This window comes from Metopolophium dirhodum, chromosome 5 (assembly GCF_019925205.1).
Source record: "Metopolophium dirhodum isolate CAU chromosome 5, ASM1992520v1, whole genome shotgun sequence".
Classification (NCBI taxonomy): Eukaryota; Metazoa; Arthropoda; class Insecta; order Hemiptera; family Aphididae; genus Metopolophium; species Metopolophium dirhodum.
The window spans coordinates 31,411,353-31,477,527 of NC_083564.1; the positions used below are offsets into that span (position 1 = coordinate 31,411,353).

Here is a 66,175-nt window from a genome sequence, read left to right on the forward strand (position 1 = left end):
TTGACTCTTTTTGAGCTGTTTACGGACATTGTCAGTTTTCAATTTTTTTAATTTTTTTTTTTATAAATATCAATAAAATTTTATTGGTTGGGTAAAAAAGCGTGAAAATTTAATGCAAGGCTCTTGATATATTGTTACAATAGCAATTGTAAAATATTAAAAATATATAGGCACATAATTTTTTTATAAGCATTCGAAGTTCGAATTTTAACAAAATTTATCAAAAACTCGAAAATTGTCAATTACTGTAATTAAAAAATTATAAAATGTTCAGTTTTTATAACTAAGGATTGAAAATTTAAAACAAAGATTCTCATAAATAGTTCATACTGTAACCAAAAAATCTAAAATATACATTAACACAGTTATTTTTTACAGACATTTTAAATTCAAATTTGGACGAAATTACATATAAAAATCAATATTAACGATTTTTGTTTTTGTTGTAATTTAAAAATATTATTCGGGGATATATGAAACTGAAAAATCAAAAAAATTAAAATATAATGTCCTATCCATACAATCTAGTAAGGATGGAAACAAAGTTTAAAACAAGGCTCCACGTAAATATGTGTAATAATACGTAAATAATAGAAATTTATAATTTATTAATTATTTTGTAGTTAACAATTTATAAAATGTTTAACTTTTATGGCTAAGGATTGAACATTTAAAACAAGGCTCCACGTAAATAGGTTATATATAAATTACTTTCTTTACAATAATATTATATACTTGGTAATATCATAGGCTGACTGACCGTTTTCGCTCAGAATCGTTTTTCTTATACAATGGTATTATATCATTGAATTCAAATTTAACACCATCCATTACAATGACTCACTTGTAACCTACTGTACAGCAGAGCGACATCCACTTACCCACCTTTTTTAATATTAATGATAACTATTGCGTAGTGGCTATTAGGAGATACATTTTTTTTATATATTTAGTAAAATGACATAATAACAATTATACTATAAAAAATGTAAAAAAAGGCAATATAAGCTTATACATTAAATTACAATATAATTTTAATATTTTAAGTTTAGACTTTAAAACATATTTAAAAATAAAACTTTGAAATTTATTTAAGCTATATAAAAATAAAAATAATTTTATAGTAAGAAATATTGAATGTAGTTTTTACTACAAGTAGCTTTTAGTGCCTTTTACTAACAATAATGTCAGGCCATATACACTAAACTCTACATCTTGGCGCTATGTTGTACATTAGATGTATAGAGAGTCAGTGTAATTGATGTATTAAATTATGTTTAAAAATATAATTTTTAATAAAAACATAGTTTTTTAACAACTTGAAACTATGTAAAAAAATATTTTAAAAAATATTATTACTTTTTGAGATAATGAGTGTTTTACGCTTTATGAATCACCCTGTATAAATTACTTTATTCACAATAATATCATCAAATATACTTGGTAATATCACGACTGACCGTTTTCGCTCAGAATCGTTTTTCTTATACAATGATATTATATCATTGAATTAAAATTTAACACCATCCATTACAGTGGCCCACTCGTAACCTACTGTACAGCAGAGCGACATCCACTTACCCACCTTTTTAATCTTTAGCTAGGTACCAAAATGTACATTTTATTATTTTTTAATCTCAAAATAATTTGTATATTTTGTCAGAATCTAAAATGAATAGTATACTCACTAACAAACTTATTCAGTAATTAGATAGCAAAAATATGTATATACATATTAATTACAGACAATAGATTAGAATAATGATAAATAATAGTAAACATCATAGACTCTAGGCCCATGTTAAATTATAGTTTATTATTTATATATTTGTTTATTGAATATAATACGGGACAAGCCCAATTTAAATGTACATTAACAAAAAAATAAGAGCATTTTTTTAAAATTAAATTCAAATTCAAAAATAATTAATATGATAAATATTAAAAAATTGATTTGAAGGGTGATAATAATTGTCTATTGGAAGTCCGTTTTCATGTAGAAAAAACACATGCTCATCAGCTGCATCCTTATTCTTTGTAACAATAAATGCAATGTGTAAAACATACAAATTGGGTAAAATAAACACAATTTATCAGGTAGAAATTTTTGTTTCTTTACAAAATAAAATGTACCTACCATAATACTTTTTATATAAATGTTGTTTTAAACTAAATGTGCAATGATTTAAGCATACCTTATAAAAATTAAACATTTAGAAACTTAAAAATATAAATTTTGCCATGACATTTTGGTACGAAGTCGAATATAACAATTCAATTTTTAATTTATCACAATTAGGTGTACTGCAGTATGATATAATTTATACTATAAAGAAAATAGTAAACGTTTTAATAAAATATCATTTACCATCAATCGAGGTGACTTGGAAGTACGAGGTGAAATGAAACAATTTTAGTTTTTGTTTTAACATATTAACATGACGAAATTATTATATCTTTAAATTATTACGTTATTTTGTCATGCACATAAAGATATCTACGAGGGTAGGTATTAAATATAATTTAATTCTACCTCCATTAAAAATATGTTTATCTTTTTTATGATAAGAATTGTTATCTTCAACTATGTGATTGATCTTATCAGTACTTCCAAAAAAAAAAATAGCCAAACATCATTCTCCCATGGTCTCATGATAACAGCGATTTATAATACCACTAAAGCCATGATATCGCTAAAGCCTAAAATGCTTTCAAAATTCTTAAGTGCTGAAGAGTTAAGATCTTCGTGATAGAAGTCGAGTTTATGGGTTTGTATATTTTTTTATATATTAAAGGGTTCTTCGAAAGAAGAACATTGTAATAAGAAGTATACAAAATTGTTTTCCCAATTGTATAGCTTTAGTTTTCATTCAAAGAGTGTTTTAAACAGAAGATGTTGTAGGAATAGTGCATAAATATTTATATACTAAAAAAAGGTTTGGGAATACCACAACCAAATTATAAGAACAAAGCATTTTATTTATGTCTGTTGCAGACAGTTTTTTCTAATTTCTTCTTCATTATCTATTTTATCTGAATAATCAGAATCAGGGCTAATTTAATTTTCACTTTCAATAATTGGTTCATTATTTGAGTGAATACTGGATAAATTTATACCATTATATAATTTAATCAAACTACTTGCAAATATAGAATATTCCAATTTCAAATTATGAAGACTTAGGTGGGGACTTAAGTTAGGAATCCAATTCTTAAGATCACCAGAAACTTCTTTCCCCTCCATAGTTGCTTTTAATGAATCAAAAGTTAATAATGAAACGTTAGACAATATACCTCAAGCACCTTTAAATCTGCTTGTAATTGACTTGATCCAATACTACAAAATAAACTTCAATTTTAAATTGGTCATGAAGAATATTTTTTAGCTGTTAACGGACATTGTTAGTTTTAAATTTTTTTAGTATTTTTTTCTATTTATTGTGTAAAAAAGCGTGAAAATTTAATGCAAGGCTCCTGATATATTGTTACAATAGCAATTGAAAAATATTAAAAATACATAGGCACAATTTATTTTTAAAAGCATATAATAAAGTTTGAATTTTGACAAAATGTATCAATATAATTATTTTGTAGTTAAAAATGTATTAAATGTTCAACTTTTGTAGCTAAGGATTGAAAATTTAAAACAAGGTTCCACGTAAATAGGTCAATATATAAATTACTTTATTCACAATAATATCATCAAATATATTTAGTAATATACTAATATCATAGGCTGACTGACCGTTTTTGCTTAGATTCAGTTTTCTTATATAATGATATTATATCATTGAATTCAAATTTAACACCATCCATTACAGTGACCCACTTGTAACCTACTGTACATCAGAGCGACATCCACTTACCCGCTTTTTAAATCTTAGTTTTAAAATTAAAAAGATTTATGAATTTCTAACTCAAAATAATATGCACGTTTTTGTGATGTTAACGTGTTTTGTCAACATTTAAACTTTAAATGCTTATAAAATATATTATGAATACGGATTTTTAATATTTTTCAATTATCATTGTAACAATATATTAAGAAACTAATAATTTGAAACTGAAAATGTTTATGTTAAAATTATTCAAAATGCACAAATTAGGTTAAGATAGTCAGTGGCGTTTATAGAAATAATTTTTGGGGTGGGCTATAGTAAATAGAAACTAGCAAGTGATCTATTACTTAGAGGCTACTATCTACTATATATTTAACAGTTTCTATAAATATATTTGTATTTGTTATTATAACTTATAATAGTATCTAATAAAATATATTGTTGTTCTATTTAAAAAGACTGTAATTTCGGTTGGGGGGGGGGTGCTGCAGCCCACTAGGCCCACCCCCTATATACGCCACTGACGATAGTATTCAACAGATAGAACACCTGGGCAGTTGGGTTATTGATCCAAATTTTTAATTAGAAAATTAAAACATATGTCTAAGAAATATGACAATAATATAGCAAAATATAAAAATTTGGTTTTTATTTGCATGGATTTTTTTCTTTTGGTTTATTTTTTCTTGGTTTTTATTTCCGTGATTCAGTTTTCCAACATAGTGATTGCTTGAATGAAATCAATTGATGAAGATTGTAAATAAATTGGTAATGGAGTAGGTAGTATGAGAAAGAATATTTTCTATTAAAAATAAATTCAAGATAAAATTAAATAAAGTCATTATTCTGTAAATTATAATTTTTTAATCAATTCAATTTTATGTAAGAACATTTTAAATTTCATTTTAAGTGTTTGTTGAAAACTTGAATTATTAAAATTTTTTTTAAATGATGATTTTTTGTAATACTTATTACTAAATTATTATTACTTGTGTGAATTCACGCGAACTGTGCACATTATGTTATGCTTTTTCACTGGTATGCAATCAAAATTTTTAAACTATTAAATCACCGTCAATCATAGAACTTTGTAGCAATTAAAACTTTTAAATCACTAAAATATATTTAAGAAAATTATCTAAGTTAAGTTTGCAAAAAATGCATAGGTTTCCAGTGTTTCCACGGATTTTCAAAACGAAAGTCTCTAAAGTCACACCTACTCAGAATCTATAATAGTTTTATTAATTTACTTATATTTCAATAAGTTTTTTTTAATATTTATTGATGATCGAAGAAATACCCATTTTATATTATATTCATTGTTATTTTATTGTTTCAGCTGGCATGTTAGATATTTAAGATTGCAACAGATTGCAACATTAATCAAGATACTTAATAAACATTGAATCCCAAGGATGACATATATGAAAAACGATACCGATATTTTGGGAACAAGACTTAAACATTGAAGACCAAGAATATCAAATAAGTGTTAAAAAATATTTAAAAAAGCAAAAATAATATAAGATGAAAAATATTTTTGCACCCCATGTAAAACCAAACAAAACGCTGATTGTCCTATTTTATTGAATATAAATATCATGTGATACATGTATGATACAAATTTGATAATAATAAAAAAAAATTAAATATTGAAATAAGATGTCCATTCATTTTAACATGGAAAAGTATTTAGATTTATCTTATAAAGCTTTAAAGGAAATCATGTATATAAATTATATGAAGTTCTCATAGATAAAGGTTTAAATACGATATTTATGTAAGTAACTACATCACACACATCAAAAATAACAATATCAGACTGCAGAAGTATCAAAATGGTAACCAATCATGTGGAAAAGATCAAAGCAAAACTTGTACATTGGAGACTTGTTGGATGGGATAACAGTATAACAACAACTAAACCTTCAAAATGTCATAAACATTAACACCAAACACAGGATGTTTACATGTCGGTATAGTACATGCTTCCGTTATAACAAAATTGTAAACAGAACTATCCAACTGCAAGTTGTCACCACGACCATTTCAACTAGTAAATTCTCATAACATTGATACAGTGAAGTAAATACCGTGCAGAATATGAAAATTATTTGTCAGCTTAATCTCAAAGCCCGTAGACGAAAAGAAGAAGGAGATTCAGTAAGTAGGTAATAAAAACAAGTGCTCAGTATGATAACATTGGTGAACAATAACATCATTATTATTATTAGTTATCATTATTCATTACCTATATATTAAGAAAGAATATTATTTTACAATAGATTGTCCTATTATTTAAAAATTTTTTTTTGTTAAATAACATTTTCATTTAATTTTAAACAGAAGGGGGCAATGAATAATTATTATTCAATTAGAGCTTAGGATCTTTGGATGCATAGACATAATAATGTCTTTATTATTTGTAGTCATATCTATTCCTAACTAATAACTATGTAATTTATTAAACTATCTGGATTATTCCTGGAGGCCCATTTTAGAAATTGATTGATTCTGTTCACAAGTTAAGTTGCTCATATTTAAGAGCCATATATATCAATCAAAGATCTAAGCCAGTCCAATGAAATATTATCTCCTTGGTATTTTTTTAGATTCTGAGCAGAGCGAGGAAGCTAGTGGATTTACAAGTGTTTATTTTTTATTTTATTTTTTTTTTTTGTTACTGTGTACAAAATTTCTACCAGAAGGAGTGTTTTGATTTCAACAAAAAGTACTTTATCTTTTTAGCAAATTGGATCAAGATGGTACTTTAAAGAGCATGTTTGTTTCATTGATTTCCTCTGGTTCCAGAGGTACTGTAAGAACTAGAGGTACTACTATATGTATATTATTTTCCATTTCCTCTTCTTGGGGACTTAAGTTAGGAATCCAATTCTTAAGATCACCAGAAACTTCTTTCCCCTCCATAGTTGTTTTTAATGAATCAAAAGTTAATAATGAAAAGTTGGACAATATACCTCAAGCACCTTTAAATCTGCTTGTAATTGACTTGATCCAATACTACAAAATAAACTTCAATTTTAAATTGGTCATAAGGATTTGTTATTACTTTACTAGAAAAAACTTCTCCAAGCAACAGTTTCTTATGGCGGATACATATATTTGGCAATCCACATTCAACTAATTCAAACCCTGCTGGTTTCTTTAATCAGTTATTCAATATAGTTATCATCCGGTAGACAGAAAAAAAAACTATGAAAATATGAAACAAATTTTTGTATTTTACTATATTATGCATTTATGTCATATTATTCACTTATTATTGTAAGTTTGAAAATATATAAGAAACAATCTAAACCTTTTTTTACATTTTTACAATTCAAACAACGATCACTACAATAATAATAATTTATATTCATAGGTTAGGTTATGTACTTTAAAGAGCACGTTTGTTTCATTGATTTCCTCTGGTTCTACAGGTACTACTATAGGTATATTATTTTCCATTTCCTCTTCTGGTTATCTACGCTGTTGTAAGAACATTCTATTGCTCTTCAACTCATTCGCTCTGAGGTTGGTTGTATCAATGTGAGAGGAGATTTCTGTTGGTAAATCATCTATTTTATCAATTTCCTCCATTGGTTCTCTACACTGTTAGAAAGTTTTTGTTTGGTATAATTTAAACTCCCAACCACCTCGACTTGGGTATTATTATTTAATTATTGAAGTAGACTAATTCATAAACTGTCACTGTCGCTTTGTGATTAAACATTCCAAAAATTAGTGTGTTCACAAAAATTTTCTTCTATTCTCTGAAAGCAGTTTCTTGAGGTGTAGTCCACTTGAACTCGATTCCCTTCTTGGTCAATCTGGTCAGGGGTTCAGTTAGAGTGGCATAGCTCCTGACAAACCGTCGTAAGAATCCCGTGAGTCCTAAGAATCTTCGGATCACATGGACATCCTTCAGAGTAGGAAACTCTTCAATCGCCTTACTCTTGCCCTTGCCTGGACTGATTTTTCCTTCTCCGACCACAAACCCCAAAAACTCTATACTCTTGGATCCAAACAAGCATTTGGACGGTCTCAGTGAGAGCATGTTTGTTTCATTGATTTCCTTTGGTTCCAGAGGTACTATAAGAACTAGAGGTACTACTATCGGTATATTATTTTCCATTTCCTCTTCTGGTTCTCTACGCTGTTGTAAAAACATTCTATTGCTCTTCAACTCATTCGCTCTGAGGTTGGTTGTATCAACATTTCTGTTGGTAAATCATCTATTTTTTCCATTTCCTCCACTGGTTCTCTACGCTGTTGTTAGAAAGTTTTTGTTTGGTGTAAGTAAAACTCCCAACCACCTTACTTGGTTATTATTATTTTATTATCGAAGTAGACTAATTCAAAGCAGCCTAGTGGTTTTACAATTGTGTTTATTTTTTATTTTATTTTTTTTTATCTTGTGCACTAAATTTCTACCAGAAGGAGTGCTTCGATTTCAACATAAAGTATCTTATCTTTTTAGCAAATTAAATCAAGATGGTACTTTAGGGAGCATGTTTGTTTCATTGATTTCCTCTGGTTTCAGAGGTACTGTAAGAACTAGAGGTACTAGTATCGGTATATTGTTATATATTTCGTCCATTTCCTCTTCTGTTTCTCTACACTGTTGTAAGAACATTATATTGCTCTTCAACTCATTCGCTCTATGGTTGGTTGTATCAATGTGAGTGGAGTTTTCTGTGTGTAAAATCATCTATTTTATCCATTTCCTCCATTGGTTCTCTACGCTGTTGTTAGAAAGTTTTTGTTTGGTATAAGTAAAACTCCCAACCACATTGATTTGGGTACAGTGAAACCTGTATATAACGGACAGTCACGGGACCAAAATAATTGTCCGTTATAGACAGGTTTCAATGTTTTAAAAATTAAAATTTTTACGTACATTTGTATTGTTTTATATATTGTTATATATTTTATAATATGTACAATGTACATATTAGGTATAATCTTTATTAATATTATACATATATGTATTATACACATACATTGTACATTATGAATCTAATTTTAATTATTTATTACAAAATGATTCTATTGATGTTTGTTTTTTGAACTTTGATTTGGTAATTTCCAACTCGTGATGGATAATTAATTCGCTCACATATGAAAATCCTTTTTCATCGCCTTTATTTAAATAAAATTCTTTCAGACGAATAAGTTGTTCAAGAGCTCTCTAACCAGCCATTGGAAGCTTTGAAATCGTCATACTTGATTTCACGGGCAACTTCTAAAGTTTTTGCTTGAATGATTGGTCCAGACACAGACACATTTTTATTTCTTACATGGTTAAACCACTCTAAAACAATTTTATCAATCAATTCACCTGGCCCGTTCCTCTGGAATCAACGAGATTTTTCGTTTGTGGAATTTTCGTTGTATCGACGTAAAATATCTTCTTTATTCTTTAAGAGCCAAATTTGTCAGCAAGTTAACGAATAGACCAACCTCCGCTAGAGTGTTTTAAACGAATAATGTGCACCTTTTGTTTTAAATTTAAAGCTTTACGCGGCACGGGAGGTGCCATTGCTAAAGAAAAGATGTACAACTCTGACTGCGAACGATAGAAACTGATTAAAAACGTTTGATACCCATGGTTATCATATTTTATACGTATTGCAATTTATATCTGGATATCTTGGACTTTATAAATTCAATAGGCAATTAGCGTTATCGTAATCGGCGATAATGACGTAATTGGTCGTATTCCGTGTTTTCACTGAATGACCTAATTGCGTTCCTCATTGACGCTGTTTCGTAGTATGTATGTATGTATTTTTGTCCGTTATGAAATTGTTAGATTAAATATTAGTGTCCGTGTCCGTAATATAAGGAGTCCGTTATAGACAGGTCGAAATACATTAGAATGTCTATCTTTTTGCCGGGACCTGGTAATTTTGTCCGTTAAGAGAGGTGTCCGTTAAGTCAGGTTTCACTGTATTATTATTTTATTATTGAAGTAGACTAATTCATAAACTGTCACTGTTGCTTTGGGATTAAACATACAAAAGATTAGTGTGTTCACATATATATTCTTCAACTCTGAAAGCAGTTTCTTGAACTCGATTCCCTTCTTGGTCAATCTGGTCAGGGGTTCAGTTAGCGTGGCATAGTTCCTGACAAACCGCCGTAAGAATCCCGTGAGTCCTAAGAATCTTCGGATCACATGGACATCCTTCAGAGTAGGAAACTCTTCAATCGCCTTACTCTTGCCCTTGCCTGGACTGATTTTTCCTTCTCCGACCACAAACCCCAAAAACTCTATACTCTTGGATCCAAACAAGCATTTGGACGGTCTCAGTGAGAGCATGTTTGTTTCATTGATTTCCTCTGGTTCCAGAGGTACTATAAGAACTAGAGGTACTACTATCGGTATATTATTTTCCATTTCCTCTTCTGGTTATCTACGCTGTTGTTAGAAAGTTTTTGTTTGGTATAAGTAAAACTCCCAACCACCTCGACTTGGATATTATTATTTTATTATTGAAGTAGACTAATTCAAAGCGGCTAGTGCTTTTACAATTGTGTTTATTTTTTATTTTTATTTTTTTTTTATCTTGTGCACTAAATTTCTACCAGAAGGAGTGCTTCGATTCCAACATATGGTATCTTATCTTTTTAGCAAATTAAATCAAGATGGTACTTTAGAGAGCATGTTTGTTTCATTGATTTCCTCTGGTTCCAGAGGTACTGTAAGAACTAGAGGTACTACTATCGGTATATTATTTTCCATTTCCTCTTCTGGTTATCTACGCTGTTGTTAGAAAGTTTTTGTTTGGTATAAGTAAAACTCCCAACCACCTCGACTTGGATATTATTATTTTATTATTGAAGTAGACTAATTCAAAGCGGCTAGTGCTTTTACAATTGTGTTTATTTTTTATTTTTATTTTTTTTTTATCTTGTGCACTAAATTTCTACCAGAAGGAGTGCTTCGATTCCAACATATGGTATCTTATCTTTTTAGCAAATTAAATCAAGATGGTACTTTAGAGAGCATGTTTGTTTCATTGATTTCCTCTGGTTCCAGAGGTACTGTAAGAACTAGAGGTACTACTATCGGTATATTATTTTCCATTTCCTCTTCTGGTTATCTACGCTGTTGTTAGAAAGTTTTTGTTTGGTATAAGTAAAACTCCCAACCACCTCGACTTGGATATTATTATTTTATTATCGAAGTAGACTAATTCAAAGCGGCTAGTGCTTTTACAATTGTGTTTATTTTTTATTTTAATTTTTTTTTTATCTTGTGCACTAAATTTCTACCAGAAGGAGTGCTTCGATTCCAACATATGGTATCTTATCTTTTTAGCAAATTAAATCAAGATGGTACTTTAGAGAGCATGTTTGTTTCATTGATTTCCTCTGGTTCCAGAGGTACTGTAAGAACTAGAGGTACTACTATCGGTATATTATTTTCCATTTCCTCTTCTGGTTATCTACGCTGTTGTTAGAAAGTTTTTGTTTGGTATAAGTAAAACTCCCAACCACCTCGACTTGGATATTATTATTTTATTATCGAAGTAGACTAATTCAAAGCGGCTAGTGCTTTTACAATTGTGTTTATTTTTTATTTTAATTTTTTTTTTATCTTGTGCACTAAATTTCTACCAGAAGGAGTGCTTCAATTTCAACATAAAGTATCTTATCTTTTTAGCAAATTAAATCAAGATGGTACTTTAGAGAGCATGTTTGTTTCATTGATTTCCTCTGGTTTCAGAGGTACTGTAAGAACTAGAGGTACTACTATCGGTATATTGTTATATATTTCGTCCATTTCCTCTTCTGTTTCTCTACACTGTTGTAAGTTTTGTTTTAATACCAATAAGACATAAGAAAACAATTTAAACTAACTAACTTTCAGTTTATTTAATAGGGAGACAGTTGCACGTTTACATGATTTTAAAGAGTGAGTGTCATACACACACTAAAAACCTAACCTACAATTTATGAACTTGGATTGTTATGCAACACATATTATATAACACACCCCCTCAATCCAAATTCATTAATAACAATAACAAATTAATAATAATAATTAACAACAGCAATAATAATAATGAAATTACAATCACTATAGTAAATAATAATTTTTTAAATGTTATACTTGGTAAGGATTTAGTAAGTAAATCTGCAACTTGGTTTTCAGTAGAAATTTACTCTACCTACCAGTATGTAAACCAAATAATAGATAGATGTATAATTAGAGAAAATGTTGAAGCTGAGATTTTGAAAGATGATTTGTATGAATGTGTTGACAATTGTCAACTTATTGAACAAAGAGTGTGGCAAAATGTACTTATTAATGTTAAGATAGATTCTGCTAGTATTCATTTTGTTTCAAAGAAACCAGTATCAGTAGAATTGGTAGAATAATTAAATCACATTAACATTTAGACATGTAATTTTAAAGCATATCTATTACCTGTTTTGTATTATAGTATATATTATATTTTCTTATTTTATTTTATATTCATCATAGGTATTTAATATTTATTAAATTGTCACTAAATAAGTAATATTGTGTCATTAATACATTTTTTTTTTAATTATATATTAATTGTTCATTAGTTTTGTATAATATGTAACTATATTTTGTAGGTATGGTGTATTTTGTTTTCTTTTAAAGTATAATAGTTTACTTAGTTACTGTAACGTTTTTGTATTTTTCTTATTGACTTAATTACAAAATATTGTATATAACCTTAAATAATTAAATACATAGATCATAGTTAAAACAAGCAGTGTCAACTTATGTGTTCATGTATGTGTGCATGCTTGACTACATGTTATTATATTAAAACACCATATTAATGAAATTGTAATTATTCTGCAGTGGAGACAACCATCAACAAAGTCGGGTAGTACATCTGTACTGATAAAAATGGATGTTGGTAGGTATATCGGAAGTTGATGGAGTTTATAAATTCAAAAATTACTGAACCGTTATGTAAAAGTCAATACAAATTATATTCATAGATTCCTTCAGACTAGGGCGGTGTAACATTCATTACACCTTATATATATATTATACACTAAACACACACTATAGAATTGACCAATACAAAATATACACACTGAACACTTTTTGACCCATAGACATTATTACTTATTATTAAAATGACACACGGCAGTTAGTTTGACAATAACCATCAACAGGAGCGAACTCACCTATATACCTATTACCTATACACTTATTAGTAGCCATCTACATGTTTAGTAAAGTATTATTTTTAATATAATAATTACTATAGATCTATAAACCAAACTTGTCTTATTATTGATAAAATACCTCATACACAGTGCTCTAACCTCCAGCTTATCCATAAGGAATAGAAAACCTCTGGATAACTAATATCGTAACAAGGTCTCCCGACTACGTTACAATGGTGTTTAAAGCTTATCTTTCAACCCCTACAAGTACCTAACTGAAATGAAGGTCACAAAAACATTTTTTTTCATCTCACAAAAAAAGGATATATTTTTGGTTATTTAAATGGTTTACATTGGTTACGTCATATTAAATTATTATTATAAATAATAGAAATATGGCATATACCATTTTATTTTTATAAATATATTTATAAAAAATCTAATCTTTTTGCATTGAATGCTAATTACTGTATAATGATCAAATAACCCACATTTTATCTTAAACAAGAAATGTAGACAAGTGGGTATGCTCTGGCTATACCGCCAGTGTCGAGTAGATCACTGTAATGGATAAGCTAAATTTGAATTCAACAAGATAAAATTTTTGTATTTGAAAAATGATTCTGTGCTAAGACAGACTGTCAGCCAATAGTACTAAGTATATTTTATGCTATTATTGCTATTAAACAATTTATTTTAGTATTAGTACCTACCGGCTTTACCGGTATTTATTGAACATACCTCGTATAAAATATAGTAATATACTTTAAAAGTACTCACAAATAATATTTTTAAATCGCAACTTAAAATATCTATAAAAAAAAACTGTTTATATATTTTTAGATATTTTGGTTACAGTATGTAAAAATTTAACTTTTTTATACATTTTTAACTACAAAATAATTTGGCGACTGATAAATATTATCAAAATTTTAACTTTAAATGCTTGAAAAAAAAAATGTTGCTTATATATCTTTAATATTTGTGAACTGCTATTATAACAATTTATGAAAAACCTGTATTACATTTTCAAGGTTTTTGGACAACAAAAAATTATTTATAGAAATATAATATTATGATTTATGTTATTTACTTATGGTGTAGTAAAACGGAGACATCCCATGTGGGAACAACGTGCAGACTTCTTACAATAGAGGTACCTACCAACCCTATCTAAATTTTTTATTAAAAACCCATTTTTATTACCATTTAATTTTTTTTAGTCTAAGGACAGTCAATAGCTTATTGTATTGTTATAAATTATAAAATTTGTTTGTTGTTTTTAATACAATTGAATTAAAACTTAATAAGAATTAAAGAAAAATTATAATATAGAATTAATGATTATACTGTAATGGGTAAACATTTAAGACAATTGGATTTTCCTTCAGATGCTATTGGCACATAGCAAACAAGTTAACACCAGACTATCTGGGTATTTTTAGTCATATCGCATAACCACAATTACAGAAGTATAATCTATAATATTATGATATTATATCTTTAATCATGGTCAAAGCTGTAACTGATTGGTGGAGTGCAGGTGTCTGGACACCCCCCAAAATTTTTTAAAAGTAGAAAAGTTTTAGCAGGTAATATTGTTTATTGTACTAAAAATAATTTTATATTTTTGTTATAGCAGAAATAACGAGAAAAGTTTTTATACGAAAAAAATGATGAGTTGTGCTCAAAAATGATGTGTTTAGTATTTATATTTAAAAAATGTTGGATCCCCTGAAAATTGTTTTCAGTTACAGCCTTGATGGTCGTAATTCCTTCTCATTCTTCCAGTAACCAATCCCAATTAGTTCCAACTAACAAGACCTCTTATGGGCACAATCATACTCTACATTGCATGCACAGAGCTGCAAACAACCAATAGTTCTTGGGCCACTATTTCTACTTTTACTTTTACTAAAATACTACTAATCATATTATACGTATTCTCTGAATTATTGTTATCTAATTTATTTCTGTATTTAATTATGTGATTATGTAACTATATAATCACACCCACACCTTATTACCATAATTGTTGTTTTGGCGTTTAATAAATAATAAAAATTAAGTATATAGGTAATATGAATAATATTTATTTATCTGAAATTATTACAGTATTAATTATGTTAGTATAAGTACACAATTTGAGTTTTTTTTTTTAAATTCCCCTTTTGATTATAATTTTAATAACAATTATGTTAATATAATAAGCCCGTCACCAATAATAATAATTATTAAATATATCTATTGTTAATAGTGTAATTAAAGTTATTACGTACATATTATGTTATATATATTTATTTAGGGTAATTGAGTATGCAGTTGGGGGCCACATGTCTTTTCTATTAGTTTTAATAATTCCTTACATTCTCCCTTACAGTGATCCTTCATGAATAACTCAATATTTCTAGTCATTTATTATAATATAATATTAGTTAGTAGTCATGGCACGCTACAATATTGTTAAATTTAAAATATAGAAAATTATAAAACCTATAGTAATGTAATAAATAATTAATATCACCTACTAAAGTAGTTTTTGGCACTGCATAAATATTGAATAACCAGATAAAAGATTTTATTATAAAAAAAGGTATGTACAATATACTCATAATGGGTAGGTATTCAAATACAAATATTTTAACACATATTAAATATATATAAAACATAAAATAATTCTTATTAAATGATAAATGGCCAGGAGCGCTAATGAACATTGCTACGGCTCTGCATAGCTTCATTTGAACATAAGCAAAAAGAAGTATTTAAAGATTGAGTCGAGGTAATATTATGTGTTTTGTTGAAATTCCATTATTTTGTTGATTCTGGTTTCTGAATTATTCAGATAGTTTGATTGTTGGACCATTCTCTGAATATAATATATAGTTTAGAAAGGACATGAGTCTGGCATGAGAAGGTTGAACCGATCCAAGTACACTAAGAGCATACTTTTAAGGTTAGATGCAGTTGGGCGTTTTTTTGGATCTTGCGATAACATTAAGCATACCATGTCTTTCTAAAAACAAAAATAATGAAATATTTTTAGTGTATGAATCATTTTTATTTAATTTATAAAGTATATACTTACTTCAGTTTTAAATTCATACAATTCCAAAAATTGAGGAGGAAATGTACCATTTCTAACTTGCTGTAACGTTTTGCATCTTTCCATTTCAGTATTAAAAGAATTGAGCATTTCAAAAAATATAACTCCAAGGGAATATATATCCACTTTTAAATTGTACGGTTTTCCATGTATCTGTAACATTTGTTTAGAAATAATTAAGTATTCCTAAATTTCTTTTACATTATTTACCTGTTCTGGACTCATATACAAATGTGTGCCAACTTGATTAGTATGTTGTTCATTTAAGCACTTTTGTTTATCATCATATTCATTCCATGTATCATATATTAACATTTTAGTAACTGAACCAAAATCGCCAATTTTAATTTGGTCATCTGATATAAAAAATATATTTGAAGGCTAAAATAAGATAAATTATAATTATTTCAGAAATATAGTTAATAAAAATATATCTAAAATAATGTCTAATAGATTAACAAGAAACATTTAAATATAGATGAGTAGAAAAATAGGAAAATCTTAAATAGTATAGGATGGATAGATGGATTAAAATTATTTGGTAAGGCAAATAAATAAAACAAAAAAATAAATTTTAAAGTGTTTACAATTCTCAATTTTATATTAAATTATACCTTAACATTCTATAATACTAGACATTTTATAAATTAAAAATAATTTTAACTATAATAACTAACTATCATTGTTTATACCTTTAAATCCCTATGTATGAATTCTTGCAAATGAATATATTCAACACCTTCTATAATTTGAAAAAAAATATTTAAAATATCCATCATATTTTTATGAAGAGTACCAGTCTTCAGTCTTTCTCTCAAACTATATTTCTGACAAAGCTCCATTTGTATGTATAAGTATTGTTTAGTTGCTTTTCGTTCACTATGAGAGTCTCTTGTTGTATCTGTTGGACTAGTTGTTATATTACTACTTGTGTCCATACAACTAAAAAACAGACACAATATTGTAATATAAGTAGATAAATATATGGATATGTTAATCTTATAAATTTCAAACTATTTAATATATTTAATGCATAAACTCATATTTTATAAAATTCAAAATTTTTTTTGAATGGTAAAATAGCAAAGAAACATGAATTTACTTATGCGCCAATGATATTACACTATGATTCACTTATTTGCTATAAGAAATGTTGGGTTTTTAGTTTCCAACTGTCAATGCTACATTAAGAATATGCAGGTGGTTATTATGAAAATAGTTATTTGTTATATTAGTTAGTAATTAAATGCAGACTCTAGACTACCCTTGCAAGGACTACTGGACCTGTATGCATATAAACGTCATAAGGGGTATCAACGAGTACTATTGACAATATTTAAATGGCATGAAATTAATTATATTTGAATATAAAGTGTTGAGTATATGAAATGTGACTGGCATTAGTAAGCACTATAGATTAGATTCAACTGATTTCAGATTTACTAATTGATTAGTGTGATTCAAAATAATTGTAAGATAAATGGTTTTTGGTTTACCTTACTTTTACTTTACACTAGGTTGTTAAATTGATAAATTATAATTTTTATTTTATTTACTCAGATTTTGGCATCCACTTTTTATCCTGTTCTTCTTGCCAACTTCTAGGAGGTTCTTCTAACCAAGCATTGAAATACTTTACAATATTTTTATGTTCTAACTCTGCTAATGCTTTAACTTCACGTAATACACGGTCTCTAGATTCTTGTCTATTATAAATAAATAAAATAATAAAACAAATTTATGCACATACATTATATTAAGTACCTACATATTTATTATTTTATCCAAAAAGTTGAATTTATCAAAGCTACTGAGTACCTCAGAGTACTAAATAAAAGCGCACCGGTTCCACAGTTATTTCTTTTTTCACCAGTCACCACCTATGCCCTTATGTGGGAAATGCGCGACGCGGGATGGAAACAGGTCACTGACCGGTGCGCTTTTCTTTAGTTTGGAGTATAGTGCTATAATTATTATAGTAATCTGTAGAGCACATATTTTTAAGAATTAAAAATCACAGTATTATGCCATTTATTATGCAGTAAAAATAATGAAAATAATGAAAATATGCACATATTAAAAATAAAATGAGGAACTTAATAGTAAATAAATGTAGGTATACCATTAAATTGTTTTTTGATAATTTTTAATTTATTAAGTAAAAACATAATTTAAAATTAGATAGGTACTTAGTGCAAAACAAATACTTTTGTTACTTCTATTGTTAAATGATAAAATGTATATTAATTTACCGTAAAACCACCATTGTCAAAAAACTTTAATACTTGACAAAATAATATTTTACACTTTAATTAGACTTTCAAAACACTAGGTAAATAATTTAATTTTACTTCAATATACAACTAACTTTAAATTTTGTAATTTTTTCAAAATATCTAAAAAAAAATTGTTGTCATTAACTTTAAAGTATTATGAATTATTATAATTATATTATAAACATTAGTGAAAAAAAAACCCAATAATATAAAAACATTACTCTAATCGTCTAATTATAATAAAATATACTATCATCTTACCGTGGTGGAAAAGGTATCCTTTTAATAGCATAGTTGCAGTCATCTAATTTATTTCTAGCCTTAAATACAATCCCAAAACCTCCTTTTCCTAGGCAATGGATTGTTTGAAAATTTTGCGAATAGTGTGATTTAAATTCATCTATTTGTTTTTGAACAGGTTGTACATTTTCCTTTTTTTTTTCATGATCATCATTTTCTTTCTGATAATATTATAAATGACACAATAAAATATTATAAAAAAAAAAAATCTGCATAATATATTTTAAATAAATAGATATGTCACCTGTGCAACATTTTCATTTTGATCTATGTTCATTTTACGTTTTCTATGGTAATAGTAATACGTTTTTTAAGTTTTTAAGTCTGCTAGGTTCATAAAAAGTGCGCCTGCAGACTGGTTTCGTTGTCAAGACAGACTGCCCAATATTTGTCTTATAAGGACAGTTATAGACTAAACAACTATCTACTACCAAATACTATTTGCTACTACAGTGATCGAAGTGAAAAGGTAAATTAAATAAATTAATACAAAATTGAAAATACAAATTTAATTGTTATCAATAATTGTTATCGTCAAAATCATAGAGTAAATTGTTTGTACATCTTGAAGTCCTCATAACTCGCGTTAAAATTAAAATATAACAAAAAGCTCAGGAGGCTGCCTAAAATAATCTTACCTTTAGATTTTATAAGAGATCAATTTACTTTAATTTTTAAATTAACGGAGCTACATATTGTGTTCGGCTACCGACCGTAGAATTTGCTATGTTACGCACTTGTAGACGGAGACCACTATGCGGGTATCACGTCCTCTTAATCATAGACCCCGTTAGGTGATAGCATGATTATAAAGAACCACGGTAGAATTCTTAAACCATGTAAAGATAAATGAACATCACGAATTAAGAGCACGTCGCACCCGCACATGTTGTCTCCGTCTTCACGTGTACGACATGGCAAATTTTACGCTCAGCAGATCACGTTTAGCACTGTTAATTTTAAAATTAGAGTGAATTGACCTCTGTAAAAATTTATAGTTAAGAATGTTATCTAGGGCATCGCATCGGCTTTTTGTTAAATTTTAATTTGAGTTATGAGCATAAAAAAGGTAAAATAATTTACAATTTTAAAATACTCATAATTCACTTTAAAACTGAAATATAACAAAAAGCCGATGAGACGCCCTAGATAACATTCTTAACTTTAAATTTTATAAGAGGTCAATTCACTCTTAATTTTAAAATTAACGGGGCTAAACGTGATCTGCTGAGCGTAAAAATGTCTATGTCGTACACGTGTAAAGACGCAGACAACATATTATGCGGGTGCGACGTCCTCTTAAGGTATATCTTAATTCGTGAAGAACATGGAAAATAGAAATAAGAATATAGATATAAAATAAATACTATCTAAAGCCGTGATCTCACGTAACGTCAAAGATCTTATGGCACAGGATAATATAGAAGCGACTGTAGTAAGCATCACAGATATATAAAGTAACGTTACATAATAATTATATACTTTATATATCTGTTATTTTACCTGTGGTTAGCATAGACCTATAAAGTATAAACTAGTCTTAATTGCGACATAGAAGCGACACTCGATCAGCTGATCGGGTTTCTGTTTCCCTACGGTAAGTTGTACGTATCCGTAATCTTATAAAATAATGGCAACATGTATCACTCTTTGTTACGAATTTATATAAACGGAAACAATCCATTGATCACGGACGAAAAAAGCCAATTTCAATAAAAAAATTAATTAATTGAGAAAATCTAAAATCCAATTTTTTATTCATATTAGATTTTTATTCTACTTGGATTTTTTGATTCAACTAAACATTTTTTTTTTAAATTTAGATTTTTTTTAACTTGTAAAATACAAAAAAAATAAATATTGATTTGCAAATTCTAAAACATAATTTGAAATTCTTTGCAATTAATTTGCATAATATTGACATATTTTTCGAATCGATAAACAACATTCAATAATGTAATATGATTCAAAATTAATATATTGAGCAAAAGAAACTTTTAATTTTCTTTAGTGAACTGTTTTATATGTTTATGAGTAAAACAGATACACAATTAAAAATAAATCAACCATAAGTAGGTACATTAAGAAACACACAGAATATAATTATAATAATATAAATATATTATGAATAAAGGTTTGGCTACCAAGGACAAATAATATATTGTGTATAATGATAATATAATGCATCAATATATTATATTATATAATTTAATATATTAAAAACTAATAACATAAATTATGTTTAAAATATAACTTATTATAAATCAGAAAAATATTAAATGGATATAGTGCAACAATGTAAAAATTATAATATTATAAAATCAATATATTATTTTAAATTGTAATCAGAAAAAACTAATATCGGTAAGCTAAATTGAAATTAAAATCGAAAAATGGCAATTTATTTTATTAAACTTCAGCTTTTTTTACTGACACGACTTTTTCTATTCAATTATTATTATTAATGAAATTCAATTTTTTATCCAATTTACATTTTTTATCTACATGATTTTTTTATTCATATTACATTTTTTTTATCCAAAATAGACTTTTTATTAAATTAATATTTTTTAAACTTAATTAGATTTTTTAAAAAAAATGGTAAAGTTTACCAAAATCCAAAGCAATACAAACGGATGGCGAAATCAAAAGTAGAAAGTTCTGGGGTGGGGGTCCTGTCGTTTCCAGAGCATTACTACCTTGAAAAATTCGTTAAGAATTAGGGTTTGCTGCACAAACGTCCAAAGCCGGGCTCAAAGCAGCACAAGCGTAGCACAAAAAAAGGCTCCCCTAGTTTGGTTCCAAAATCTTGAGGTGGGAGAGCCAAGGAAGTGTACTTCCTGATTTGGCCATAACACACATTGTCTACGTCTTTATACTAGTAGATGTTGCATATATAGACGGCGGGGTTGGGAAGTGCGGTCCTTGGAAATTAGCATTAGCGAGATATATCATATATATATCATATACAGTAAGTTATACACAGTTTATTGTAGCATCTAGTCAGGGGCGTCTTTAGGACAATTCCAAATGGGAGGAGGGGCTAAAACATTTTAGTCTTGTAAACCGCTTTGCTAAACAAAAACTTAACATCTCTATGCTAATATAATCTAAATGTTTGTTGTTTGTATCAACAGTCTATATAATCAGAATACAAACAATTAACAAAATGTATAAAATGTATTTATCTATTAGCAAAAACAGATCATATCACGACTTCTGGAGGAGCTGGTGGCCCCCTTCGGCCCCCCTCCCAGGATTCCGAATGCCACTGCATCTAGTGCACATGCGCCGTGTGAATTACTTTGGACCGCAAAATGAATACGTACTGTCCTATCTATGTCTTTATTATCTATTATTAGAACATACCTAATTATATTTCATGTTCTATGATTATGGACTATGGTAGCAACGAAAGTAACGATTCATTAAAATGAACGAAAAATCACTTCATCACGACCGGTCTCATCGATATTATACTTTTTGCAAGAGGATGCTACACCAGTAAAGCTGTACACCCGCATTTGTTGTCTACTACATCTCCGTCGACCGTCTTACGAGAAGTTAAGATTTAATATATATTATTAAATTTAGTATAAAGTATTTAATTTTTAAATCGTGCGAGTAGCGTAGAACAGGTTTCCTTACGTCACCACTCTATTTTAATTTTGAGCCCGTCACGTGTCACGGCCACCTGTAGTCTTTATTTGCACCGGGTGCAAATTGTTTTGCATATTCTATTTTACAAGGCGTCTTCCCATATAGCAGAAACATATTGAATAAATATCAATGAGATATTATTTGTTTTATGTTAAAATCCACAGCGAATATCTTTATTAACTTTCCTACAAAACTTTATATATCAACCAGATATTATATACATTTCTTATGAACCAAATTTGTTTATCTGATAAATATCTTATTTATATCAACAATAGTTGATATTAAGGTACTAGTTAATTTATAATATACCTAATGGTATTTATTAGTTATTACTAGGAACTCGTTAATACAATGGGAAGTAGTAATGGTTCTGAAATGTTTGCAATTATTGAGCTCAGAAAATGGAGCAAGTCTGTGTTGATTGATTTCATTATAAAGAAATCCTTCTTCACTAGTGTATGTGGTTATTCATTGATGATGTTCAATTTAACATTTCAACTTAATTCAATCGTCGGCTGCTCATTTAAATAATTTATCTAAATTACATACAAAATACTAATATTGTTGGATTAAAAATATTCATTTGTTAGCACTATAAAGCGCAGGTTCTTAAAAGCTTAAAATATGCAGATATTATGCTCTAAAAAATCCCTAAACTTGTAAATATGCAGATAATATGATTTTTTTTTCTTAAATAGTTTAGGTAATAAAAACAATCAATAACTGTTATGGGCCATTACTTTGGTAACAAGTAAATTATTTAAATACACAATTTAAAAGAGTCTATACATAGGCGTATAAATATAATACAATTATATATTAAAAACAAAATAGTTAAATAAAAACAATGAACGACTTGTATGCACCTTTATCAGATCCAGAGGGAGGAAAAGGGTGCATTTAACCCCCCCCCACCATTCTTAGGTAAAAGATAAATTATTATATTTACTTATTTATTATAAAATCATTCTCACCACGTTATTAGTTGTCAAATAATCTATGGTACAATCGCGGACTGAGAGTAACAGTATGACCAAGATTACCAATTTAATTACAACCAAAATAATTCAATGTTTTTTTATTTTTAACATTTTTAAATCAAATTATTTTTTTTCCTAGAAAAGTTATTTTCTTGTACATAATTTAAAAATATTGTTAGTATTTTTATTATTTGATAGTACCTATACTTAAGTATACTTGAAACTTTTAAATTCAAATTGTTATATTTTATACACAAAATGGAATTGTTTTCGTCAAAAATTAATTCAACGAATACTCTATATAGGTAGGTACTGTAATAGTAAAATAAATTACTTTAATACCTAATATAAAAATCTTCTTCTTTATATATAAAAATTCCGTGTACGACGGATATGTGTTGGCGATGCACTCTGAAAATACTGAATCGATTTGATGAAATTATAATGAATATGTGTGATTTGGTTTCCAGTGTTTCCACAAAAATGGCATCACGACACACACACACACAGCGAGATAGAGAGAGTGTGGATTTTTGTTGTGTGTACTCTGTGTATGTATAGACATAGGGGAGTTTGAGGGACTATTATATTTGTAAACATTTGTGAATTGAGTATTGTTGTGTTATCATATAACATTTTTAATTCACATATTATATTAGCTGGTATTATAATTCATTGTTTTGAAATATTTGATGCGATTATATATTATATTAATTTTTCTCAAATTGTGATGGAAATTGATTTTAATAAAATTAATTTATATAAGTGATAGCAAAACTAACAAATGTGAGTATAAAAATATAAATTATAAAATTCGATAAAAACAACTCACAAAAAAATGAAAACGATATGTTAAGAAAATAGAAAGAATATTTCTAATATTTTTATATTTATGAACGTGCATATTAATAACATTGGTGGTTATAGGTTAATATTATATTTATTTTATTTATATTTATATAAATAAATATAGATTATTATTATTATATTCTTTTTGTACCACGACGTTCGTTAACAGTAGATTTAATATAATTCTCAAATTCTTCTAGAAAATTACTGTGAATTCTCTGAAATATAAAATATAAAAACTTTTGGATTGAATTGTGTGTATTGTAAACAGATTCAGAATAAACATTTAGTTTATTAACACCATCCTCATTAATATTTAAAATAAAACTAAAGTGATCCGTTATCCTACTTATAAGAGGATTTATGATTTAACATTATGGTAATGAATATTTTTTATAAATAGGTGGTCAATACATGATTTTGAAAAATTGTATATTCTAGTATGAATATTACACGCTGAGTAAAACCCATTCATTGCTAAAATATTTAAAGAGTTATGGTTTCAAATTTATCACTTAGTAGGTCAATATTAATATAATATAATATAACCACATATTATATGATTGCTGCTAGGTGTCATATCAGAAAGATATTGGCTAATAGAAGATAAGAACTCTTCTGAGTTACTACAAGGAGATCTATATATTGAAGTTAAACAATAAGGGTTTTTCCCCTTACCTATTTCCATAAACAAAGAGTTACAGCCTAAAATAACATTTTTTAGAAAATTAGTTAATGGTACAGTCATTATTAACTAAAACAGTTAGACCATCGGCTTTGTTGGTAATGCAAAGGAAATTAAATAAGGTATAACCATTTATTGTAAAATCAATATTCATATTAAGCCAGATTTCACTTAAAACAATAATATCAAATTTATGATCTATTGTATTAAGAACATAAGCGTGTCAATGGTGGCAGCCTAGGGTGCCTGGGCTGCCACTGCAATTTTTGAAAGGTACCGGTCAACCAGGTTTTAAGTCAGAAGGATTACAACATTTTTTTTTTTTTAAAACTTGATTTTTTTGTGGGTATCGTTTACTACCATTTGAGATAAGACAATAATACGTATATTAATAGATTGAAAACTAGGAATTCCAATTACGGGTATCAAACGCACCTTTTGATAAACACAACTACAGACAATGCTATATAATAGTGAACCAATATAATAAAATAAACAAGCCTAACAAAATAATAGTATGTCGAAATATAATATTATTCTCTATCGAGTTTGAGTAGTGTTCACGCAGCGTGCTAACGTCGCAGTATAATTCATATTATTCACGAAGCATAAGTGCAAGAACCAATAAATAATGAAGAGAACTTTAATAAGTTATTTTAATAACCTAATAAACTTAAGAACCGAGAAAGGTGGGTACAATAATTATACATACTTTCGATAAATTTTATCTACCCAAGTCTTATTTACCTACATTTTATATTTACTAATTATTGTAGTTATTTCTTTATTAGTTAATAATATATTAATGTAATTTTGGATATTCTAGCATTAGATAGGTAGTAGGTAGATATTAATGTCAACTATCATGTACAGTGATTATGAATCTTTATTATCAATTGATTTCACTGATAATAACGCCATATAATATTAACTGAGTTGCAAGTTGGATAGTATGGCATTAAATTTTACTTCAATATGATATTAATTTTTCATGTAATATGCCGTATCCATTGTTTTATTACTTTAAGCTCTACTCGGTGCGTACATTGATAATAAGAATGAGTTGTTTATCATTATACTAATTATCGAATGGGGAGTTTACCCGAAGTTTGATAAATTGCCCTGGTTGCCGAACATCGTTTGTGAACAGAGTCCCCAGTTAGATAGTTAATAGTTATATATGTTGGCAGTTTGGCACCACTGTAAATCGGGGGTAGTATTTCACCCACCCCCAACACCAATGGCAAAGTAACGCGTCAAACCACCTGTCGATTCCGACGCCGAATGCCGACACACTTTGTGTTTCTGTTGCGCCTGCAGACGTATGTGACCAACGCGCTATGTGTTCGGCAGTAATGTCCCAGTAAAAAGTATATCTGTCATCGCGTTTTTGTTTTGTCTAGAGTCCGACCACAGGTCCGGCGATGGAAAATACGGTGGAGCATCCTGGATCCCGTATTCCCGTTACCACAGTCGGAAGTTGTTTTATATTTCAAAATACCTCACTGCTATTCCATCAAAAACACCTGTCCTATCGATGTAACTAGGTAAGTCCGTTTTATTTAACCGTATAATATTGTAACAATTTTAAACGTTCACGGGTACCAGCCACCCGGTTGGCGGTAGGACGTCGGCCTATTGTAAGCCTCCTTATGTGTGCGCATGGCGAATTTTTCATTGTTTCCTTTGAATCACCTGCCTCTGCCGCTGCCGTTTACACACGTTTACTAATGTCCGAACAGTTGCCTTCTTTTTTCCTACGGAAATACGGTGGACGATACTTTGATTACCATGTTTTTACCGTTTTTTTAATGTGACCAACGCTTTATGTTCGGATCTAGTGTCTGCCAAAGACGTTGCGTTTATGTTGTGTCTAGCATACACGGACAAGGCCAGTAACATCAAACACAAGTGTTGGAAAACCCCCATTCCCGTTGTTACCGTCAGCAAGCTGTTCTAATTCATAATATTTCACGATGTGTATATCACGGGTCACATCGACGTAAGTCAGTTTTACTTGACGGTACCTATTCCCGAGACCACCAAGCACCGCTTGCGCAGGACCCCTTTGGCCGTTAACACGTCGACTAGTTTTTGGCACCACTGCTTTGGTAGGAACGACGTGTTTCACCCCCACCCCCATCCAAGCATAAGTAACGAGTCCAACTACCTGTGCGTCTACCACCTACAATCTAATATACTATGTGTTTCCGTTTTGTTTTCAGGCATCCACTCATAAGTCCAATGACATAAAAAATTGTGAAGCGTCCTAAAACCAGTAACCACCGTCGGACTTTTTATCTATCTTAAATTACCTATTGGCTCGGCCGACAATCACACCTGACTCATCAACGTGAGACCATTTAATTGACAGTATAATATTGTAAATATTTTGCTCTCTCCCGGGTACCACTTGGGCTCCCGTCTGCGAGTATGGCGTAGGCCATTTTTGACACCCCGTCGGCCGTTTACACGTCGGCTAGTATTTGGCACCACTGTTTTGGTAGGTACGACGTGTTTTACCCCCCAAACCACCTCCAAGACTAAGTGACGCGTCCAAACACCTGCGCGTCCTCCACTGCCTGTCTATGCATACTATGTACATCTGTTATGTTTGCAGGCATCCACACATAAGTCCAGTGATATAAAATACAAAATGTGGAGTGTGCCAAAACCAGTAGCCTCAAGACTCGACCGACTGGACCGACATCAACGTAAGTCCGTTTTAATTGACAATATAATATTGACTATTGTATACATTTTGCTAGTTCCCGAGTACCAGATGGCCGTCTGCAGGTATGACATCGCCCATTTTTTTTCACCCATGTGTTTGTATGCAAGCAGCAAGTGTTTTCATCCCCGCCCACCTCAACTCGCTTAAAAACGTTTCTAATTTTTTTGTCTTATATCGTGATTTTACGTCCATCAACTTGACCGAAGCTTTTTGTTCTATTATAGTGTTCAATAATGATGTCTTTGCGTTTCTGTTGTGTCCGGCGTCCACGCTCATGTCCGGAAATCAGGAGAATATGTCAAACACAAAATATGGTGGAGCATCTCGGAATCTGTGGCCACCGGCCGAAACCTGTTCAGTGTTCAGTTGGGTACTTCAAAATACTTCTTGATCCGGTCATTGAAAATACAAGTCCAATCAACGTAAGTCTGATTTAACTCGAGCAAATCTTCTAAAAGTGTGTCACAACACCGTCAAAATAAAATAACTATCCAATATAATTAGGTATACCGATGCTAGTTCATCCATAACTTTTTTGTGTATTGACTTATTTAGTATGTGTCTTAGTGGTAATGAGAAAACGATTCAGAATAATTAGATGTAAACACTATTAATCTTATAACTAAAAGCATTCTTGAATATTAGGACTAGGGTACCACTAACAGTAACAAAATAATCACTTATCCCCCTCTATAGCCCCCTTAGCACTCCTAGCTACGACACTGCCTAGGTTATTACGGTATTAATATAATCTTATGAAAGAGTACATTATTATGCAAACATTTTTCAACATTTTTAAGTTTTAAAAAAACTGAAATTATTTTAATTACATAGTTTTAACTTTAAAAAACTATTAGATGAAAGTAATTTGTTGTGCTATTATGCATTATTATTTATAACTACAAATGGTAAAATTAACTTTTGTCAAAAATTGCATTCGAAAATTTCATTCTCTATATAAAGTATATTAATATACCTTTTCTAAAAATTTCAAGTACCCACTAATAATATTTTAAAATTACAATAAAATAATTAAAATCATTATTTATTATTCTATATTTTTATATATTTTGGTTACAGAATGAACTGCTTAATTTAATTTTTATTTAACATTTTATAAATTTATAACCACAAAACAATTGGTACATTTTACATTTGATAAATGTTGTCGCAATTTGAACTTTAAATCCATATAAAAAAAAAATCTTGCCTATATATTTGTAATACTTAACACTTTTTAAACTGGCAATTAAACAATGTGTGATGAAGTACTGAAGTGCTTTGTATTAAATTGTCAAGCTTATTCGGGTAAACATTATTTTAAGAAAAAAAAAATTAAAAAATAGATAGTTAAAATTGTCCGTCAACAGCTCACAACGAGCCAAGATAATAATATATTGAAAATTGTATCAATAGTTACTGCTGTATTTTAATTATATAGTATCCGGTGAGTCAGATACCTCAAAAAGTTCTAGTATACCTAAAATTTATTAATCAATTCAATTTTATGTTAAAACGATTTTAATTAATTTTTAAGTGTTTATTAAAAACTTGAATTTTTAATTTTTGTTTTTTAAACGAGGATTTTTCATAATAGTACCTTCCTAGCATTAATTGCATATTTCAGATACCAATACTCCAATCTTATTACTATATTATGATTACTTGTCTGAAGTCACGGAAACTCTGCTTTATACTTTGCTACTTTGCGGCATGCGATCAAAATGCGATTTCTTAAAATTTTAAATCTCCTTCAAGTTTAGAGTTTTATATTAATTAAAACTTTTAAATCACTAAAATGTATTAAAAAAATAGTTAATTTTGCGAAAAAAGTATTGTATTCCGCCGATTTTCATAAGTTGACTCCTTGAAACCAACCCTTTTCAACACAATTTGTATGTACGTATGTATGTGTGTATGTATGGGTAGCGTCCTCTTAATATTTATTAATAAATGATAATTGACGAAATATATATTTTATATTATATTCATTCTTAAATTATTGTTTCAGCTGACATATTAGTTACTATATCATACACATCAAAAATAACAATACCGGACTATAGAAGTATCAAATGGAACGCACAAACGTGGAAAATCTCTTTGCGAACGATTTAAATTTGCACAATGGAAATGTTTTGAATGGGTTACCATCAACTATGCGTACAAAATTTCATGAACATAAATACCAAACAAACGATGCATACATGTCGGTATAGTGCGTGCTTCCGTAATTACGAAACTGATAACAAAAGTATCCAACTGCACATTGTCACGATGACTGATAGTAAAGTATCATCACCATGAGTAGGCAGAAAATAAAATATCAAAACATTTTTAAAATAGATAATCAAAAAAACTATTATCAAAGTTGATCACAGAAATTAATTTCGTCAAGTAAAAAATACGAAGGAGATATTATTTCGTTGGACTGGCTTTGATCATTGATTGATATGTATGTGCCTTATTAAATATGAGCAACTTATCTTATGAAAACAATGAAACACCTTCCAAAATTTTAACATGGAGCTCAATAAATAATTAAGATAAATAGAACGAAGTACTAACTTATTGGTTAGAAATAGATTTGCTTGAAGGCAAAGAAACAAAAGTTTAAAAAATGACCAAACACTGAAAAATACCACTATTGCCTATGCACCGAGTAATATATTAATTGCTGCGAATTGTAAATCATTAATCAGCATTAAAAAAAACGATATAATATTCTCAAAGAAAGTAAAAATGAAATCACAACTAATTATTAGGATAAGATATTGGAACCTGAAAGGAAACTAAAATGATCAGGACGCCAATGAACACTCTGAAGACTATGTTGCACTCTTAGAATATTAATGCCCCAAGATCTAATTCAAATTTGTTGCAGACATTAATAATTTTAACTTTATTAATGATACCAAACATGTTTCGGGGAAAGTCAATGGATGCACATCCTGCTCACGCGTGAACTTGAGTATATACATGTGATGGCATATCTAATTATTCACAAGAATATTGTATACAATTTTGTACTATGAAAACATTTTTGAATGTTAAAAAATGCAATAATCCATCAAAAGAACACAAGCCTCATTTGATTAATAAATAAAAAAAATTTCCATTCAGGGAAAAAATACAGTGCAGAATTATTTGTCAGCTTAATCTCAAAAGCTGTAGAAGAAAAGAAGGAGATTGAGTAAGTAATAAAGCTAACAAGTAAGATAACATTATTGACAGTAACTATTATTATTAGTTATTATCATTATAAATTAAGAAAAAATGTTTTATACAATGGCTTGTGATATTTTTAAAATTTATTTTTGGGTTAATATTATTTTCATTTTATCTTATAACCGAGGGTGCAGTAATTTGTTATTAATCAATGGAGGCTTAGGTGCTATTGATGGGTTACTAAAAAATGTTCTGCCAAGATTTATAAAAGTTCTTGTTCATCTGAAAATATGGACAATATTCTTGTGGATAATTAGGTCTAGTATCATTGAACTGTTTAGTACCTAGTATTTATTTAAAGATTTCTCTTATCATTATATCTGTCTGTATACTCAAGTTCATGTGTTGGCAGGATGTGTATTCATTGACTTTCCACGAATGACGTTAAGTATTATTAATGATGGTAAAATTATTATTGTCTTTAACAGGTTTGAATTTGTTCTTGGGGCGTTAATGTTCTAAGAGTGCAACATAGTCTTCAAAATGTTTATTGGCGTCCTGATGATTTAAGTTTCCTTTCAGGTTCCAATATCTTATCCTAATAATTAGTTGTGATTTCATTTTTACTTTCTTTGAGAATATTATATCGTTTTTTTTTAATGCTGATTAATGATTTACTATTCGCAGCAATTAATATATTACTCGGTGCATAGGCAATAGTGGTATTTTTCAGTGTTTGGTCATTTTTTAAACTTTTGTTTCTTTGCCTTCAAGCGAATCTATTTCTAACCAATAGGTTAGTACTTCGTTCTATTTATCTTAATTATTTATTGAGCTCCATGTTAAAATTTTGGAAGGTGATTTATTATGTTCATAAGTTAAGTTGCTCATATTTAATAAGGCACATGCATATCAATCAATGATTGAAACCAGCTCAACGAAATAATATCTCCTTCGTATATTTTACTTGATGAGTTTAATTTCTGTAAACAACTTTGATAATAGTTTTGCTGATTTTCCATTTTTAATATTTTTTGATATTTTATTTTCTACTTACTCATGGTGATGATAGTTTACTATCAGTCATTGTGACATTTTGCAGTTGTATATTTCTGATTTTAGTTTCGTTATTACGGAAGCACTCACTATACCAACATGTATGCATTGTTTGTTTGATATTTATGTCCATGACATTTTGTAGATTTAGTTGATGTTGACCCATTCAACTCGTTTTCATTGTGCAAGTTTAAATGGTTCGCATTGAGCTTTTCACGGTTTTGCATTCCATTTGATACTTCGATAGTCCGGTATTGTTAACTTTGATTGATGTGATATGGTGACTAAAGTGTTGGAATCGTTTTTCATTTACGTCTTCATTGGGATTTCTATGTTTGTTAAGTATCTTCATAAACATTGGAGTCTCGGCGAAAATGAAAAACGAATCCTACTCTTTTCATTGAGAATGGATTTATGCCAATGACTGAAATTGGTCATGCGGAATTGGTATTTGAACAAATGGACAGTGTTAGATAATCTGCAAACTGTGAATCCGGAAGCTTCTATCATGTCTTTAAATATTTATATAACTATAGAACAGGATTCTGAAGAATTTTTATATGATTTATTAATACTGTTCCTCGATAAATTAGTTTCAAAATTAAAAAAGTGCTTTTTAAATAATTTAAAATTATGAAAGCCAGTTGTTTGGAAGTCGGAAGAAGCATGTAAATCAAATAATAGATAGATGTATAATTAGGGAAAATGTTGAAGCTGAGATTTTAAAAGATGATTTGTATGATTGTGTTGAAATTGTCAATTTATTGAACAAAACAGTGTGTCAGAAGGTAGCAATGTTAAGATATGCATATGTTCTGTTTGTATTCATTCAGTTTCAACAGAAAACAGTATCAGTAGAAGTGGTAGAATAATTAAATCTCATTAACATTTAGACATGTAATTTTAAATCATATCTTTTAGGTACCTGTTTTGTATTACAGTATATATTATATTTTCTTATTTTATTTTATATTCATCATAGGTATTTAATATTTATTACATTATTACAAAATAAGTAATATTGTATCATTAATACATTTTTTTAAATTATATATTAATTATTCATTAGTTAAGTATGTATAATATGTACCTATATTTTGTAGGTATGGTGTATTTTGTTTTCTTTAAAAGTATAATAGTTTACTAAGTCACTTTAACGTTTTTGTATTTTTCTAATCAAATTAAATACAAAATATTGTATATAACCTTAAAAACATTTTTTTTTTTTTTGTGATCAACCCTATATTAATAATTAAATACAGATATCATAATATAAACGAAGCAATGTCAAACCATTGTGTTCATGTATGTAACCCTGCTTGACTACATATCATTACCTATATTAATGAAACAGTCATTATTCTGCGGCGGAGACAACAACCATAGGTGAAGTATACACACTTGTACAGCCAAAAATGGATGTTGATATGTTGGTATTACCGAAGAGTTTATAGACACAAAAACTACTGAACCGTTAAATAAATTAAATTAAAGTTACCTATATCTGTAGATTCCTAGAGAGTAGAGACTAGGACAGTGTTTAAAGCTTATTTTTTCAACGCTAACCATAGGCACAATTTGGAGGGGCTACCCTCCAAAAATTTTTATTTTAATTGAAGTATTTTATCCTTCATTAATTATCTAATCTACTAATACAATAAACGTTTTTTGAAGAAATTATTTTATAAAATCTAAATAACGATTCATTATTTATGTGTTTTCCATAGTAGATATTGATTATGGATTAACCCACAGAATATAATAATAGTATTACAAACAAGAAATTACTAATTACTATACATTACTAATAACATTTAAATGTATCTAGAATATAGTTGATAGATACTCGATAGTAGTGTTTTTTTTTTATGCATTTGCAAATTCAAACCAACGGTTACAATTATAATATATATGTATATAAGAAGATACCCTGAATGCTGTGATTTGTTTTGGTAAAAATATTTATCATTTTAGTAATAGGTGTATAATTATAATATAGACATTGGCTGTGCGGGAGTGGGAGTTTTGAAAGTGTATGATTATTTTTGATATAAATTGTAAAAATTGAGATTTATTATAATTATTTTGCAGCGAATTATTATCAAACCAGGTTTTAACTTTATCAAGACCAGTGCTAACGACACTTTCAATATCACTATGACAGTAACTGCTAAATAAAATAGCAGTGTCATCAGCAAAAATATAATAATATATTAATATACATAATATAATATGTTAATAATATTTAATATTATGCTCTAATAAAATTTAAATAAACACACTAAATTACAAATAACAAACTCATTTAGCTTTAGATGTAACTAGTCCATTATGCTGAATTCTGTTTAATAGGTACTCTAGCGATAAGGTATGATTGTGTTGTCGTAGATCTTCGGTGAAAGTTATAAAAATAAATAGAGTGTAGAGTACTTACGTGGGTATATTGCATAAAAACTATGTACGGGCTACAGCAAATTTATATCGAATAGCCATGGAATTCAAAATATCTAAAATAATATAAAAATGATTATTAATTAAATTGTTAATATGATTTCATTTTTGTTTATAGGTAAATATACTTCTCACATTAATCCACATTATTTTTATGATTTTTTCAATGGGCTATTTAGTAGCTTCTGGGCCACGGATTTTTCCCAGTATCCCGGTGGGACACTCCGCCCGCAGTCCCCAAGGATCCTTCGCAGTCCTTCGTAAAATGAAGAATAATCTTAAATTTTATTGATATAATTTGTCAATTCAACTGCATCAATTGGTCTAAAAAAAATAGAATTTTTAATATAACAGTTTTTAATGAGTTCTTTCCAGTCACACATTTTATATTTATGTTTTTTATGATATCATCAGAAATACTAATTCCTACATTGACAAAAAATTGATTAAAATATTGGCTATTTCTTTTTTGTCAGAAACTATACTCCCATGTTCATCAAAAATTTGGTTTGGACCTGTTTCTTTATAAGTATTAGTGCTAGATGTCTCTTTAAAACAATTCCATAATTCCTTTGAATTTTCACCTGCTTTAATAATTTGACTACCCTACCTATTAATACAAATTTTTAGATTCTTTGATTAGTTTATTTAAAATATTTTTGTATAGTAAATAAGAATTTTTAAGATTAATATTAAATGGTTGTTTGATAGTTTTAACATAAATTTTCTCTCTTGTTCTTATTGAAGTAATAAGCCCTGCCGAAATCCACGGTTTCAATTTGCATTTTTTACTTTTATAGTTCTATGGATTTCATTAGATGATAATTTAATTAAGTTTTCAATTATCTCATTGAAGATTTCAACAGATTGATTAACATCTTTATCTAAAAAATGAGATTGCAAATCATCTATTTTAATTATAACATTAAGATGCTTATAATCAACAATAATACTTTTGGTTTGACTTTTAGTGTTGTAAACATATTCAGAATTAACATTTAGTTTATTAGCACCATCCTCATTAATATTTAAAATAAAAGTAAAGTGATCCGTTACACTACTTGTAAGGACATATGATTTAAGAATTATTAACATTATAGTAATGCATATTTTTTATAAATAAGTGGTCAATACATGATTTTGAAAATTTGTGTATTTTAGTATGAAGATTACATGCTGAATAAAACCCGTTCATTGCTAAAATATTTAAATAGTGTATGATTTCAAATTTATTACTTAAGGAGGTCAATATTAATATCACCACATAATACATATTATATGATTACTGATAGGTGTCATATCAGAAAGATATTGGCTAATAGAAGATAGGAACTCTTCTAAGTTACTACAAGGAGATCTATATATTGAAGTTAAACATTAAGCGTTTATATAATTTTAAAATGTCATCATGCATAGAAAATGGTAAAACGATTATTTGTTGAAAATGTCAAGTACCTATCTGCGGTTACACTCACTGCAAACCCTTAAATATTACACATTTTTTCAAAAAAAAAAAAAACTGGTTTTGCGTAAATAATCCAGATTTTCCTTAATTATTTAAAATTGTTCTCATTTTAAAATAATAGAAGGCACCAGCCGATTTATCTGGACTAGATTAGGAAAAATTGTCTTACTCACAAATACTGAAATATTTAGCATTATTTTCATTAGAATCGTGAAAATTATTAATTATATAATTTTGTACTATACTTAACACCCAATCTTTTTTTGTTTGAAACTGCAATAATATATTGTAAACTAAATGGCTCTTTCCGCCAAATAAAGCCATATAAAATTTAAAAAAAAAGCGGGTAAGTGGATGTCGGTCTGCTGTACAGTAGGTTACGAGTGGGTCGACAGTCTTGTTAAGTATTCGAATTCTTGTATTTAAATACTTTTTTTGTATTTCTAATACTTATCAAATACTTTTTGACCAATTATTTTAAATACTTAAAAAATATTTTTTATTTGTTATTTTATTCTAGAATACTGAATACTTTTTTTCATTCTCGTGATCTACTCCAATTACTAATAACTCGGAATGTACTATTTTAAATGTTATTTCTAAAATATTATTTTAAAATGGTTGTAACCTCTGATCATTTATAAATAAGGTTTCGCCAAAATATAAGCAGAGAACAGAATGACTGAACACTGAAACCCCTGTGGGCTCCTCACTCCCATAGTCACATATTATACCATGGCATACAAGACATTGACCACCACTGGTTGGTTTGGCATTTATCTTGAATCTTTAAATAGTCTTTCTTCTTATTTAATGGGTGGTACTGTGGTAGTAGTTTATAATTTGAATATAAGATATTGGTATTAATGTTATTGAACTTTTTTTTTTCATATTTATTTAAATTTCTACCTACAATCTGTTCAAACAAACAAACTCTACAGCTTTATATATTAAAGTATAGATATATAAATTAATGTTTTTGTGTAGATTAGACCTCTGAGAAGAAGAAAGGCTAATTTAAAAATGGTTAAATTTGGTTTTCTTTTATTCATCTGATATTAGTACGGTTAGGTTATGTTAGGATTTTGTATCAATTGATTATATGATTCCACCATAGGTGGAATACGACAAACTTGGTATAACTTTGATACTTTAGAGTTGAATCATACACTTACGTACAAACAGCACGGGGTCCACGATCTACCGCAGATATATTGCCTACCTGACAATATACTGCTGCGAATCAGAATTTTTATTCCGGGTAACGGAGAAGTTAAGATAAATTTTGAACACCATACACCGAATATTAAATAACGAATTGAACAAAGTTTGAGTCATATAGAGCTGGTACATTTAATGGGCAACGAAGTGCACGGGATCATCTAGTCATTTATAAATAAGGTTTCGCCAAAATATAAGCAGAGAACAGAATGACTGAACACTGAAACCCCTGTGGGCTCCTCACTCCCATAGTCACATATTATACCATGCTTACAAGACATTGACCACCACTGGTTGGTTTGGCATTTATCTTGAATCTTTAAATAGTTTTTCTTCTTATTTAATGGGTAGTAGTGTGGTAGTAGTTTATAATTTGAATATAAGATATTGGTTTTAATGGTATTGGACTTTTTTTTTCATATTTATTTAAATTTCTACCTACAATCTGTATTACAATCTTATTTACAATAAGCACAATAGATGAAGGGTTAAATAAGAGGGTTTGGTTTGCTTAATTAAAAAAACTATTCGATAATAGTACTTCGTGGTGACATGGCGTGGGTAGTAGTGGATATAGTCGACTAGTCATTGAATTGATTATTAATTATTCATTTATCGATTTTAAAATAAAGTATTTTTGTAAGTATTTTGAATACGTATTTTAAATACATTTGAAAAGTATTCTTAACAAGACTGTGGATCGATGTATAATGGATTGTATTAAAATTATATGCAATGATATAATATCATTGTATAAGAAAAACGATTCTGAGCGGAGACGGTTTGTCAGTATGGATTTTTTATATTGTTATTATTCATTATAGCCTGGAAGTTGAATTAATATTATAATATTATTATTTTTTATTCATTGCTATGGTGACAAAATGTTAGAAATTAAAATCCCATTTTTAGCGGTTTTTCGTAATTTGTCGATAGTATTTCCCGTGGCATTAGATAACTATAGAAACTTATAAAAAACCAAATAAACACTGACATTTACGAAAAATTCCCGCAAAACGCAAACTACTTAAATAATCAAATTTTCCATCGGGGGGCAGGAAAGCTACCGACAGGCCTTTAATGTTTTTGCATATATCAATCATTATGCTTTTTTTACATAATCTAGTACGACTGTGTTTATTGTATTTATATGCCGTAGAAATTAATCTGATGACATTTAACGTATAATATAACATAGTTTAGTAATAAACTAATATACAATGAATATCTTGATGGAGATATATAAACATAATGAATAAGAGTATGCATCTTTATAAGATGACCTATAAGTTATAAACTTTAAAATATGTTGACTTTGACAAATACTCGGTTTTCTAGCTGTATACAGTGATTATGAATCTTTATTATCAATTGATTTCACTGATAATAACGCCATAAAATATTAACTGAGTTGCAAGTAGGATAGTATAGCGTTAAATTTTACTTCAATATGATATTAATGTTTCATGTAATATGCCGTATCCATTGTTTTATTACTTTAAGCTATGCACGGGGCATACATTGATAATAAGAATGAGTCGTTTATCATTATACTAATTATCAAATGGGGAGTTTACCCGAAGTTTGATAAATTCTCTGGTTGCCGAACATCGTTTGTGAACAGAGTCCCCAGTTAGATAGATATATGTTGGTAGTTTGGCACCACTGTAAATCGAGGGTAGTATTTCACCCACCCCCAACACCAATGGCAAAGTAACGCGTCAAACAACCTGTCGATTCCGACGCCGACTGCCGACACACTTTGTGTTTCTGTTGCGCCTGCAGACGTATGTGACCAACGCGCTATGTGTTCGGCACTAATGTCCCAGTAAAAAGTATATCTGTCATCGCGTTTTTGTTTTGTCTAGCGTCCGACCACAGGTCCGGCGACGGCAAATACGGTGGAGCATCCTGGATCCTGTATTCCCGTTACCACCGTCGGAAGTTGTTTTATATTTCAAAATACCTCACTGCTATTCCATCAAAAACACCTGTCCTATCGATGTAACTAGGTAAGTCCGTTTTATTTAACCGTATAATATTTTAACAATTTTAAACGTTCACGGGTACCAGCCACCCGGTTGGCGGTAGGACGTCGGCCTATTGTAAGCCTCCTTATGTGTGCGCATGGCGAATTTTTCATTGTTTCCTTTGAATCACCTGCCCCTGCCGCTGCCGTTTACACACGTTTACTAATGTCCGAACAGTTGCCTTCTTTTTTCCTACGGAAATACGGTGGACGATACTTTGATTACCATGTTTTTACCGTTCATTAATGTGACCAACGCTTTATGTTCGGATCTAGTGTCTGCCAAAGACGTTGCGTTTATGTTGTGTCTAGCATACACGGACAAGGCCAGTAACATCAAACACAAGTGTTGGAAAACCCCCATTCTCGTTGGCACCGTCAGCAAGCTGTTCTAATTCATAATATTTCATGATGTGTATATCACGGGTCACATCGACGTAAGTCAGTTTTACTTGACGGTACCTATTCCCGTATAATATTGTATCGATTTCGCTTTTCCGGATAGTATCAGGTGCCCGCCAGACCACCAAGCACCGCTTGCGCAGGACCTCTTTGGCCGTTAACACGTCGACTAGTTTTTGGCACCACTGCTTTGGTAGGGACGACGTGTTTCACCCCCACCCCCATCCAAGCATAAGTAACGAGTCCAACTACCTGTGCGTCTACCACCTACAATCTAATATACTATGTGTTTCCGTTTTGTTTTCAGGCATCCACGCATAAGTCCAATGACATAAAAAATTGTGAAGCGTCCTAAAACCAGTAACCACCGTCGGACTTTTTATCTATCTAAAAATTACCTATTGGCTCGGCCGACAATCACACCTGACTCATCAACGTAAGACCATTTAATTGACAGTATAATATTGTAAATATTTTGCTCTCTCCCGGGTACCACTTGGGCTCCTGTCTGCGGGTATGGCGTCGGCCATTTTTTGACACCCCGTCGGCCGTTTACACGTCGGCTTGTATTTGGCATCACTGTTTTGGTAGGTACGACGTTTTCTACCCCCCGAACACCCGCCCAAGACTAAGTGACGTGTCCATCCACTTGCACGTCTACCACGGCCTGCAGGCTATGCGTACTATCTATATTTTTATGTTTGCAGGCATCCACACATAATTCCAGTGATATAAAATACAAATTGTGGAGTGGTCTAAACCAGTAGCCTCAAGACTCGATCGACCGGTCCGACATCAACGTAAGTCCGTTTTAATTGACAGTATAATATTGTATAAATTTTGCTAGTTCCCGAGTACCAGACGCCCGTCTGCGCGTATGACATCGGCCATTTTTTCACACCCATGTGTTTGTACAAGCAGCAAGTGTTTTCATCCCCACCCCCCTCAACTAGTGAAACGTATAACGACCTGTTGCACATGAAGCTAACAGCTCACGCTTCCAAACGTTTCTAATTTTTTTTATTTGATATCGTGATTTTACGTTCATCAACTTGACCGAAGCTTTTTGTTCGATTATAGTGTTCAATAACGATGTCATTGCTATTGTTGCATTTCTTTTGAGTCTGGCGTCCACGCTCATGTCCGGAAATCGGGAGAATATGTCAAACACAAAATATGGTGGAACATTTCGGAATCCGTGGCCACCGTCCGAAAGATGTACAGTTACTTCAAAATAATTCTTGATTCGGTCATTGGAAACACAAGTCCAATCATTGTAAGTCTAATTTAACTCGAAAAAATCTTCTAATACTGTACCCCAACACCGTCAAAATAAAATACTCATCATATATAGCTATAGACATACTTGTTCATCCATAACTTTTTTTGTGTATCGACTTATTTAGTATGTCTGTCAGTGAAAATTATAAAATGGACCGGAATAATATTAAACTTAAACACTATTAATATTGTTACTAAGAATATTTTTGCATATTAGGGTTTGTGACTTGGGGTTAGGTATTAGGGTAGCACTAACAATAACAACATAATCTCTTTTTGAAAATCATATATTATGGAAAAAATATTTAATATTTTATTTACAATAATCTAAGTTATAAATAAATTTACTTCTGGTAATATCTCGAATTATTTGATATCAAATTAATGTAATATGAGTTATAACACAAATATTTAAAATGTGCAGATACATTTTGTTGCTGTTACAGTGTCAAAATAGTAAGATACCTGTTATTATATTATATAAAAGCAACAGCAATTATAATTAGACGAAAAGATAAAATTAGGTGTATAAGATTGTATTTAAAATTAAATGTAGATGTACTCTATTTTAAATTCTAATTCTGAAAAATCTTATTTTTCGGGGTTTGGATGTAGGTAAAGTAAACCGTAAACATAATATAATATTAAATATTTACTAAGTATACAAGGCTTTGTAGTCAGAAATTGTATATGAGGGGAGAGAGGTTGAAAAATTCCCATTAAACATTCCTTCATTTGCACTTATTTTAAAATCAATTGTTTAATATATAATACCTATTATAATATTATCTAAAACAAACACGGTTATGCATTCCCCGCTAAAATATTGTCTAGGATGTTAAAATTATCATTTTCCATGTCCGGTAATATTTTTAAATAATTTTGCATTTTTTAAGCTATTTTATGGTATGGTAATTTTTAAATTTTGTAAATTATTTTTCACTTAAAAATTCATAAAAGTTTTTCTTTTCATGCCTAAGATTAAAAATTTTAATTGAAGTCTTCACATAAGTTTTTCTGACTACAACAAAAGTATACTTAAACAGAACATACATTTTTACGAGCTTCTGAACTTTATACACTTGATATTTAATGGTAAATTTAAAATTGTTGGTTGATTTTTGATATTATGTTGTATTTCAAAATGAATAACTGTAGATTCATGAAATGTTCACCAAATATTTATATTAGAACTTTCCATGTATGCTAAAAATGTTCAAACTATTTTGACATTTTTTAAGTTATGGTCATTTTTAAAATAATGTTAACTATTTTTCAGTTTGAAATTCATAAAAGTTTTCTTTGCATAGTTAACATGAGAAATTTTAATAGAAGGTTCCCAACAAGTTTTTCTACCCATATTAAAAAAAAGGGTCACCAGAAATTTATAGCTATGAGATATTTAAGATTTTTATAAAAACATTTTTAACTATTAAATTTGATTATTTATACATTAAGTATGACACAACGTCTCCACTCAGAACCGTTTTTCGTACCTATACAATGATTTATTAGCAGAGTGGTACACACTTGTCCATATTTTGAAGTTTAATATTTATCACTTTTAACAAAATAATCATTAGTAATTAATTTACGTTATCAACTTATTTACCATGATTATTTTAGTTACATTGTTTTAAGTTTAATAAATTGGTTGAGAAGGTAACGCTCTTCTGTACATTGGGTTTCCAGAGAGTCATTTTTATTTATGCATTAAATATGAATTCATTAATTTAAAGTCATTGTATACGAAAAACGAATTTGAGCGAAGACGGTCTAAACATTTGAAGTACAATCGAATAATATTTTTTAATTACAATAAAATAACTAAAATCCTTATATATTATTATATTTAAATTGTTTTAAATTTTCAATCCTTATTTACCAAAATTGGATGTTTTAAATACTATTAACAACAACATAATTTAAACATTTTCAATTTAATACATTTTGTCAAAATTTGAAATATAAATCCATATCCAATTAAAAATTAAAAATTACCGTCAACATGCAACTCAATATGAGTTAAAAAATATTGAAAATAATATTAAGTATATAAAATGATAAAATAAACATATGGTGAAAATGTCAACTATCTAATGTTATTTGTTGTTGAATTACGATTTACAACAAAATAAGAAAATCTTTCGCAAAAAGTCGAATAGATATCCAAGGTTGTTAAAATTTGAATTTCTTTCTCACGCAAAACCAATTTTTGAAAATATTGATTATATTAGTTTGTTGTAACTCCCAAATTATTTCCCCAACTACTTATATTATTATTTCCCATAAATGTTAAAATGTACAAAAAAAGTTTTCTATAACATAAATGTTGAATCACCTTAAATTTACTTTAAAAAGTGTTATTGGCTATTTTATATTTTATATCCAGTTGAATATCGAAGTATTTTATTTTACTATAAATTATGTATACAGTATGCACAAAAAAATCAAATATCATTGTAAAATGAATATATGCATTGCTCTACTCAGAATCTAAAATAGTTTTATTCATTAATTTGCTATTTATAGGTAGTTAATATTTTTTTATAAATGATGATTGAAGGAATATTCATTGTTATTTTTTTGTTTCAGCTGATATGTTAGTTACTATATCACATACATCAAAGATAACAATACCAGACTATAGGCGCGTCAAATGAAACGCAAAACCGTAAAAAGCTCAATGTGAAGCATTTAAATTTTCACAATGGAAACGAGTTGAATGAGTTAACATCAACTAAATCTAAAAATTGTCGTAAGTATGAATACCAAACACACTATGATTTCATGTTGGTATAGTGCGTTCTTCCGGAACAAAAAAATTACGAAAAGCCCTTCCAACTGAGAGTTGTCACCACCACTGAGTCGATTAGTAAATTATCACAACAACGAATAGGTATGAAAATAAAATTTCAAAAAATGTTTAAAATAGAGAATCAGCAAAACTATTATCAAATTTAACCATAGAAATTAATTTTATCATGTAAAAAATACGAACGAGATATTATTACGTTGGACTAGCTTGGATCACTGATTGATATAAATGTACCTTATGAATTATGGACATATCAATTTTTGAACACAATCAATTAATATACAAAGTGCAAATATTAGCCTCCACGAATAATTCAGATGAATAATACATAGTACAAACTTTTTGTTTAGAAATAGATTTAATTGAAGACAAAGAAACAAAGGTTTTAAAAAATGTCGTACGTCCCCCCAAAAAAATAATTACCTACGCACAATGTAATATTGATTGATGCGCATTGTAAATAATTAATCAGCATTTAAAAAGACATAATATCCAAGTAATAAAATAAATATTAAATCATAACAAATGACTAGGAGAATACTTGGGAACCCGTAGAAAATCTTGGTGATCAGGACGCCAATGGACGGTTTGAAGACTATGTTGCACTCTTAGAACATTTACACGTCCATTGGCGTCCTGATCACCAAGATTTTCTACGGGTTCCCAAGTATTCTCCTAGTCATTTGTTATGATTTAATATTTATTTTTTTGCTTGGATATTATGTCTTTTTAAATGCTGATTAATTATTTACAATGCGCATCAATCAATATTACATTGTGCGTAGGTAATTATTTTTTTGGGGGGACGTACGACATTTTTTAAAACCTTTGTTTCTTTGTCTTCAATTAAATCTATTTCTAAACAAAAAGTTTGTACTATGTATTATTCATCTGAATTATTCGTGGAGGCTGATATTTGAACTTTGTATATTAATTGATTGTGTTCAAAAATTGATATGCCCATAATTCATAAGGCACATTTATATCAATCAATGATCTATGCAAGTCCAACGAAGTATTATCTCCTTCGTATTTTTACTTGGTAAATTTAATTTCTGCGGTTAAATTTGATAATAGTTTTGCTAGTTTTTTAAATATTTTTTGATATCATATTTTCAAACCTATTTGTGGTTATGATAATTTACTGGTAGACTCAGAGGTTGTGACAACTCTCAGTTATAAGGGCTTTTCGTCTGTTTATTTGTTCCTGAAGAACGCGTTATACCAACATGAACGCATCGTGTGGTTGGTATTCGTGTTTATGACATTTTCTGGTTTTTTGTTGATGTTAACACATTCAAATCGTTTCCATTGTTCAGGTTTAAATGGTTTACGTTGAGCCTTTACGGTTTTGCGTTCAATTTGATGCTTCGATAGTCCGTTATTGTTGATATCTTTGATATCTTCGATATGGTAACTAAAGTGTCGGAGTCGTTTTCCATTTGCGTCTCCTTTGGGATTTTTATGTTCATTAAGTATCTTCATAAACATCGGAATCTCGACGGAAATGAAAAACGAATCCGACTCTTTTCTTTGAGAATGGATTTGTGCCAATGACCGAAATTGGTCATACGCAATTTGTATTTGAATTGGAGGACAGTGGTAATCAAGAAACGGATAATCCGTAAGCTTCTATCCGGTCTTCAAATATTTATGTAACTTTAGAACTTGATTTTGAATAATTTTCAAACGATTTTTTAATATCGTTCCACGATGAATTAGTTTCAAAAATACAATTTTTTAATTTAATATAACTATGTAATCATTACATTACATTACATTATTTAAAAGAGTTTCGATTATTGTTTCAAAACATAATAATAATATAAAGGACTTATTTTCTTGGGATTCCAATTTAATAAATTATACGATTTTCTGTTGTATTTTAATGTTGAAGCTGAGATTTTGAAAGATGATTTGTATGATAGTGTTTAAATTGTCAATATTAAGCTGTGTTCTGTTTGTATTCATTATGTTTAAATAGAAACCAATATCAGTAGAATTGGTAGAATAATTAAATCACATAAACGCTTAGATATGTAACTTTAAAGCATATCTATTCACAGTTTTAAAATAATAATATATTATATTTTCTTATTTTCTTATTTTATTTTGTATTCATCATAGTTATTTCATATTTATTTAATTGTTTCTAAATAAGTAATATTGTATCATTTATACATTTTTTTTTAATTAACTAATAATTATTCATAAATTATGTGTAGCTACAACCTAATATGTATAATTTGTAGGTATGGTGTATTTTGTTTTCTTTATAAGTATATAGTTTACTAATTTACTGTTATGCATTTGTATTTTTCCTATCGACCTAATAACAAAATATTGTATACACCCTTAAATAATTAAATAAAGAGATCATTCATAATGGAAACAAAGCAGTGTCAACTTGTGTGTTTATTTATGTATTCCTATTTAACTACATATTATTATAATAAAACATCATATCAAAGAAACAATAATTATTCTGCGGTGGAGACAATGCAATCATAGGTGAAGTATACACACTTGTACAACCAAAAATGGATGTTGGTATGTTGGTATGTTGGTATTACCGAAGAGTTTATAGACTCAAAAACTACTGTACCTTTAAATAAATTTAATTAAAGTTACCTATACCTATAGATTCCTTGAGAGTAGAGACTAGAAGGACGTTTAAAGCTTATTTTTTCAACTCTAACCATAGGCGCAATTTGGGGAGGATTTGGAGGGCTTCATTAATTATCTAATCTACTAATACAGAAAATGTTGTTTGAAGAAATTATTTTATAAAATTTAAATCACGATTCATTATTTGCATGTTTTCCCTAGTAGATATTGATTATCGGATCTACCCACAATATAACAATAGTATTACAAATAAGTAATCACTAATTCATAATTACTATACATTACTAACAACATTATTCAAACCAACGGTTACAATTATAATATCTATAAGAAGATACCCTAAATACTGTAATTTGTTTTAATAAAAAAAATTTTCATTTTAGTAATAGGTGTATAATTATAATATGTTAAATGTAGGAAAGTCGGTGAGAAAAAAATGATAAATATATTATTTACTTTATTTTAGAATATACGGGATGAGCCCTTTTGTACATAAACAAAAGTTATATATTATTAACAAAATAAAATATGAGGGTAAGTGGATGTCGCTCTGCTGTACAGTATGTTACAAGTGGTTCACTGTAATGGATGGTGTTAAATTTGAATTCAATGATATAATGATAATTGATATTATATAAGAAAAACGATTCCGAGCAAAAACGGTCAGTCAGCCTATGATATTGTGAATAAAGTAATTTATATGTAACCTATTTACATAGAACCTTGTTTTTAAATTTTCAATCCTTAGCTATAAAAGTTGAAAATTTTATAAATTTTTGACTACAAAATTGAAAGTAGTTATTAAATTTTAAATTTGATAAATTTTGTCAAAATTTGAACTTTAAATGCTTACAAAAAAAAATTGTGCCTTTGTATTTTTAATATTTTTCAACTGCTATTGTAACATTATATCAGGAGCCTTGCATTACATTTTCACACTTTTTTACCCAACAAATAAAATTTTATTGATATTTATAGAAAAAAAACTAAAAAAATTTAAAACTGAGAATGTCCGTAAACAGCTCGAAAAAGAGTCAAATTATTTTATTATTTTATCGTGTATAGAAAATACTAATTTAAACATTCAGTGAAATTTTCAAGTATCTACAGTCATTCGTTTTTTAATTACAACAAAATAAGAAAATCGTTACATGAGAAATCGAGTGAATATAAAATATTGTAAAAATATGAATTTAAAACGCTCATAAAAATTTAATTTGACATTCTTGTAGACATTTTTTTTTTTTTGATAAAGGTAGACAAACTTATTGATAATCTTGTATTACATTTTCAAATCTTAGATTTCAAAAGAAACATTTTTATGAATTCTCAACTCAAAATAATTTGCTAATTTTCGTGATTTTTCAGTATTTTGTTAAGATTTGAACTTTAAATGCTTATAAATTAAAACTGTGACTAAGGTTTTTTAATTTTTTTCATCTGCCTTTGAAACAATAACCTAGGAATCTCAAAATAAGTCAATATATTTGGAAAATGTTATGGTGTATAGAAAATGCTTATATAAACATTCAGTCAAAATTTCATGTACCTAATTTTATGATCATTTGCTTTAGAGTTGCACCAAAAACCAAAATCGATTTTCTCGAAAACAGATTTTGTGTAAAAATTCCCGTTTTTCCTTAATTTTTCTTTTGGTTTTCACGTCGCTTTTGAAAACTACAGGGAAATTTTTACGTTTGACCCCCAAAAATACCAACTAAATTCACTTTCCTATCAGGAAAGTTACTGTTGAAGAAAATCCAAGCACTTTTACTGTCCTAAAAGGTGATGACAGACAAAAAAAACTAAAAAAAAAACACACATCATTGTAAAATCAATATATCCATCGCTTCACTTAGAATCTAAAATGATAAAAATATTTGTGCCAATGACCGATATTGGCCATATGCAATTTGAATTTGAATTGGTGGACAGTGGTAATCAAAAAACGGATAATCCGTAAGCTTCTATCCGGTCTTCAAATATTTATGTAACTATAGAACATGATTTTGAATAATATTTAAACGATTTTTTAATATCGTTCCACGATGAATTAGTTTCAAAAAAACAATTTTTTAATATAATATAACAATGTAATAATTACATTACATTATTTATAAGAGTTTCGATTATGGTTTCAATACATGAAAATAATAGAGGCCACATTTTCTCAGCATTTCAATTTCATAATTTATACAATTTTCTGTTGTATTTGAATGATGAGCTGAGATTTTGAAAGATGATTTGTATGGTAGTGTTGAAATTGTCAATTTATAGAACAAAACAGTGTGTTAGAAGGTAGCAATTTTAAGATACATTCTTTTTGTAATCATTATGTTTAAATAGAAATCAGTAGGTATCTGTAGAATTGGTAGAATAATTAAATCACCTGAACGCTTAGATATGTAATTTTAAAGCATACCTATTAACAGTTTTGAATTACATAATACATTATATTATTATTTTATTTTATATTCATCATAGTTATTTCATATTTATTTAATTGTTACTATATAAGTAAAATTGTATCATTAATACGTTTTTTAAATTATGTATTGATTATTCATTATTTATGTGTACTTAGTAATATGTATATTGTGTAGAAATAGTGTGTGTATTTTATTTTATTTATAGGTTTAGGGTTACTCAGTTACTGTAATGCATTTGTATTTTTCCTATCGACCTAATTACAAAATATTGTATATAACATTAAATAATTAAAAAAAGAAGTTATTCATAATGGAAACTAAGCAGTGTCAACTTGTGTTTTTTATTTATGTATTCCTGTTTAACTACATATTATTATAATACAACATCATATCAATGAAACAATAATTATTCTAACGCAACCACCGAGGCTACCCTGCAAAAATTTGTATTTTAATTGAAGTATTTTATCCTTCATTAATTATCTAATCTAATAATACAATAAACGTTTTTTGAAGAAATTATTTTATAAAATTTAAATCACGATTCATTATTTTTGTGTTTTCCATAGTAGATATTGATTATGGATTAACCCACAGAATATAATAATAGTATTACAAACAAGAAATTACTAATTACTATACATTACTAATAACATTTAAATGTATCTAGAATATAGTTGATAGATACTCAATAGTAGTGTTTTTTTTTATGCATTTGCAAATTCAAACCAACGGTTACAATTATAATATATATATATATAAGAAGATACCCTGAATGCTGTGATTTGTTTTGGTAAAAATATTTATCATTTTAGTAATAGGTGTATAATAATTATAATATATTAAATGCGTAGGAAAGTCGGTGAGAAAAAAATTATAAATATATTATTTATTTTATTTTAGAATATACGGGATGAGCCCTTTTGTACAGAAACAACAGGTATATATATATATAATTATGGTTTAAAAAAAAAATAAAATTCATGAAATATTAAAAGAGAAAGATATGTGAAAAAGTTAATAGTGTTAACAAAGTTGAAATAATAAGTAAATAAAGATAAATATGAACTTAATAGCATTACAACAAAACAATAGTATTATTGGATATGATTAAAATCTAACTAAAAGAGAAAGGTGGGGTCTCAAATTGGCATTATGCATCATACGTCTAATATAGGCTCAATTAACAAATAGTTGGTGAATGTTGTAATAGAACGAGTGGTGACTGAGCAACTATAAAATTAATTAAGGAAAGTAAAGTCGGGGAATCAACCCTACCCACTAACAGTCCTTTTAGGAAGTTTCTACCCATAATGTGCCTGCGCTCTGCCAGTGAGGCTAAATCAAGTTGAATTGAAACTGGAGAGTAATAATGTGGTGGACATTTGATACCCAAAAGGTAGCTGGTGAATCACAATAATCAATGTTGTATCCTTTCACCTGGCAAGCATTGTCGGCTGTATGGGGATCAAAATGATGGCACCATATTCAATAATTGCCCAGACTAATGATCAGTTTAAAACTTTCAATGAAGAAGTTAGTTTAAGGTCCTTTGACAATCTCATTATTATACCCAATACTCTTAGAGCTTTGCAATAAGCCATTTCAATATGGAGACCCGGGTCATGAAAAAAAAATGATTTTTGTTTATTTAAAGGGTATCTATTGGTTACATGTGGTTACAGAATATTAAATGATTACTATTATAATTAGAAGAAATATGGGATATACTATTAGCAGACATAAGTCATAATATATTTCTATAAATATCGATGAATAATTTTTGTTTGTTCAAAAACCTTGAAAATTGAATACAAGTTTCTTTATAAGTTGTTATAATAGCAGTTCAAAAATATTAAAGACTTATAAGCAACAATTTTTATTTAAGTATTTAAAGTTAAAATGTTAATAATATTCATCAGTCAGTAAATTATTTTGCAGTTAAAAAATGTATAAAAAATAAATATTCAATTTTTACAGCTAAGGATTGACAATTTAAAACTAGGTTTCTCATAAGTAGTACATACTGTAATTTAAATATATAATAATATATAATTATACAAACACAGACACATTTATAGACATTTTAAGTTGACATTTTGGAAAAATTGGATATTTTAACAATGAATAACAATTGTAATTATTTTATTTAAAAATATTATTTGTTGTTAGTTGAAACTTTTTAAGTATATTACTATAATATGTAATACACACAATGCCATTTTTAAATACAATGTTTTAGGAAAATATTAATTCACCTGCTGTATTAGGAACTAATATTAAAATAAATTACATTTATAGCAATAATATCATATACTAAACTTAGTACTATAGGCTGGCAGACTGCCTTAACTCAGAATAATTTTTCATATTATATGATTTTATATACAATATTTATATTTATAAAAACATTGGATCTCCCAAAAATTGTTTTCAGTTACGGCTTTGATGATCGTAACATTAAATTATTGCAGATTATCTACTATTTGTATCATAATATTGTATAATATTAAATATTCTTTTTATATAAATTATAATACATTAATGCATTCAATAGTACCTAGCGCCCTAGCATAAATAACATTTAATTTTCTGTAAGACGATTAGCTTCTATGAATGTAATTGTCTGGTAGAGTTCAGTCTACCATTAGAGTGCAGACTATATACCTTTTTTTAGCAGTGTTAGTTAAATAATATTATAGTGTTAAGTATTATAATTTGAAATATGTATAAGTATAAAATATACAATTCATGTCAAACATGCATCACAAATAACAATAAAACATTTATTTGAGGAATATCCTATATACAAACAAAAAAGCACAATTCTGAGTCTCCCACTCAACATAAAAGAAATTCTTAATGAATAACAAATTTATTAGGTATCAAGTTAATCTCAAAATGTAATCGAAGATCTAACAAACAAACTTAAGATTAATTAACATAAATGTAAATATAAACCAATTTTTTATCATAAATATTAACAAATTTTTATATGTAAAAATATTTTGGCTAACCCTTACACGTTAAAGCCGGTAAAATCTTATAAAAAAAATAGTAGTGCGTGGATTCCCATGGATGAAGTGAACCGTAAATCTTAATTCATTAATTAAATAATAGTACAGTAATACAGTAATAATAATAATACACGGCTCACCGGTAATAATATTATTATGATGAGTACGGCACAATAATAACAAAATATTAAACTGCGAAACAGCTGGGTTAAAGTCCAAGCTGATGAGTGGGGATCGAAGATTGCGGCACCACAATTGCTTATCCTTAGGAGCATTAAACGTTTACATATCAAAAGTGCACAATGAAGTTTAACTTCAAAAAAAAAAATAAATAAATAAATAAGTATAAAATTAATTAAATAAATAATATTATTATATAATATGTACATACTACATAATATAATATACCTACTATAGTAGTTATTGGCACTGTACAAATTGTACAATTATTAAGGGGGCTGTGTAGTGTGATTAATTTTCGGTCTAAAACATAGCTCATGACTTCAATCACTACGCCCATTATAATGTTCTGATATTAATTTTGAAAGCAGATTTGGATTCGTCACAAAATTATCTATTTTTGACAATTTCATTTTTCTGATTTTTATTTTATTTTACTTAGAAATTTAATAACAAAAGGAGTAAAAATAGATCATATTCATAATTCAAATTTAAATACATTGATATAGAATATGAAAAATGTACGACAGTTAAAGCATAGTAAATATAGAGGAGAATTCAAAACTGCTTTCAAAATTCAAATCGGAACATCCTACTGAGCATAGTGATTGAAGTCCCTAGCAGTATTTTTTGAAAAAAAATTTTAGTTATTTTATAAAGTAATATTATGTGGTGACATGTGCATGCGCGTGGGTAAATTGACAGACGTACTATCCGGTCACTATTATGCCCATATACAATGTGATCAGTACTATGAAATACAGACACTAATGTTCATTTACTTTCAAAACATTCACAAGACCTATATACACTGAAATATAAAATGCCTAGTTTTTACTCCTTAGTATGCACTATGCTCCAGCCCCCTTAAGAATATATATTTAGTATCTACGTGGTTAAATAATAACTACATCTGTACAAAAGCAAAAAATAAGGATTTAAAGAAAGTGTCTAGGTAATTGTATATTATGTGTTTAGCTTAAATTCCATTACTTTGTTAATTTTTTCTGATATCAAACAATTTAATAGATGTTCAGTTGGACAATCGTTCAAATAGTGCTAAATAGACGACCCTTCCACAAACACTTTTAATAGTTTTAGATGTAGTATAACGTTCTACCACAGTCCTAATTTTAACAAAACACGTAAAAATCACGAAAATGTGCAAATAATATTAAGTTAGAAATTCATAAAAAATTTTCTTTTTAAATCTAAGATTTTAAAATGTAATAAAAGATTCCTTATAATCTTGTCTTCCCTTATCAAAAAAATAAATGTCTATAAGAAAGTCAAATTAAATTTTTATGAGCGTTTGAACTTTTTACAACATTGGATGTTCACTCAATTTCTCAATTAGCGATTTTCTTATTTTGTTGTGATTCAAAAACGAATAACCGCAGACACTTGAATTTTATATCGTATGTTTATTTTATCAATTCCTATAATTGATAAAATTTTTAAAATTTTCAAAATATTGACTGTTTACTGACATATTCAATTTTAATTTTTTAGTCTTTTTTTATATAAATGTCAATAAAGTTTTATTTGTCAAGTCAAAAAGCGTTAAAAATTAATACAAGGCTCCTGATATATTGTAACAATAATAGTTGATACATATTAAAAATACATAGGTATATTAATACACATACATAATTTTTTTATAGAAGCATTTAAATTTCGATTTTTGACAATATTTATCAAATTTAAAATGTAATAATGATTATGTAGTTAAAATTGTGTAAAATGTTCAACATTTATAGGTAAGGATTGAAAATTTAAAACTAGGTTCCACGTAAATAGGTTAATTTGTAACCAAAAAAATCTCAAAAATATAATAACATAGTTTTTTTTTTAATAGTTATTTATAGTTCAAATTTGGACGAAATTACATGTTAAATAACCAAGAGTAATGGTTTTCGTTATTTTGTTCTAATTTTAATAATATTTCAACTTACCGGTTACTGTATTAATAATACGAAATAGCATTATGATATAAAATTTCCACACTGATGATTAATCGTCTCCGCTCACAATCGTTTTTCCTATAGGCACAATGATATTATGTCATTGAATTCAAATTTAATACCATCCATTATACAGTGACCCATTAGTAACCTACTGTACGGCAGAGCGAGATCCACTTGACCACCTTTTTTTTATTAAATACAGGTTTTTTTGATTTTTTTCTCGAATTGTTTTATTCAATAAACATTTTTATTTAACTTGGTTTTTTATTGAACAACAGCTAAGACGAAGTTAGTTTTAACCTCGTAGAATTATTCCTAGTATCATTCCAAGACGAAGAAAGTTACCACACTCACGCTCTACCAAGTCAACATACCCTCAAAGTTGTTATTAAAGGAATCTCATTAGATATATCCGACCAGGAAATAATTGAAGAACACAAATCCAACGAATCAAACCCACAATTCTCTAAAAATGGCCATAGAATTCCTTTACACATGATAACTCTAGCTAATATTGATCAGGCCAAAGAGATATATATCTTATTTACCTACATTTTAAATTTACTAATTATTGTAGTTATTTCTTTATAAGTTAATAATATATTAATGTAATTTTGGATATTCTAGCATTAGATAGGTAGTAGGTAGATATTAATGTCCACTATCATGTACAGTGATTATGAATCTTTATTATCAATTGATTTCACTGATAATAACGCCATAAAATATTAACTGAGTTGCAAGTAGGATAGTATAGCGTTAAATTTTACTTCAATATGATATTAATGTTTCATGTAATATGCCGTATCCATTGTTTTATTACTTTAAGCTCTACACGGTGCATACATTGATAATAAGAATGAGTCGTTTATCATTATACTAATTATCAAATGGGGAGTTTACCCGAAGTTTGATAAATTCCCCTGGTTGCCGAACATCGTTTGTGAACAGAGTCCCCAGTTAGATAGTTAATAGTTATATATGTTGGCAGTTTGGCACCACTGTAAATCGAGGGTGGTATTTCACCCACCCCCAACACCAATGGCAAAGTATCACGTCAAACAACCAGTCGATTCCGACGCCGGCTGCCGACACACTTTGTGTTTCTGTTGCGGCTGCAGACGTATGTGACCGACGCGCTATGTATTCGGCACTAATGTCCTAATAAAAAGTATCTCTATCATCGCGTTTTTGTATTGTCTGACGTCCGACCACAGGTCCGGCGACGGCAAATACGGTGGAGCATCCTGGATCCCGTATTCCCGTTACCACCGTCGGAAGTTGTTTTATATTTCAAAATACCTCACTGCTATTCCATCAAAAACACCTGTCCTATCGATGTAACTAGGTAAGTCCGTTTTATTTAACCGTATAATATTTTAACAATTTTAAACGTTCACGGGTACCAGCCACCCGGTTGGCGGTAGGACGTCGGCCTATTGTAAGCCTCCTTATGTGTGCGCATGGCGAATTTTTCATTGTTTCCTTTGAATCACCTGCCCCTGCTGTAGGCATCCACGCATAAGTCCAATGACTTAAAAAATTGTGAAGCGTCCTAAAACCAGTAACCACCGTCGGCCTTTTTGTCTATCTCAAATTACCTATTAGCTCGGCCGACAATGACAACCGGACTCATCAACGTAAGAACATTTAATTGACAGTAAAATATTGTAAATATTTTGCTATCTGCCGGGTACCACTTGGGCTCCCGTCTGCGGGTATGGCGTCGGCCATTTTTCGACACCCCGTCAGCCGTTTACTCGTCGGCTAGTATTTGGCACCACTGTTTTGGTAGGTACGACGTGTTTTACCCCCCAAACCACCTCCAAGACTAAGTGACGCGTCCAACCACCTGCGCGTCAACCACCGCCTGTCTATGCATACTATGTACATCTGTTATGTTTGCAGGCATCCACACATAAGTCCAGTGATATAAAATACAAAATGTGGAGTGTGCCAAAACCAGTAGCCTCGAGACTCGACCGACTGGACCGACATCAACGTAAGTCCGTTTTAATTGACAATATAATATTGACTATTGTATACATTTTGCTAGTTCCCGAGTACCAGATGCCCGTCTGCTGGTATGACATCGGCCATTTTTTTTCACCAATGTGTTTGTATGCAAGCAGCAAGTGTTTTCATCCCCGCCCCCCTCAACTCGCTTAAAAACGTTTCTATTTTTTTGTCTTTTATCGTGATTTTACGTCCATCAACTTGACCGACGCTTTTTGTTCTATTATAGTGTTCAATAATGATGTCTTTGCGTTTCTGTTGTATCTGGCGTCCACGCTCATGTCCGGAAATCAGGAGAATATGTCAAACACAAAATATGGCGGAGAATCTCGGAATCTGTGGCCACCGGCCGAAACCTGTTCAGTGTTCATTTGGGTACTTCAAAATACTTCTTGATCCATTGAAAATACAAGTCCAATCAACGTAAGTCTGATTTAACTCGAGCAAATCTTCTAAAAGTGTGTCACAACACCGTCAAAATAAAATAACTATCCAATATAATTAGGTATACCGATGCTAGTTCATCCATAACTTTTTTGTGTATTGACTTATTTAGTATGTGCTTAGGGGTAATGAGAAAACGATTCAGAATAATTAGATGTAAACACTATTAATCTTATAACTAAAAGCATTCTTGAATATTAGGACTAGGGTACCACTAACAGTAACAAAAGAATCACTTATCCCCCTCTATAGCCTCCTTAGCTCTCCTAGCTACGACACTGCCTAGGTTATTACGGTATTAATATAATCTTATAAAAGAGTACATTATTATGCAAACTATTTTCAACATTTTTAAGTATTAAAAAAACTGAAATTATTTTAATTACATAGTTTTAACTTTAAAAAACTATTGGTTGAAAGTAATTTGTTGTGCTATTATGCATTATTATTTATTACTACAGATGGTAAAATTCACTTTTGTCGAAAAAATTGCATTCGAAAATTTCATTCTCTGTATAAAATATATTAATAAACCTTTTCTAAAAATTTCAAGTACCCACTTATAATATTTTAAAATTACAATAAAATAATTAAAATCATTATTTATTATTCTATATTTTTATATATTTTGGTTACAGAATGAACTGCTTAATTTAATTTTTATTTAACATTTTATAAATTTATAACCACAAAACAATTGGCACATTTTCAATTTGATAAATGTTGTCGCAATTTGAACTTTAAATCCATATAAAAAAAAGTCTTGCCTACATATTTGTACTACTTAAAACTTTTAAACTGACAATTCAACAATGTGTGAAGTGCTGAAGTGCTTTGTATTAAATTATCAAGTTTATTGACCCAATGAAGATTATTTTAAGAAAAAAAATAATTAAAAAATAGATAGTTAAAATTGTCCGTCAACAGCTCACAACGAGCCAAGATAATAATATATTGAAAATTGTATCAATAGTTACTGCTGCATTTTAATTATATAGTATCCGGTGAGTCAGATACCTCAAAAAGTTCTAGTATACCTAAAATTTATTAATCAATTCAATTTTATGTTAAAACGATTTTAATTAATTTTTAAGTGTTTATTAAAAACTTGAATTTTTAATTTTTGTTTTTTAAACGAGGATTTTTCATAATAGTACCTTCCTAGCATTAATTGCATATTTCAGATACCAATACTCCAATCTTATTACTATATTATGATTACTTGTTTGAAGTCACAGAAACTCTGCTTTATACTTTGCTACTTTGCGGCATGCGATCAAAATGCGATTTCTTAAAATTTTAAATCTCCTTCAAGTTTAGAGTTTTATATTAATTAAAACTTTTAAATCACTAAAATGTATTAAAAAAATAGTTAATTTTGCGAAAAAAGTATTGTATTCCGCCGATTTTCATAAGTTGACTCCTTGAAACCAACCCTTTTCAACACAATTTGTATGTACGTATGTATGTATGTATGTATGGGTAGCGTCCTCTTAATATTTATTAATAAATGATAATTGACGAAATATATATTTTAAATTATATTCATTCTTAAATTATTGTTTCAGCTGACATATTAGTTACTATATCATACACATCAAAAATAACAATACCGGACTATAGAAGTATCAAATGGAACGCACAAACGTGGAAAATCTCTTTGCGAACGATTTAAATTTGCACAATGGAAATGTTTTGAATGGGTTACCATCAACTATGCGTACAAAATTTCATGAACATAAATACCAAACAAACGATGCATACATGTCGGTATAGTGCGTGCTTCCGTAATTACGAAACTGATAACAAAAGTATCCAACTGCACATTGTCACGATGACTGATAGTAAAGTATCATCACCATGAGTAGGCAGAAAATAAAATATCAAAACATTTTTAAAATAGATAATCAAAAAAACTATTATCAAAGTTGATCACAGAAATTAATTTCGTCAAGTAAAAAATACGAAGGAGATATTATTTCGTTGGACTGGCTTTGATCATTGATTGATATGTATGTGCCTTATTAAATATGAGCAACTTATCTTATGAAAACAATGAAACACCTTCCAAAATTTTAACATGGAGCTCAATAAATAATTAAGATAAATAGAACGAAGTACTAACTTATTGGTTAGAAATAGATTTGCTTGAAGGCAAAGAAACAAAAGTTTAAAAAATGACCAAACACTGAAAAATACCACTATTGCCTATGCACCGAGTAATATATTAATTGCTGCGAATTGTAAATCATTAATCAGCATTAAAAAAAAACGATATAATATTCTCAAAGAAAGTAAAAATGAAATCACAACTAATTATTAGGATAAGATATTGGAACCTGAAAGGAAACTAAAATGATCAGGACGCCAATGAACACTCTGAAGACTATGTTGCACTCTTAGAATATTAATGCCCCAAGATCTAATTCAAATTTGTTGCAGACATTAATAATTTTAACTTTATTAATGATACCAAACATGTTTCGGGGAAAGTCAATGGATGCACATCCTGCTCACGTGTGAACTTGAGTATATACATGTGATGGCATATCTAATTATTCACAAGAATATTGTATACAATTTTGTACTATGAAAACATTTTTGAATGTTAAAAAATGCAATAATCCATCAAAAGAACACAAGCCTCATTTGATTAATAAATAAAAAAAATTTCCATTCAGGGAAAAAATACAGTGCAGAATTATTTGTCAGCTTAATCTCAAAAGCTGTAGAAGAAAAGAAGGAGATTGAGTAAGTAATAAAGCTAACAAGTAAGATAACATTATTGACAGTAACTATTATTATTAGTTATTATCATTATAAATTAAGAAAAAATGTTTTATACAATGGCTTGTGATATTTTTAAAATTTATTTTTGGGTTAATATTATTTTCATTTTATCTTATAACCGAGGGTGCAGTAATTTGTTATTAATCAATGGAGGCTTAGGTGCTATTGATGGGTTACTAAAAAATGTTCTGCCAAGATTTATAAAAGTTCTTGTTCATCTGAAAATATGGACAATATTCTTGTGGATAATTAGGTCTAGTATCATTGAACTGTTTAGTACCTAGTATTTATTTAAAGATTTCTCTTATCATTATATCTGTCTGTATACTCAAGTTCATGTGTTGGCAGGATGTGTATTCATTGACTTTCCACGAATGACGTTAAGTATTATTAATGATGGTAAAATTATTATTGTCTTTAACAGGTTTGAATTTGTTCTTGGGGCGTTAATGTTCTAAGAGTGCAACATAGTCTTCAAAATGTTTATTGGCGTCCTGATGATTTAAGTTTCCTTTCAGGTTCCAATATCTTATCCTAATAATTAGTTGTGATTTCATTTTTACTTTCTTTGAGAATATTATATCGTTTTTTTTTAATGCTGATTAATGATTTACAATTCGCAGCAATTAATATATTACTCGGTGCATAGGCAATAGTGGTATTTTTCAGTGTTTGGTCATTTTTTAAACTTTTGTTTCTTTGCCTTCAAGCAACGCTGTTTCTAACCAATAGGTTAGTACTTCGTTCTATTTATCTTAATTATTTATTGAGCTCCATGTTAAAATTTTGGAAGGTGATTTATTATGTTCATAAGTTAAGTTGCTCATATTTAATAAGGCACATGCATATCAATCAATGATTGAAACCAGCTCAACGAAATAATATCTCCTTCGTATATTTTACTTGATGAGTTTAATTTCTGTAAACAACTTTGATAATAGTTTTGCTGATTTTCTATTTTTAATATTTTTTGATATTTTATTTTCTACTTACTCATGGTGATGATAGTTTACTATCAGTCATTGTGACATTTTGCAGTTGTATATTTCTGATTTTAGTTTCGTTATTACGGAAGCACTCACTATACCAACATGTATGCATTGTTTGTTTGATATTTATGTCCATGACATTTTGTAGATTTAGTTGATGTTGACCCATTCAACTCGTTTTCATTGTGCAAGTTTAAATGGTTCGCATTGAGCTTTTCACGGTTTTGCATTCCATTTGATACTTCGATAGTCCGGTATTGTTAACTTTGATTGATGTGATATGGTGACTAAAGTGTTGGAATCGTTTTTCATTTACGTCTTCATTGGGATTTCTATGTTTGTTAAGTATCTTCATAAACATTGGAGTCTCGGCGAAAATGAAAAACGAATCCTACTCTTTTCATTGAGAATGGATTTATGCCAATGACTGAAATTGGTCATGCGGAATTGGTATTTGAACAAATGGACAGTGTTAGATAATCTGCAAACTGTGAATCCGGAAGCTTCTATCATGTCTTTAAATATTTATATAACTATAGAACAGGATTCTGAAGAATTTTTATATGATTTATTAATACTGTTCCTCGATAAATTAGTTTCAAAATTAAAAAAGTGCTTTTTAAATAATTTAAAATTATGAAAGCCAGTTGTTTGGAAGTCGGAAGAAGCATGTAAATCAAATAATAGATAGATGTATAATTAGGGAAAATGTTGAAGCTGAGATTTTAAAAGATGATTTGTATGATTGTGTTGAAATTGTCAATTTATTGAACAAAACAGTGTGTCAGAAGGTAGCAATGTTAAGATATGCATATGTTCTGTTTGTATTCATTCAGTTTCAACAGAAAACAGTATCAGTAGAAGTGGTAGAATAATTAAATCTCATTAACATTTAGACATGTAATTTTAAATCATATCTTTTAGGTACCTGTTTTGTATTACAGTATATATTATATTTTCTTATTTTATTTTATATTCATCATAGGTATTTAATATTTATTACATTATTACAAAATAAGTAATATTGTATCATTAATACATTTTTTTAAATTATATATTAATTATTCATTAGTTAAGTATGTATAATATGTACCTATATTTTGTAGGTATGGTGTATTTTGTTTTCTTTAAAAGTATAATAGTTTACTAAGTCACTTTAACGTTTTTGTATTTTTCTAATCAAATTAAATACAAAATATTGTATATAACCTTAAAAACATTTTTTTTTTTTTTTTGTGATCAACCCTATATTAATAATTAAATACAGATATCATAATATAAACGAAGCAATGTCAAACCATTGTGTTCATGTATGTAACCCTGCTTGACTACATATCATTACCTATATTAATGAAACAGTCATTATTCTGCGGCGGAGACAACAACCATAGGTGAAGTATACACACTTGTACAGCCAAAAATGGATGTTGATATGTTGGTATTACCGAAGAGTTTATAGACACAAAAACTACTGAACCGTTAAATAAATTAAATTAAAGTTACCTATATCTGTAGATTCCTAGAGAGTAGAGACTAGGACAGTGTTTAAAGCTTATTTTTTCAACGCTAACCATAGGCACAATTTGGAGGGGCTACCCTCCAAAAATTTTTATTTTAATTGAAGTATTTTATCCTTCATTAATTATCTAATCTACTAATACAATAAACGTTTTTTGAAGAAATTATTTTATAAAATCTAAATAACGATTCATTATTTATGTGTTTTCCATAGTAGATATTGATTATGGATTAACCCACAGAATATAATAATAGTATTACAAACAAGAAATTACTAATTACTATACATTACTAATAACATTTAAATGTATCTAGAATATAGTTGATAGATACTCGATAGTAGTGTTTTTTTTTATGCATTTGCAAATTCAAACCAACGGTTACAATTATAATATATATGTATATAAGAAGATACCCTGAATGCTGTGATTTGTTTTGGTAAAAATATTTATCATTTTAGTAATAGGTGTATAATTATAATATATTAAATGCGTAGGAAAGTTGGCGAGAAAAAAATTATAAATATATTATTTATTTTATTTTAGAATATACGGGATGAGCCCTTTTGTACAGAAACAACAGGTATATATATATATAATTATGGTTTAAAAAAAAAATAAAATTCATGAAATATTAAAAGAGAAAGATATGTGAAAAAGTTAATAGTGTTAACAAAGTTGAAATAATAAGTAAATAAAGATAAATATGAATTTAAGACCATTACAACAAAACAATAGTATTATTGGATATGATTAAAAGCTAACTAAAGCAACTATAAAATTAATTAAGGAAAGTAAAGTCGGGGAATCAACCCTACCCACTAACAGTCCTTTTAGAAAGTTTCTACCCATAATGTGCCTGCGCTCTGCCAGTGAGGCTTAATCAAGTTGAATTGAAACTTGAGAGTAATAATGTGGTTGACATTTGATACCCAAAAGGTAGCTGATGAATCACAATAATCAATGTTGTATCCTTTCACCTGGCAAGCATTGTCGGCTGTATGGGGATCAAAATGATGGCACCATATTCAATAATTGCCCAGACCAATGATCAGTTTAAAACTTTCAATGAAGAAGTTAGTTTAAGGTCCTTTGACAATCTCATTATTATACCCAAAACTCTTAGAGCTTTGCAATAAGCCATTTCAATATGAAGACCCGGGTCAAGGGTACTGGAAAGACTCAAAAACTTCTGAACCGTTATATAAAAGTCAATATAAATGAAATCAATAGATTCCTTCAGAGTAGGATAGTGTTTAAAGCTTATCTTTCAACCCCTACAGGTACCTAATTGAAATAAAGCTCACTAATACATTTTTTTTCAGCTAACGAAAAGAGAATTTTTTTTTTGTTTATTTAAATGGTTGACATAAGTTACGTCAGTGGTCATTATTCATTAGTGTGAGTGACTGTATAAAATACTATTTTAGAATGTAAAGATAGTTAAGATAGTCCCACCTTAAATCGTGGTATAAAATAAATAGAAAAGCGCTAGCGCACTGACACCCACACGTATCTATAATATTATGTGAACATAACAAATTATATTGATAATTTATTATACTTAATAAATATTTTATACAAATATTAATTGTTCGTTTTCTTGGTCAAAAGTATCAATCTTTTTCCAATCATATTTAAGAGGCCTCGCTTATTTAGACCACAGCTTATTTAAAGGGTGACATTTAGACAATTTATCTCATCTTAGGAATCTATGAGTTAGCTGTAAACAATTAGTGTGGTTGAAACTAAATGCGGGCACTACTCTTGTACAGCGCCGTACATGTCAATACCAAGATAGCAAAATATAACAATATAAATTAACCGTACGAATTTTACGAAAACTTACTTATTGTTTTTTATAAAATAAAAGTCTAACGTAAGTTAACGTAGTCTGATTTTGATTCTGAAAAAATATTTGAGTTTGGCAGAAAAATGCCTGTCGATCGTTAAAATCGAAACAATTTCCGTTATTAATTTTAATTATGATTTGAAAAAATCCATGCTTACAAGTTTTCAATTACAGTTCACAATAATGTAACATTTAATTTCTACAAAGTGATCGTACGACCTATAGACAATTTTCTGCCAAGTTACACAAGTCAAGTATACGTATTAGCGTTGTTAGTCTAAATGACAAAATTTGGTACAATAATGAAAATTATGTATATCCAATTGGCAATCATAATAACTATTTTATTATCCGTAACCAATGGTAACCATATGTTACATTATAAACAAAAGAATTAATATAATTTTTTTTAAAAATAAAACTTGTTTATCGTGGGTGGTTATAGAGTATATTGTAGACTAAAATTGGTACAAATACCTTCAGAGGATTATCAGCAATAACATTTAAAACTCTTTGCTACTCTGTAATTAATGATTAATAATCTCAGGTATTACGTGGGACCCGACGGTTGATTGTCGGTAACTGTTATAACCGGTGTTGACTGTTGGTCGAACGCCTAGCTCCATAGTCCATGGCCACCATGGTCGCTTCGTAACAGCTGGCGTGCGGCCAATTCGCGGTCTTCTTGAAATATATTGGCGTAGCACAGCGGCCAGACCATAATATTACAAAGTATATTATAGATTCTGAGCGAAGCGATGAATGTATTGATTTTACAATGATGTGTGTTTTTTTTCTTATTTTTTATTTTTTTTTTTATTTTTGTGTCTGTCATCACCTTTTAGGACAGTAAAAGTGCTTGTATTTTCTTCAATAGTAACTTTTCTGATAGGAAAGTGAATCTAGTTGGTACTTTGGGGAGGGTCAAAAGTAAAAATTTCACAGTAGTTTTCACAAGCGACGTGAAAAACAAAAGAAAAATTAAGAAAAACGGGAATTTTTACGCAAAATCTGTTTTCGAGAAAATCGATTTTTGTGTAACTCTAAAACAAATGACCGTAGGGACATGAAATTTTGACTGAATGTTTATATTAGCATTTTCTATACACCATAAAATTTACAAAATATTTTGACTCTTTTTGAGCTGTTTATGGCCATTGTCAGTTTTCAATTTTTTTAGTTTTTTTTCTATAAATATCAATAATATTTTATCTGTTGAGTAAAATAGCTTGAAAATTTAATAGAAGGCTCCTAGGTTATTGTTTCAAACACTTGAGGTTACTGACTTGCTAGACATTCTAACACGATTTTCGACTTTACACTAATTGTACTCATGAAAAAACACAGGACATGCGAATGCAGATATTTTAGAAATCTATCCACCGCGGGCAGATTGATCAGTCAGGTGTTGTCTGACACCCATGAATTGACTGACTTGCTAGACACTCAACATGGTTTTAGAAATTATATTTTTTAATTCCAAAAAAGCACCAGGCATTTGCTGGGCGACCGTATAAACCCTGTTAAATTACAAATTTCCCCGATCTAATAGAGATTTATATACACTTAACCTCGACTTTCAAACATCCCCGCCTTCGAAACCATACCACAAAATCACCAAGCTCTATAACAAACTATTATCTCAAGTCTCCTCCTCAAACTAATAATAATATATTTATTTTCCAACTATGGTTTCACATTTAAAATATAAAGATACATTTATAGTAGTTGGCCACTTCCAAGCCATTGGCTGTGCGGAAGTGGGAGTTCAACTTTAAATTTATATTAATGAGTTATATACAATAATAATAAATGAAAAGAAAACAATAAACAATACAAAGTTATGAATAGATATAATAATATTTGTTATAAAATAAAGTAGAATGACAGTAATAAAGAGTACCAGGATGCCTTATGCTAAGCTAAAATTATAAATAATGGCAGTAATAATTTTTTTTAAATTATGTAATTAATAGAAGTTGTGAGAGCTAATTTTGATCTTCACACAGCAATTTACAAATGCATAGTCAGGTCTTGATTGAGCAAAACTGGTTCTTATTCTAGGAATTATTAAATTAGTATTTTGCTAGTAACAATTAGAATGAGTATGTATTGGTAGTATTATAGTATGTTTATAAGTAAACAATAAGGTATACTATTAGGTACCTACATACAATAAATTAAGGAAATTAATGTTAAGTATTTCCAACTCTTTGTCTAGAGAACTTGTAGGGAATAGGGAAATTAAATAAATATTTAAGTAATGAATTGTATGTGGTTTAAAGTTTATTGACATGCACATGATATGCTGAACCCCAAAAAGCAATTATAAATGTAAGAATAGATTGTACTAGAGCAGGGGTCTCCAACCTACGGCCCACCAAGGTTTTTGCATCGGCCCGCCAAGCTAATTAATGTTTTGTAAATAATATAATTAATATATTGTTCTCGTTTAGTTTTCATTGTTTTTAATTTATTGAATTAAATAAATACAATGAATTTATTATTTTTTCTTTTGATGTTATTCATAACAGCTTATAATAGTCATACATAAAAATGTTGGCTTACGTTTCCAAAGTGTATCTCAAATTTGGCCTGCCATAAAAAAAGGGTGGAGACCCCTGTACTAGAGCATAGTATACTATATATTTAAGCTTATTATTCAATAGGTATATTTTTTAGATTTTTAAAAAGCTAGAAAAATTTCCTTAGATTAATCATAAGCTTATCAATATGAACATTAGACAATCATCAATATGAAGACCTAAGTATTTGACTGTATTTGTTTTAAGAATGGCTGGGCAATCACAACCACTGTTTTTATTATCCAGTGTACAGGATTCATTGTGTAAAAT

General features: G+C 28.8%; 1 protein-coding gene and 1 long non-coding RNA gene across 3 annotated transcripts; one reads left to right on the plus strand and one right to left on the minus strand.

Moving 5' to 3' along the window:
- The first annotated feature begins 2,642 nt into the window (after positions 1–2,642).
- LOC132945188 (uncharacterized) lies at positions 2,643–12,673 on the plus strand. Its single transcript, XR_009664519.1, has 2 exons — positions 2,643–2,768; positions 5,179–12,673. It is a non-coding gene; the product is annotated as an uncharacterized LOC132945188 (long non-coding RNA).
- Positions 12,674–15,080: 2,407 nt separating this feature from the next.
- Positions 15,081–19,477, minus strand: LOC132945509 (eukaryotic translation initiation factor 2-alpha kinase 3-like). 2 transcript variants are annotated; one of them, XM_061015282.1, is made up of 7 exons: positions 18,934–19,463; positions 18,651–18,850; positions 17,670–17,819; positions 16,806–17,055; positions 16,324–16,494; positions 16,096–16,266; positions 15,081–16,023 (listed from the first exon to the last, which is right to left on the minus strand). In XM_061015282.1, the coding sequence occupies exons 1-7, from the start codon at positions 18,964–18,966 to the stop codon at positions 15,895–15,897; spliced, it is 1,104 nt and encodes a 367-aa protein (XP_060871265.1). In that variant the 5' UTR covers positions 18,967–19,463; the 3' UTR covers positions 15,081–15,894. The 2 variants fall into 2 exon arrangements, with proteins under 2 accessions (XP_060871265.1, XP_060871266.1); XM_061015283.1 differs by lacking the exon at positions 17,670–17,819 and having other exon boundaries at positions 18,934–19,477.
- Positions 19,478–66,175: the final 46,698 nt, after the last annotated feature.

Bases quoted from the DNA above. Each gene is read 5' to 3' on its own strand.
- LOC132945509 (XM_061015282.1), bottom strand. From the start codon at position 18,966: ATGAACATAGATCAAAATGAAAATGTTGCACAG. The intron at 17,056-17,669 runs GTAAATAAAATA...TCTGTTTTTTAG, and splicing joins AAGTGGATGCCAAAATCTGA to TTGTATGGACACAAGTAGTA. The intron at 16,267-16,323 runs GTAAATAATGTA...CAAATGTTACAG, and splicing joins TGTATATGAGTCCAGAACAG to ATACATGGAAAACCGTACAA.